Source organism: Panicum hallii, chromosome 2 (genome assembly GCF_002211085.1).
Source record: "Panicum hallii strain FIL2 chromosome 2, PHallii_v3.1, whole genome shotgun sequence".
Classification (NCBI taxonomy): domain Eukaryota; kingdom Viridiplantae; phylum Streptophyta; class Magnoliopsida; order Poales; family Poaceae; genus Panicum; species Panicum hallii.
Window position 1 is genome coordinate 56,274,096 of NC_038043.1, and position 62,682 is coordinate 56,336,777.

Below are 62,682 nucleotides of genomic sequence, written 5' to 3' on the forward strand. Positions count from 1 at the left end.
GGGGTCCTCCTCTGCTTCTCCTACTCTCCCGTACGTCTTCGCATTAGAATGATGACACACACGTAACTTTTGCAATTTTTATTGTTGGTGATGCCACAGTGAGAGGCTGGCTAGCTATTTATAAGGTAGGATCCGGTCGATCGCCAGAGTGACCGAGTACCTTCAGTAGTTCAGTTAAACTAACCCTCCACCCAGCCACCAGCACAGCACGTACTAGATGGCACTAACTACCCGAAGGATTCACTCATACTCCCTCCGTCTCAAAAAATGTAACTTTCGATTTCCGAGAAATCAAATAATTTTAAATTTAACCAAATTTATAAAAAAGTTTAATACTATTTTGTAACATAAATGTTAATACTATTTTTATAAATTTAGTCAAACATGAAACTGTTCGACTTCTCGGGCGGAGAGAATACATCGTTAAACTGGCATGAAACTGTGAGCAATTACGAAAGAATGTGCCCCAGAAGAGAGCTTCTTGTTTCTCAATTTTTCCTCCGGTATCTTTCCACTGTGAAAACATGTAGCTGAGGACCCCCCCCCCCCCCCCTTTCTGAATTGGATTGGCATAGCACCTGACAAATACTATGGAAAAGAAAACGACCTTACAGATCGATGAATGGCACAACAGGACTGATGAGGATCTTTAACAATTGAGCCATGTATGTCATCTGTAACACTAACACAGCAACAAAGGCCAAGTTCTTCGTTAGTCGAATCAGCGACTAGGAACGACGGCGCCGGGTTTTCAGGTAGCCGGACTTCGCAGCTCCTAAAGACGGCGATCCGTCGAAAAGGATGGGCAGGTAACCCTGTGTCAGCCTTGTACCTATGCTGAATCTGAATAATGTCCGAGGCAAAAAAAAAAAACCATCAATCTCCGACGACAAAATAAATACAGGCCACCGGAGGCTCCACGGGCGATCTTTGTGCCAAATAGACCAGGACGCATCCACTTTCTGATGTCAGTCCCATCAGAAACCAAGGCCACAAGCGCTGTAGCTCTTGTGGAACTGCCAAAATTATGTGAAGGAAAATATGTCAGCAGTGTGCTGTACAATTCCCTGCATCGATCCTTTGCGTGTGAAACGAGCTGGCGCTACGTACGTAGGACGCCTTTGAAGTTTGAATGCGCCTTTCGGGCTCTTCTTGTTAGATGGACAAAAGCGGAAATCAGAGTAAGGAGATCCTCATGCCTTGTGTTGTAACTTTTGGGCAAAGAAACAGTGACATCTCACCAATAGCCTTAGGGGATAAGAAAAAATAAATTGCTCTTAATGTACCAGTGTTGTTTTCTTAATTAAAGAGCGCTGGTCCTTCAAAATTTTATCGGGCGGCCGAGGAGAACCATCGTTAGTTGCTGCCCTGCACGCTGCATGAACTCCAACCTTATGAGCCTTGCTCCCTCCGCTCCGAATTCCTATCGCATATTCCCGTGTGTTTCCTGGATGCATCAGCATGCACCCTGTCAGGAAACCCATCGCTCGAAGAACCTGATGGACTGGTCTTGCCACCCAGGTCCATTCAGGCGCAGAAATACAGGAACAGTTTACACCTTTATGGAAGTGCCATGGATGTTCACATTCACTATGTGGAGCACTTGGTCCTGAATTCCTGTTGGATCTCAGTCCCAGAGACATGAACCACCGACGGCGCTCCACATTTCCTTTAATAATTTGCCCCTCTCTGCTGCTCCTCCCATTCTCGTCTTGGTGCAGGCACGCAATTTCTGTGCCGTTCTAATTTATTTGGTGGCGAGGGCCGGCACAGTGATAGATTAAGCTAGTTACTTATAAGCCGGCCAGTATATATGCAGTCGCCCAGAGCGAGTGAATTCAGTTCTCCACCAACCAGCAGACCGGCTATTGCTACTCTCGCCTCTCTTAACATTAGAATGAATGGTACTCGCGCAACTTTTGCAATTTTAGTTGCTGGTGATGGCACAGTGAGAGGCTAGCTATTGCTATTTTTATAAGGTAGGTTGGGGTCGCCCAGAGTGACCGAGTGACTTTATTAGCTCCACCCATCACCAGACCGGCTAACAGCATGATATATATGGAAAGTTTTGCATCCTCAAGTGTCGATGACGCTAAGAAGTGAGCGAGTGACAGGAGAGATCCGAGCGGTAGAAGGGTCCCTCGTCACCTGAATTATATTATTAGCAGCAGGGCTTTTTGTCAAGCCAAAAGTTGGTCTCGGCAGCGGATCGTTGTGATAGATGAACAGGAATGCTTTCTATCACAAGCGATTGGGCACTACTAGCTCGCCGTGCCGGTGTTGGTTTCCGCAGCGCACGGAAGCCACGGCTACAGTGCCGCGTGTTCCCTGGCCGTCCAAGCAGCTGCCAGTGCAAGTGGAGCACGCGAGCATGTTCTGGTTGCTACTTCTGTCCTCGGAGAAAATCCACAGCTCCAAGAACCTCACCAACTGGTTTCGCCAAGAGCTCGCGTTGTGTGCCCGCGTGTTCACTTTCACTGCGTAGAGCTATGATTCCTGTTGCATCTCGCTCCCTCCCACTAGGAACATGCATGCATGACCCACCAACGGCACTCGAGATATCGCTCAATAGTTTCTTGCATGTCCCTCGCTCTCCGCTGCTCACGCACCATTCCTCGTATCTAGTTCGACGATCGTCTTGGCAGCCGAATGATCATACGCACACATGCAGCTTTCCAGTTTCAGCTATCGTCACGGGCTCACGGCAGGCTGGTGAGGAAGAAGCTATTTTATAGCTAAGGGGATGCACACGCACGTAGTCGCACAGGAGTAGCTAGCCGAGTGACTTTACTGCTTCACCCACCACCAGCCCGGCCACCGATCGAAACGATGACTGATTTCAACTAACTATCCAAAACTAATTAAAGAGAAACAAGAAAAGAATTAGCGCATGAGTCAAACAAATTCGATCGTTTTGAGGTAGCTAGATAAATAAAGCGGTGCAGCATACGTACGCAGACACTGATTTCAACGGGACCCAGGGTCTGTTTGGAGGTGCTAAAATTTAGTGATAAACTTGAGCACATATTAGCACTTATATATTTTTGCTAAAGTTTGCTAAAGGTTTTAGTCTTGACTAAAGTTTAGCCCACCACATTAGCACTTCTGTTTAAGTACACTAGTGCTAAAGTTTAGCACTTTAGGACATTAGCATTTGGATCCCTTAATTTATTTCGTATGTCAAACTGTAAGTGAACCATGTCCAAAGTAAACTCTCTTCGAGCTCTCCACGTTCACTCGCTACTTACACATCGGGTCATCAACACCGGTTCTAAAACCTTAACACCGCCGGTTTAGGTTTCCATTGGATTAGAATCGACGGTGATGGGTTAGGCCATCACCGCTGGGTCTAGCCTTCCGGGAAAAAAAATCAGGCGTTGCGCCGCCCACGCTGCTCCACTGCGCCTGCGCCGACTCGCCTCGCGCCTGCGCCCATGCGCCTGATCCGCCGCGTCTCGTGCCACGCACGCCGCACCTGCGCCCGCATGTTGCATAGCGCCGCCTTGCGTCTCCGCGCCGCGCGCTGCCGTCGGGAGAGTGGGAGGGGAGGGGAGGGGTGGGGCGGCGGGGAAGCTAGGGGAGGGGAGGTGGAGGTGGCAGGCAAGGGGAGTGGAGCCGGCGGTGGAAGGGAGGAGACGGCGGGGTGGCGGCGGCCGGGGAAGGGAGGGTTCGGCGAGGGAAGGGAGTAGGCCGGCGGGGGTGGCGGCGGCCGTGGAAGGGAAGGGTGGCGGCGAAGGAATGGAGAGGTGGCGGCGAGGGAAGTGAGGGAGGGCGGCGGCGGTGGCGGCGGTGGCAGGGGAAGGGATAGAGGACGGCGGCGGTGGCGGCGGCCGTGGAAGGGGGAGATGGCGTGGGAGGTGAGGGGCGGTGGGTGAAGGAAGAGGACTGGGAGAGGAGGGGAGGCGTGGGGGAGAAAGAGACGAGGATTGGGAGAGAAATAATAAGAGGGAGAGGACTTCGAGAGTGAGAATGTGATAGGGTAAGATGGTATCACCGTCGGATTATATTACAGACCGGCAGTGAAACTCTCGAAGGGCTATCATCGTCGTGTCGTATTACGAACCGACGGTGATGTCCATTATTACCACCGTTTTAAAGAGACCCGGCGGTGATAGAGCATCTGCGATGATATGTATTGTAGCAGTAACTTTGTCAGAGAGAAGCAGGCTGCCCTTGGTCAATTATATTCAGGGTGTGCGTGCGCATTATTCCAACTCACCATCAAGTTAAAGAGGTTGCCTCTACATACAGCTGCGTTTGAAGAATTCTAGGAGGAGAATATCTCAGCAGGATCGGACCTTACCGATATATTCTTACAATTCCTTCAGCTTCGATACTTTCATTTGGAGGATTGTGTGACGATTGGACAGTATTAGTAGATAGCTAAAGGAGAAGGCATGCATGCATCATCTATCTTTCCTTCATGGAGGCGTGCATGTCTCTCGTGGCAACATATATACAGGCACAAAAGAACCAAGATAACCAGGAAATGCCGCTGATAACAGCTTCCCTAACGAGCGAGGCTGTTACTGCTTGCTCCGCCTTGAATCCCTGGTGCATCCCATTCCCCGTGAACTACTCCACCCCGTCAGCGTCTTTCTCACCTCCTCCGATCCTCTTCTGTTCTCGATCGTCTTAGCAGCTGAAGAATCTGTGTAGAGGCTGGAATGTTTTTCCTTTATCTAAAAAAAGCTGAAGAATCTGTGCAGGTTTTGATCTAATATGACTTCTTCAGGAAGTAGCGTTTGTTCTTGGCACTGGCATGCTAATAAGAAGCTAGGAGCTATTTGTCGGTAGGATACAATCGCTGATGCTGATATGAAGTTCGTCACCCACCAAATTAAACCACCCGCCACATTAAGTTGACCTTGTTCGAAGCAGCAAAGCAATTATATATATCCAGTAGCAGTGAGAACAACAAATAAAGCATTAGGACATGGACACCAACTAAACAAGAACCGTTACAAACTTTCGCTATATATGTCGCTTATTAAAGACTACAATACAGAAAGCTTATACAATAATAATGGGTTGTTTCTCAATAACTCTATATTAGTTAATGATTGCAATATTATTGCACTCGTATGACATATGCAATGGTTAGAGAGATTTTTACTCCCTCCGTTCCAATACGTAGATCATTTTGGCAAATCTAGATAGATAGATTTTGCAATGCATCTAGATATAGATTGTATCTAGATCCACAGTAATAATTATGTATCTAAATTTGCTAAAACGATCTATAATTTGGAACGGTGAGGGTAGCTTTAGCTTACTGAACATCCAATCTCCCTGCAACTAGCATAAGGAACCACTTTATATATAGTTTTAGTTTGGTACGTAGACAATTAGACATAGAATGCATGCTTGCTTGTACAGCGTAGAGCAAAGCTGTGCTTAGTCCCTCCGCCATGAATTTCCAGTGCATTCCCACTCCTAGTTCTCTCTCTCTCTCTCTCTACTAGCACTAATAAGTATCTGGTGAATGGTACTGTTTGCAAGCTTTGTGTAACCTAGCGACAAGCAGCAAGTGTTGATCACGGCACCGGCACGCGTCGAAGCCCGAAGCTAGCTATTTATTATTTGTACCTAGATAGGAGGATGCTGTCGCTGCTGATATTATAATTGATGAGTTGTAAACCGACCACACATACACCAGCCGGGCCATAACTGACGGTCCTGTTCTAATCAGCAGCGTAATTGCATGCAGTATCCACGATGAGTAATGGGAGCAAGCGAAGAAGCACACACGAACTTTATTTAATTTGCTCCCTGCGGAAGGGCAGAAAGAGAAAAACACTTGAAGCACTGCACACACACACAGTTGCCAATAGGATCGCTGCGGCCAATGGATGTCCCAGCCGAGAGCACGGGGCGCGCCACTGCACCAGTCTTGCAATGGGGCGCGCGCGGTGGCGGAGGACTCTGCCATCTGGCCACGCTGCCCTCTCCGGTTACGAAATCGGGACAACGAATTCGAGTCTAAATATGTTCCGTTGTCCACATCCGAAAGTAAAGGTCCATGAAAAGATTAAAAATTTACTCGTAGTTTTTTGACCACCCCACCTACACAGCACATGTAATTTTAAATATGATATTTTCTTTTAAACTAACACGCTTTAGTTCGGATTGGAGATACCAACCGAAACTAAAGAACTTTTAGTCCGGATTGGAGCCACCAACCGGGACTAAAGGATCATTCTTTAGTTCCGATTGTTGTTACCGTCCGGGACTAAATATTTAGAACTTTTAGTCCCGGTTGGTAACTCCAACCAGAACTAAAGCTCCCCACCATCCTCTAGCCGTGAGATCCGACACTAAAGCTATCCCGGATTTAAAACTGATTAGAATAAATGAGGAGAATGAAAAATTATTTAAGTGCCACGCTCGACCCTTTTGTCGCTTGGCCTCGAATTCGCGATGCATCCCACTCCGACCGTACATACCCGGCCGATCCGCAGCAGGAAAGGAACATCTATCGATCGCTTCTCTCCTTCTCAAGCATAATGGAGTGAGTATTGCTACCGCGCTTGCCACGCGGTTCTCTTCTCTCCTCCTCCTCGTCCTCGGCTCGCACGCAGACGCAGCAAGCTAGCTATTTGTGGCCCGAGCCCAGGTTGTTGGGCTCAGAAACCACACGGGGAGCTTAGTGGGTTGGGTCAAATACGGGCCACATAGTAACAGGCCCATCATAAGTACCGGTCTGGATTGGGTCAAGTCTTGGGCTTGATTATATCCGGTGTGTTTCGTTCTTACATGGATTTTAATTTCTTAGGCACTGTCTGTAAAATTAATTACCAGTAATAATGCCCGCTCTTTACTACAAACTGAGCTACGGATCTACGGGGAGAAATCAAAGTAAAAAACTCTAAGATTTATATACTAAGTTATGTGTGGATCCGGTTCATTAAGAAAATTATGTTTGGGCTGTTAAAGTTATGGGCTTCTATGTCTTCGGTGCAATTTGTTTTATGCACCATTCAAATATATATTATATCTAGATTCATCGTAAAAAATTATGCATATAAATTTACTAAAATAATCTACAATTTGGAAAACCGATAAAGTACTAGCATGGAGTCAGTCACTCAAAGTAACCGATCGAGTGAATTTAGACCCCGTTTAGATCGCAAATCTTTATAACTTTTGGAACTTTTTGCTATTGTAGTGTTTTCGTTTGTATTTAACAAATTTTATTTAATCATGGACTAATTAGGCTTAAAAGATTCGTCTCGTGATGTACAATTAAACTGTGCAATTAGTTATTTTTTTTACATACATTTACTGCTCCATACATGTGTTCCAAAATTGATGTGATGGAGAGAGTGTAAAAAGTTGGAAATTGGAAGGGATGTAAACAAGACCTTAGTTCTTCACCCACCATACCAGAACGGTCACCAATGCCCTCATCTTAATCATCCAAGCGTCGATTCCATGATGGGAGGATCGCGTCAAACTTGTATCATATGAAATGTACCATGACATATTTCACATAAATAATGACTGTCTTAATTCTGGACTCTTTGAAAATCATTGGAAAAAAAAAGCCGGATCCGCAATAACTTCGAAGATTTAAGGCTACACATAGCTAATGAAAATTTCAAATGGGGATAATTTTTATTTCGTCTCAATTCATGCCCTGATCGGCTCAGCGCACGTATGCTCGTCAGGGGTAAAAGCACAAAGAATTATCGCTGCATGTCGCTTTTTTTTTTCTTTTGCCTGGGCATCCGATCCGTCCCCCGTGTGGTCGGAGATGCACAAGAGAACGCCGTTGGCTGCTTCCACGCTCCTCCGGATCGTGGGACGGAGGCTACAGCTGTTAGGTGCTGCGCCGGCCTCCGACGAACCTCTGCCTCCGCCGAGTCGACGCCTGCGGCTGCGAGGCCCGCCCGCCGGGCCTTCCGAGGCCGTTGAGCTACCGCCTTCGATCGGTGGACGCGCACCGCTAGCGGCTGATCACATCAGGTCTCGTCACGGGACAGCACTACCCGCGTCCTCGTCGGAAGCTAGCTAGGTGGTAGATGGGTTTAGAGTACCACAGGAGGGAGGCAATTGGGTTTGAGAGAGGGATGATGGCAATCGAATTTCCTTCGCCTCGGATTCACAGTGCATCCCATTCCGATCCGATCAAAACCAGCCCCGTCCACGCCTTTCTTGCCCTATCTCCTCTTCTCTCATCCTAGCTGCCCCTCTCCTCTCTCATTCTCATCTTATTGGCAGTGTATACATGGACAAGTATTCCCAATTTCAGGCACCTTGAGAGAAAGAAGCAATAGGCTAGCTATTTGTAATTGTAGGTAAGGGGTGTAGTCTAGCTACACGGAGTGACCGACCTGCACCCACAGAAAGCAAGCAAAAGCGAGAAAAGAAAAATAGGCTATCTTGGCTATTCTAAGAACTATAGCTTGGAAGAGTACTTAAAATGCCCGTTGCATCTCACTCCCAGGATCGGCCACCCACCAACTGTGATCCACGTTGGCATCCGAATGATATCATACGCACACAACGTTTGCTCTCTTTTTCAATTGTTGGTGACTGCAGAGTGAGCTGTTTTATAAGGTAGGATGAGGCCGCTCGGAGTAACCGAGTGACTTGAGTTCTTCACCCACCAGACCGGCCACCAATGATGACCTCGATTATCCAAAAGTAAAGAAAAACAAGAAAATAGTTAGCTTCCACCCTCTCCCTCTCCCAGAGTAAAGAAAAACAAGAAAACAATTACCTTCCACCAGCTAGCTGCTCAGCCCGGTCGTGCACACGCGGCCGCCAAGCATTTCCAACGAAACTGGCGTGCGAGGGCACGTCAGGGCCGTAAGGTTTCTACCTGTATTGTATGAGATCAGGAGAAATTTTTGTAGGGCTGCATCAACTACAACAGACAGATAATCCACCATTTCAACATAGCCTCTACCCACAGCACAACTATTCCGGCAACAGAAGCCACCCCAAGAGTCATAAACTACTTAAATATCATGAGGTGTTTCACAGAACCTGTATGGAATCTGGAATATTTTCACAGAATTGGATGTCAACAAGCTCTAGTAGCTAGACCGCAATCAAAAACCAGAGACGCAATTGAACAACCAAACACGCAATATAAAAAAAGAATCGATCATAATCTAACAGTTGGATATACATCTACCAGTATTGTTAGCTTCTATAACGTCGTCACCGAAGCAGAATGTGACAAGATGAGCAAAACAGCATTGTACAAACCGATGCCATGCTAGAGTTAACCCTGTAACTGAAAAGGCTAATGCAAACCTATACAAAATCTAATTAACCCTGTCGAGATGAATCCCCTTGCAGCACATACAAATAACAATTGCGACGGACTGTTAGAAGCAATTTGAAAGAATGAATCATCTGGTTGGCTTGTTGATCTGGTGCAATATCTAAGGGTCCACAAAAGAAATCATGGGGAAAGGGAATGCCTCCTCATGCTTGGCGGTGGCAGTGACTGCTATCTCCTTCCTGTTTAGATGGTAAATAAACAAGATGAGTGTCAACTGAAAATAATATAATTGCTCGCATGTGGTGGTATACTGGGGGAACAAACTGTGCTTTTGTGAATTTGGCAACTTGGTATCATATGGAATTACTATAGACCAACCAATAGGTTGATAAAAGAGGGAAGTAAGAAAATCAGCATAACATGCTTGCAACGTGCAGGGCTGGTCATTAGTGACTTGTTCTGTACACAAGGTGGGACAAGATTAGGACATGTTTCTTTGAAGGAGGGGGGGAACATGCGCTGTCAAATGCAACATTTGACCTCAAATTCAGACATAGCGATAAAGGATTATCCATTTCAAATTCATTATATAGTCATCATAGGAACGGATATATGTAAAGCAAAATTGAGACTCACCTTGAACATCAGTATATAACAGGGCAACAAAATACCAGCCGCTTGTGCTTGGAGATATCCAAATTATTGCACGATCTTGAGCAACATGACTCCAATATTCTGACTGGTAATGTGAAGCATGGGAAGGAAATGGTACCTAACTATTCCCTATGTCAGCCCTATCGAGAATGCTATAGCTTAACCTCAAGAGGTCAATTATTCTAATGCTTGGCTAGTCCAATCAGAATATTTCCCAAAGGGAATCCTAAAATATCCTTTTCCTTATTGTAGATTACTGCTGTGAAGCAATTTGAGTTGACAGCCAACAGAATTTTCAACCAGAGCAGCAAACAATAAGCTGTGGGGCTAAGGGTACTCATGCTGAAGGTGAAAGGTTACTTCTGTCCACAGTACACTATAAAGTCACCACCACCTGAAGGCCAATCTCATGCTCAGCAGGAACAGTCTTCTCAGAATCATCCTTGGATTGCAAAGCAAGAGATTCCTTGACTGAACCAGTTCCAGGTGTAATGGCCAATGCCTCTTTGCCAGATATCCTAATGTCGTTGAAGTGTTCAGCTAGAAAGTCACCTGAATCTTTTTGGCTTCTATTATTGTCCAGCCCTTTCAAAATGTTTTTATTATCACTCTCTTCTGGATGGTTATGATTATTAAGCTCTTCCAAATTGTTATGACTGTCAAGCTTCAGGCTATTAAAACCGTCAAGTTCCATAAGACATTGTGTTTCTTCAGTAGCAAAGTTGCTACTTGCAGTACCATCAAGCTCCTCTTGACTTTTATGGGCATCAAGCCCTTTCCAATTGTAATGTTCATCTAGTTCGTTCAGACAATTATGATTCTTAACCTCTTTGTGAGTCCTGCAGCTGTCAAGATCTTTCAAATTGATGTGACTGTTGAGCTCTTTCTCAGAGCCAGGACTGCCAAGCATTTTCAATTCATTATGGGCATCTAGCTCTTTCAAACTTTTATTAGCATCAAGTTCTTTCTCGGTGCTATGTGTGTCAATCTCTTTCAGATTGCTAGGATCATTCAGCTCTTCTTGACAATTATTATCACTGAGCTCTTTCTCGGTAATATGACCGTTGGGCCTTTTCTCAATGTCAACCTCTTTCAGATTGCTATGATCATGAAGATCTTTCTGACTACCAAGAGCACCAAGATCATTTGGACAACTGGGGACCTCTTCCTCTACAAAATTGTCTATGCTATGCTCCTCGTCCTCTACAAACTTGATACCGTGATCCTTATCTGACTGACCTTTCAGAATTGTTACAGTCTGTGCATATGGACAGACAGGTAGACTTCTCAGACGGCATCCATGGCACTTGAAACCAATGAGATTGTTCACATTCTCAATGGTAACAGAGTATATATCCCCATGAAACCAATCTGAAAGGAAAAGCAAATGCAGTAAGGATTATAGGATGGAAAAATTGAAAGCTTCCCAAGAAATGAAGAGCGACAAAGTAAAATCGTACAAGTCCAACATATAAAATGCAATGACAATTACTTGATCACTAGTGCTCCTATGTTCAACCAAGTGAAGATCACAAATTTCTACTACTCTGCAAACAACACATTTTGCAGTTCGTTTAAATTAATCTGTAGGACATAAGAGCACTACAGTGCTTGCCTTGCTGAGTCGTGAGGAAGGATGCTCCTTCGCACAGGCAACACAACCAAACAGAAATACTTAAAGTAGCTTAGAAGAACAGGAAATTAATACCTCCATTCTTTTTTTTTGTCGTTTAGCTATTGAAAAGTGTTCTCTACTTTTTGCCATTATAGGGCTTTGAGGAGGTGCATCTACTCCATTTAAAGCTTGCTGCATTTTTCGATGATCAATTTAATTACTCATTGATCATAACAGGTGGTTGCCGAAACAACAAACAAGTTAACTCAATGAAGCACTCCCTGTGTTTCGCAATATGTGACACTTTTGACCAATGCACGCATATTTAGGGAATCATTTTTTGAGTGTCGTTGGAAAATTACCCCTGTAACAGCTGCCCAAACTAAGTACTGGTGCCAGCTGAAAAATGTTTCCTCCGTTCTCAGCAATAGGCGCAAGCACACGAGCTATCTCATTGATGCAAACGTTATCACCAATTTTGCTTTTCCTCTGAAAAGACTGCAACGGTTTTCTTTTCAAGCTTTGCGACACTATGAAGGAACATTTGATACTTAGCATGGGATGTTCTGGATACTTTGTAACAGCTGCCTAAACTAGCTGCTGGTGCCAGCTGAAAAAAATGTTCTCTTTCGTTCTCTAGATATACGCAAGAACACATGCCATCTCATCGGTGCCAATGTTACCGCAGCTTTTGTGTTTTTCCGCTAAAAAGATTGCAATGCCTTTTCTTTTCAAGCTTTGGAATACTGCTGATTAGCGTAGTGGCACAACTAAACCTCTTGATTTATCACAAGGGCAAAATTGGAAATGATGCAGGGGGAATAGTAAGTGACACAACTTTAGTAGGGAGATAGGGACATGTAGAACTTTAGTAGTGACCAAAAATGAGGGAAGGAAAACTTGGTAAAAGTACCAAGTATTATGAAGCGAGGGGAATAGTAAGTGGCACCAACTTTAGTATGGAGATAGGGACATGAAGAACTTTCCATAATATCCGTGCCCAAGGCTAAAATAACAAAAAAAAAGGAAAACAGGGGGTAATAGCTAAATAGTTTCATAGAGGATGAACATCTAAATTGATAGGTACTACCATCCACACTACGTGAAAACATTTAAGCACATAATAAAGAAGATTGTTTTAGCTCATGAAAGCTAACTGACCATGAAGTTCTTCTAAGATCACGAAGATATGTCATGCAAGTAAAGCCCAGCTTACCTTCACATTGTTCACAAGCAATATAAATATCCTCTTCACTGTAGCATTTCTCACACAAAGAGCATACTGGGCCAACTTCAGACATTTCAGCATCTTTCGATGGAAAAAGTACTCTTTCTTTCCTAAAACTTCTTGCCCTTTCATCATGTGGATTTTGTGTCCATCGAAGGCCATTCGACCAGTATGAATACTGCAAAGCAGTCCGCTTCCTCTTGCGACAGCTGGCAGCATGCTCGGATACATTTGTGTTGCCTTTCATGTACTTGTCATACAATCGTTTTGATATACGTTTTACTGGTTCATTTTTGGGCACATTTGATGGTTCACTCTCACATGTCTTTGGCAATTCATTCTTTGACGGAGCAAGTGGGTTCTTCCTTGGCCGACCACGCTTACCCTTTTTGCCAATTTTCTTGTATTTGAGAACTATCTGATTTCTCCTAGTCACAATCTTGCGTGATTGCTTCTTTTGTTTCCTTTGCTTCTTTTTAGGAGATGGCTTCTTTGGTGCAGCCTTTTTCTGAGGAGACTTCACCTTTAAGACCTTTTCAGCTAAGCACTTGTTGCAAACATAAACAGCATCTGCAGCACCCCTAGGAACCTTGAAATGTTTTCTATGGAAGAGAGCTGCATAGAATAACATAAAGTAAATAAGTGACAGGTGTTGGAATAACTCTCAATAAAACTTCAAGCAGAAAACTTAACAGTTGATGATTGTTTAGCTAGTGCAACATTAACAATCAATAGAAATTTCTTTTTATCCAATGGCAGACATAGGACACCTCAGAAAGTGCATGTAAAAATATGAACTTGAGGATAATAATTATGGTTATGAAAGAAAAGCAAAGGATGTCTATGTGCAACAGGGCATACCTGCACAATACTGGCAGTTCACAGCTTCACTGTTGAAAAGAGAAAGAGAAAGAGTTAGATTAACAAGTTAAAAGAATTTACCATGATACAAAAACAAATAACAAATATATTGCCACACTGAGAACATAATGCCAGATTTTATTGGCCAAACAAATAGCTGCAAGAATCAGAACTCACATACATGGTTCATATATATACCATAACAGATCTAATGTGCCCCTGAAAATTCATGTGCTATGGTTCCGTTTGGAAGCAAAGCGTGTGTTATTTTGTCATCCTTCCTAGTTGTTACTCTGCTGCTGTCTTAGAACCTTTCTGCGCGCGGAGGTGCTGTGCTTTTGCTCATGCATGTGTCGCTCAGTTACTTTGAACTCTAAACTCTGACTATTGTGGTCCTGTTGCAATGCATATGGGCTGGGTTGCCCCTAGAACTCTAGAAAAATAGATACCATAACAAGTTTTCCAGAGTAATTAGCTCACTAAATGACTTGTCAAGAAATAGCACCATTAGTTAGATTGGTAATTGTGCACCTAGATTGTTTAGAAAACAACATTGATATCTAACACAGCACATCCAATCATGTAAGAATTTTATTAAAATGCTGATGAACACTGCTACAAAGTATAAGTATAATGATTGTATCTGAAAGCAATAAAGAACTGAAAATGTCCATAGCTGATCAGAGTATACAAGGCATAAGAATAAAAGAGTTTAAAATGTCACTATACTAGGGACCTAATCTGCATATCACAGTTATCCAACATGTACTGCAGTCTAACAACGGATATGAAACCTTATCAGCAGCACATCACTCACATGCATTGTAGCAAGTAGCAACAGATATTGGCACAAGAAAATCATGAATTGCAAGAAAATCACAATTTGGATGTAACGTACAAGCTTTAGCTAGTTCATTTGAACTGAATTAAACATTTACAATTGCTACTAATAATTGATGGGATGAGTATGGTGTGGTTGAGAGCATCCTTATACATACCTTGCAACTACTTCTTTGTTACAATGACCACAAAGCCCGGGGGATCTTTTTTCTGCTCTTTCAAAGAGGTAAGCAAACCCAGTCTTTTTTGGAATTTTGGGTTTGGAGTCACGCATCTTCTTAGTCTTATTAGGAAGTTCATCAGTTTCTTTCTTTTTCAGTAAGCGAGCGAACGCTTTGGCTTCATATGCCTTCAACAGATTCAGAGGGACATGGCCTTCATTTAACCAGTACCTGTTCCTCTCGCTAGAGGGCTCCTCAAATTTAGTTCCATGTTTAGAGATAACAGGAGGAATGTTCTCTCTCTTTCCAAAATCAAGTAGATATTCAACATTTGTTCCTTCTATGTGTTTTCTGCGAATTATAACTTTCTTAAAAAGCCTTGCTATTTTCTGTGTTTCCTTGGTCATGAGGCTAGAAGGGAGAGTGCCCAGTATCTCAGTCCACTTTATATTCCATTCAAGCTCTTTAATCTGCAGGTACACAAAGGAAAACAATTCAGCAACCATTTTACTGATTGCTTTTCAACAAGAAGCTATTACCTGCAGAATGAGCTGGGCCACATTTTCTGCCATTTCCACAGCAGCTTGCCAAGCTATGTATTTGAACCTCCGGGCAAATTGTGAACCATCGGTGTATAAAATCGTGGGAATTTTCCTTCGTCCCGCTGAAGCATACCAGGTCAAAAAGGTTTAGTGCAAATACAATAGTAGAAAAGGAATATCTGAAAATTGATAAAAGATTGTTCATAAACCTTGCCGAGCAGCTTTGTGGACCAGTGACTGAGGCAACCTCTTCCAATGAAACACTTGACGAGATAATTTTCCACCCCTCCACCAATAAACACCAACATCACGAGAGTCAACTTTAAGTTCACCATTAGCAGATGGCTTTCTCCCAGGCTTTCTAGCACTTCCATGACTTAGAGATTTATTAGATGAACGGACTAATATATGAGCTGCAGAACCAACCACTTCAACAGAGTCTGCTGGTTTCTGCCATTCCACAGAAATGGCAACACGTCGCAGACTGGACTCTAACTGCAAAGTATGAGCAAAAAGCATGCATCATGATAGGGTATACAGATTGGGGGGAAAACACAAGAATAAAGCATATGGCAAGTTGTACCATTAGAAGAGGCTGCTTAAGTGATGATACATCTGAAGCCTTGAGAACTGCCTTACGCCAATAAATGCTATATTGTGGATTTTGCCAAGGACCAGTCAGCAAACCATTCAACCTTTCTTCAATTGACAAAATGCTGTGGATAGCAAGGATGATATGACTTTCCATATTTTTTACTGCTCCGACACCAAAAGTATGTGGCTTATGGCCTTCCATACATTTAACATCAGTTACTTTAAAAATGCAGTCGACGCCGCCACTGATTTGGCAGGAATTGCACCATCCGCATTTTTCTTTAAGCAGCTCGACAGAAAGCTTTTGATCAGTTAGCGCAAAAATGCTAGCGTATTTTTTACATATTGTTCTCAGATGGAAGGAGAGTGCATCCTGAACAGGTTTCTTCCCTTCCTTGTTTTCAGACAGCTTGTGTTTTAGCTCTTCAGCAGCTGATGCTGCTATTTGACCAAAGCTGTAATAGTTTATGTAACTAACAAGATCTGAATGGAGATGCCAATCACTTTGTTTTTTCTTAGGTGGTGAATCTTTCTGATTCTCTGAAGATAAATCATTAGCATGTGAATAAACAAAGTCTTCCTGGGAACTGCAGTGATCATTCTTAGCACTTGAGGATCTATTTTGAGGTATTTGATTTGAATCACCTTCAGCAGCATTTCCACTTCGAGACATAAGTGCAGATCTAAATGTGATGCTCTTGAGTGACAAATCTTGATCTAATTGATCAGAATTTGAGGTACAAGCTTTTCCAGAATCCAATTGTTCAAAGGAGTTGTCCTGTTCTACCATAAATTGGTCATGTTCACTACATTCCTTCAATCGTGATGAATGTCTGCAGTTTGTCTCAGCATCAGATGTACTGCATTCCCTGCTACTCTGATACCGACCGTTAGGATTGGGTGACTCAATTGCAGTACCGCAAAACGAAGATATTGAATTAACAATTGATCTGTATGAAGGATGACATGTGTTCAACACTGTAACAACGGAATGAAGATCGACCTGACCATAATAATGACATGGAGGGTCACCCTCACATGAGTCAATCCTGCAAGTCCAGAAGATGCTTTGTTTATTAATGCAGCAAGAAGTAACTACCAGATACATACAGGATTGATCAGAGCATAAACATGTCTCACTTACTAAATCAGGGTGTCGCAAATTTCCTTGTTTTATTCCAGAGAATCTTAATACAATATAGCTTTCCTTCTTAGCAAACAGTGCTAGTCTATACTATAGCACATAAACCGTATTTTTATTGTGGTCTCATACAACATCAAGGTATGCTCTACCTAGCATGCCGAAAGTCAAACCATTGCTAATTCCACAATGTATTACTAGGCTCACATGCCACCAGCAGCTAGTATAGAAAGAATCATATGATTGTTGCAGACTTGCAGCTTATGTGTTCTATGGACAGGTGCCACCCAGAAGAAACAAGACAAATAGAACATCGTACGTAAAGCTCATAGACAAGAAAAATGCTAAAGCTTATATCATTGTTCCTAGATCCTAAGGTGACTTCATATCTGAAGAGCAGAGCACTAGAGCAATGTAATCGTCACACTTATATTTCCAACGGTACATGAGGGCAATATAGCAGAGGGATATACATGTAACACCAGAGTTAGGGATCGATGACAACTTACACCAAAAGATAGCCGCAAGTGCCGAAGTATAGTCGGCCATGTGGATCGATTCCAAGAACCTCTGCTCCTCTCATAGGACCTGCCATATTTCTTGATCCATCATTCTTCTGTATTACACATTCAGGACAATACCAATCACCTTCAGGCAATAGATCCTCCACCACCCCCACACATTTTGAGTGAAAGGCAGCTGGACAGCCATCGCAGCACAATAAATTACCATCCATGCCACAAAGATAACATTCATCACTGTTACCGTCATCCATTTCATCAGAGCCTTCTGGAGACTGGGAAGCATCCGCTGCACCCTTGGCAGAAGAGCCCCTCTTTTTTCTTCTTAAACCAGTGCTTCTGAAGCCCTCATCATTTCCATCCAACTCTGACATCCTTGACCGTATAGCCCCAATCTCCAGAACATCATCAGAGAGTGCACGCAGGAGCTCGAGTTTCACCACTGCAGGCTGCCTATAGTACTCTGTACTCAACAGCTTTAAGTCTGTAAGCTTCATACCATACCTCAATTCTGTACCCCTGGTTAGCAAGTATTCAGCAAGATAGATTGGCCAAGTTGCTAGGTCTAACAGCTCCCAGTTAAGATTCCTACAAAGACAATAGTGGGTAACTTGAGAAACATGTTTTTCATCACGTAAAGCTCTCTAAGCTCAGGATACAGAGAATGGCATTTTACCTAATGCAGTGTACTGCCGACGGGTCTCCTTCATTGGCGAAATCTTCCAGCTGGCTCTTGAGAGCTCGCAACAGAGCAAAATGCACCCAGTCAATCAAAGGATTGACATACGCGCAATGCAGCGCAGCAACAAATGTGTCCAGTGGAAACGGGCTCAGGAACAGTTGCCTGCTAAATGACCTTAAGCAGGAGTAGACTTGAAAGACGTCGAGGACAGGGAGGCCGCCCAAATCCAAACCCTGCGATGACGGTGGCAGGTCCGGCTTCAGTGGCAGCACAGGCTTCGGCGGCGGTTTCGTCACCGCGGCTTCCTCCAAATCCCTGGAGACAGACCGATAGCGTCCACTTCCATTTCCACGAGGACGCTTCCTCCCAGACTGCTGCGGCGTCGAAGCAGCGGCCGCCTCGGCCTCGGCGGCCTCCGCAGCGGCCGCTACAGCAGCCGCGGCCTCCATCTCAGCCGCCCGCTCGGCCGCCTTCGCCTGGCGCGCGCTCCGCCGCAGCGGTCTGGACGACGACACGGGCCCTGGACTGACCCTCCGCTTCTTCTCCGCGGCCGGAGCCGCCACCCCGCTCGCCTCCGCCGGCGTCACGGGCTCGACTTCCGCATCCTCCAACGACCCTCCGCCCACGGGGACAGCCAGCACCACGGCGTCCCCCGTGGCCGGGGACGGGGACTCCTCGTCCCCGCGGCGGCGCTTCTTCGGCCGCCTCCCCGCGGCGTCCCGCGGCGGCGTCCGCTGCAGCGCCTCCGGCATCGCGGGGCCGACGAGTATCTCGGCCATCTCGTCGGCGTCGACCTCCTCCGAGTCGCCGTCCTCGTAGAGCACGCGGAAGTAGCCCGCGTCGGCGTCGTACGACTCCACGACGCCGGAGTAGGTCCCGAACCCCGGGAACGCCTTCCTCACCGCCCTCCCCACCAGCGCCTCCATCCCGCCGCCCACCCCCCCGCGCGGAATTCCTAGGGTTTGGGGCGCGGGGAGGCCAGCGCGGAGGCGGATCGGGCGCGGCGGCCGGGGTACGGGCGGGATCGGCGGGCGATTAGGGCTTGCGGGGGCCGGGAATTTTGGGCTCGCTGGCGTCCGCAGGGGAGGGGGGAAGGGGAAGGTGGGTGGAGGAAGAGGAAGGGGAGGAGAGGCGTGTTATATCGCTCGCTCGGGTTTCAGAGCTGCGAGTCCTTTCGGTTAGTAGTAGACTCTCTTCTGCGGAAGAATGGCTGAATGGGTTTGTGTGTGTAGAGTACGGCGGGTTTTGGGAGGGAAAATCTTTGGCTCCACCGTGACACGGGAAGTGCCTTCGTTTGATTTGAAATGGAAATATGGATGGAGCACGAGTCCACCGGAGAGTACTCAGACAGAATTTTGCTATTCCGGCGCTGTGGGTAAAGAGGTGCACGCGCTTTGTTGCCTAGAACGGTCGTGTTGCTAAACACTTTGCCCTCGGTCAATAGCGTTGCTAACAAACTTATCCTCTCGTGCCAATTATATACTCAAATGCTTAGTAAATTCTACTTTTCTAGTTCCAATGCGTATGCATTTATTGAGAATTTAGAAAACTAAATAAACAACACGATTTCAATTACAATTGTTATAGTAATTAGGGGCAACAACATCTTTTTTGGGACGAAGGGAAGGGAGTACATACACGGAAAGGCTAAATGCCTCATATATTATTCTCTTCTTAAAAGAACATATGAAGAGTTTATAAACATGGTCTATACGTGGAGGAGGTTCTTGGTTACTGGTGGGTTCATCAACTTCTTCATGACACCATCATCTTCTCTAGTGAAGGACTTTTTCATTGACGTTATTATCTTAGGTAAAGAATTACCGGGCTTATGTAAACCCAGGAAAGATTAACAAGAGCGTGGGTGGCAGCCTCGAGAAGAAGGTCCGGATAAGGATGTTAGAAATGGATAAAAACGTGTAACGGACGAGATCAAGGTGGATCGAAAGAAAGTTGTTCATATGGGATGTTTAAATCTTTGAGTCAGATTGAGTAGGGAACGGCTCTGATAGTGTTTCTGTACTGCCTCCTTCTAAGCTAAATAATCTGCGTTTCCAAATTTACGCAGTTTTTTTTAATTTCTTAAAAATTATTTTAGCTTGGTTTACTTGATGATGGAACATTAGGCCGAAGAATTCGGTGCCTGCTAGGCGAATAGACATAGACTCAAGATCACCACAGTACTGAACGCGGTCCGCTGATCTTTGTTACCCGCAAAGAAAAAAGGTTGATCTTTGTTAGGTACCGGCATGTGTAGTAAGTTCAATAGCCGTTGCAAATTCGAAAGCAGTAGGGTCGATGGCGTTCTGTCCGCTCCCGCCACCTCTCTCCAGTTTCCCCGCCAAGGGCAAACTCTGTTCAAACTTCAAACCTGCGGCGCCGTGCCGATATGCTCTCATCCTGGAAGCCCCTGTGAAGAATCAAAAGGACATACCGCCTTGTTTGGAGAAAAAGATCACGATTCAACAACTTCATGTCAATAGAGTTGCACACGAATGATTGTACGATATCCGGCCGTCCAAGCCTCGGAGTTCGGACCCTAGTTTGATCTGACGGATACAACACCTGGTTTCCTAGCCAAGTTCAGCGTTCGACCTGAATACAACAGGTCCCGATGATCCCATGAGCCCATCGGCGCCATTTCTCGAAGAAACAACCCATGAAGAATCCGACAGAAATGTATTTCAAAAAAAGAATCTGACAGAAACTACTCTGAAGGGCGGCCTGGACTGACCGCTGAAACAACACTATGCAATCGCAGGATAAAAACCACCACTTTTCTGCAATTGACAACTGCATACATCTATCCAATCATTTACAAGAAACACGCACCAGAACATCCATCAGATGAACGCCCATATGAACATCACCGTTTGCTTGCCATACCCATGATATCCCACTGACAAAGGGTCAGATTGTCCTAAGCCCCTATAACTCAGCACACCACACAGGATGATAGAACAAGTTCTACTTACATATGTACTATATAAATTAGCCTCCTCAGCATCCAGAGAGCGGCTGCGAGCCTCTTAAAAAAGCACACAGCACCAGACGCCCAGGGCTCAGCACTAGACGTAGCACGCCCATAAACAATTGGCTGATGAGCCCAGCGTCACTTCACATGGGAGTCGTAGACATCGAAGACAGACTCTGGGATGACGGTGGGCAACTTGTCTATGTACATGAAGAGTCGCCTCAGGTTCTCTCTTCGGACTGTCGCCATGTCGACGATGTCCCTGTTATCCGTGTATATCCATAGGTCAGCAGAGTTTACCCTCTTGAGGCTGTCGCGGCAGAACGGACAGGACTGGGATCTTGACCTCCTGCGGCAATATCATAACAGGCTTAGACCAACACATATTATACAGTTGAATAAAGAAGAAATTCACTAAAAGAATCTGAAAGTTATTATTGTAGGCTAGATTGTGATGGTCAGATTGACACTAACAAACCACATACTAGTTCTGCTTCTGCATTGACACGTTACTAGCACACACAAAGAATGGCAATTGTCCTTATTCGGCTTGATGTAACATTACAGGCCTATTTGGTTACTAACTATATTTGTCACACCTAAATTTAGTTCTAAAGAAATCAATGGGAGAATCAGAAAGATATCAAACTTTGTAGGCTAGATAGTGATTATCAGTTTGACACTAACAAACCACATGCTAATTCTGCATTGAAATATTAACACATACAGACAAACAAAAGAATGATCATCGCCCTTATTTGGCTTCATGGTACATTTCCAACAAAAGAACACTTTCAGCAGGCATAAAGATGAGTGCTAGTTCTTCAAGCATCAGGGAACAAAAATATATCTCTTCTGTCCAATTATTAATATTATAAGCCGATAGCCTGGTCCCTAGCCCCAGCCCCCAGGTAAACTACTATTCAAAAATTCACCAAAAAAGAGAAGGCCTTTTGCCCTTCATATAAATTTATTTAGGTTTTGTCTTGTTTCTAAATAATGGAAAACCTACACCCAAACAAAAGCAGGATATGACATGGCATGTTCTAACTTGCAAGAAAACAAGCTGAGTGGACATCTCATGCAAAACACTCTAGAATCACCAAATCATAAGAACAACATCGGACAAATATAGACTTGTGGCAAGAAATTTTGGCGTCAGTTCAGTCCTTTGTGTCCTTAAATTCAGAACTAACCAAGAGAAGTCCAACACACATGGGTCTTGGCCTCCTGTAGACATCACCACACAATGTTGGTCCAAACTTGCTGCCTATCTGTGTTTTTTTTTAATAAAGGCTGCCCATCTAGGTACAAAAATAAATTGATCTCTATCTACCTTTTGGCTGCCTTGCGCTTTGTCAATACCAGTATTGTCATTTTATTTCTTGTAATCTACATTAGCGGATTATTATCCAAGTCTGCAGTATTCATTCCTGATTTCAGGTCTCATGGCAAAATGTATGCTGAAAACAATTGACATTCCTGATTTCAGGTCTCATGGCAAAATGTATGCTGAAAACAATTGAAAAAAAAGGCAGGGATGAAGTGAACAGTGAGGTTTCTAGTTCTTCCTCAAAACTCTACTTCTGATGCATAGACCGTAGGATTATGATCATTATACGCAGAGCGACTACACATCATCAAAGAGCAAGAATGACAGCTGATTTTAATTGGCTGTAAAAGAAATCTGCTGCAAGGTTTTTTCGCTACAGTTTGTTGCCCAGCTAATCTCATGTGAAGATGAGACAGCAGCTTATGGAACACAGCAGCATAATAATGACAGCAGCTGGCAAAGCAAAGTTGCAGTTAGGGTCATGATTTAGAACTAAGAGTTCATAAGGGTCAATGATCCTGTAATATAGTAGGTAGCTCAGGGCAAGCAGGAAATGACCCTGTAGCTATCTACCAAGTAGCCAGATAAACAAAATGGCACTTCTTTTTCAGATTGGTACTAATAAATTCATATATTGATGACACATCCAGCTTATAGACATGTGTATCTAAGCACTATTGCAATACAAAAGTAATTATTTCACATATTGAATGCATGACATTTCATTGAGCGGGCAAAAACACTTTATTGTCACAAGAACAGAATAACTAAAATATTCCAAAAGACTTCAGAAATGGGAGTGCAAATTTGTACCAGTCACGATAGCATTTAATGCACATAGCATGGCTACAAGTTGGAAGAACAACTTTGGTGTTTATCTCCATACATATGCCACATTCCTCCTCTATATTATCGTCAATCTCTGATATCACCATTTCCGGATCCTCGTCTCGTTTTTTATACCTCTCTATACATATTGCTTTCTGTTTCTTATCCTCTACTTCATTGATTCCTTCATGTAGTTGCATCAAAGAAGGAAATATGACAGCTGCCAAAACCAACAAGACCTAATGAACAAGCAATTAAAGATAATAATGGTGCAAAGCAAATGTTGTTCAAAAGATTCCGAAAGATATGCACTATACCATAAAATTCCCTGATGCTTGCTTTTCTTTCATGAGTAGACATGGTGGTTGTCCCATCAGCATAAACCTGCACGTTCAATATATTTTTTCATGTTAACCTAAGTACTAACCCACCATAAAAATGGACAGAAACTTGGTTCTAAGACAGAAGCGTTGGCCAACCTTATAAATTAGAATCCTCAACAGCCCAAGTGCACCAGCAAGGCTGCAATCTGTCCACTGCACAAGAAAAAGGAAAAAATGGGCAGCAGGGCAATATGCCATCCTCATCTGAAGGGTGGCGCCATCATATTCCCTCCGAAATTCAGAAGCACTGCATTTTTACAAACAAAATTATTAGCAATGAATCGTCTGGAAGGTACTAAAGTCATTGCTAAACCTAAATCATGACTTGCCAGACCAACTCATACACATAGGGTGGCAAACAACCCATGAATCATAGTTCAATTCACTATTAAATATTTGCCCTCATGGTATCTTGTGGACAACTAATTCCATCACAAATCCCAAAGGGGAATCTCATTCTAGGTGTCACAATCAAGAACGTATCATATCTAATATACCATTATGATAGGGACCAATGAACCAAGGTGACTAGCTGCATCCCACCACATGGTCTAACTGCTAACCCATGCCACTCAAGATCTCAATTAGCACAGCAATTTTGTTTTCTTTTTTTATAAAAAATAACACGTCAATTAGTGGTAAGATACTAGTACCAACACGCTCAGTGTCCCAGCTCAAAACACTTAGGAACAGCCGAACAGGAACATGTCAAACGATATTAATTGATGATCTCTCAGCTGGAGCTGAACAGCGATCCGTCAATAGCATACGACAAGAAAGGGGAGGCATGAGATGAGCTCACTACTCACAGCGAGTTGGCGTGCTGGATGTCGGCCTCAAGCACCTTGAGCGAGTCCCTGAACGACCTGCCCATGAAGACCGCCTCCGGGAAGCACACCAACTCCACCGCCGCGCCGCCGCGACCATCCAAATCCAGACCTCCTCCCCTGCTCTCGCCGCCCAAAGCCTCCCCCAAACCCTAGCGCCCCCGCTCCTCCCGATCCGCGCGCCGGAGCGCCCCCAAAAATCCCAATCGCTGCACGGGCTCGCGCGGCTGAAGTAGCAGTGGTTAGCGGCGAGGCCATTTAAAGCTCACGCCCTCTCGCTTTCATCCCGTCGGGTGCCTTGCGTGCACGGGAGGGAGCGCGGGGGAGCTGAGCAGTGAGACGGCCCAGCCCCACTGACGCGTGGGGGCTGGTGGCGCGGACCCACCCGTCGGTGAGGTTCGGTAGGGTGGCGATAGGGTGGGGTGGGGTCACGGAAGGTTGCCACGTACGTTTCTGGAAGGTGCGGTGCGGTCGCTACTCGCTAGCCATGTCCGTTTTGGTTTCGTCCCCACCCGGCTGGAAAGTCTTTATACGAGCGAAGTACACGTAATCATGCTGTACGGGGACAATTTGTAAGATAATCAGGTGGTGTTACTGTACAAATGACTAGACCACCGACTGTAGCTGACAGGAAATACGATTTCATCCTGCTTCTTTTGGTGTTTTCTGGAACGATAAAATGAACGCGATGGTTGCAGCTGTATCCTCCATAGATTTGAGATTGTCAGTTGATAGTTTGTGATTCAGATAAGACTTTATTTAAAACAGTTGCTAGTACGCAACAGATCTGTTGATTGCTGAATACATTACCAACATGATCCCAGGATTAGTTTCTAGTGGAGTTGCATGAGTTCGTGTAAAGGAGATAAGGTGAAATACAAGTAAAGTGACATGCTTTTGCCCCCTGCCTTCTCAGCACGAAGCATGATGGAATCATGAGAGCTGTCTGTCTGCTTCTATCAGTGAAAGCCCTCTTTCTTTCTTTCAACCACCCGGCTCAATTGTCAGCTGAGCAGATTACCAAACGCCAGTACATGATAACATATGGACAGTTAATTCAGGTACCACATTCCACGGACCACGGTTCAACGCTCAACACCTTACCAAAATGGGGTCAGGTGAAAACAGACGATCGCATGCATAGCATCCTGATCGACAGATCGATGCAGTTTTGACCGAGACCTATATCAATATCACAACAGTAGTTTAAGCTCAACAGCAAGATAGGATACTTGAACATCAGGCTTTAAATCGGCCTCGTCGGGCTTCTTCTATCTTGATTCTGCCTCTTTTATTGCACGGATAAGATGGGTGATGCGGTACTGGAGCTTCTCGTTCTCCATGATTAGCTTCTTGTTCTACAAGGTTCATGAGACGAGTTGCGGTTATACAGATGTCAACAGTTGTATGATGGCGACAGTTTGAAGCGAAAGGGATTGATTACCTTCTCTTTTTCGGTCAGGCATTCTGCACTAACTGCGTCTAGCTTTGACTGAAGATCTTTCATGGCAGAAGAACTCGTCTCTGATCCGTTGTTCAGGACATCTAGTAAATCATGTAAAGAAGGAAATAAACACCTCCTCTGACCTCTCAGCAACAGGAGCACGCATGGAACAGCAAAACCATAGCAATTTACCTATGTTGGACAGCAAGGCTTCCAGCTTTGCTATGCGTATCTGCGGGACAAAAGGGAACAACTATAAATTTAGGAAAGATAACATCAAGGCAACCACCTGTACAAACTAAGCATTCGTGTAGCCACTCTGACCAAGCATGATAAGGTTGCCACAGGCTTCCATGTGGCTGGTCAATACATCACATCACAGTGACTTTTGATAAAGAAACGTAAGAGACAGCAACCCACAAAGTACACAGTAGACCAGTAGTTATCCACAGACCATAGCCAGCGAGGTAGCCGGGTAGGTGATATTGCAATTGAAGAACAAATGGTCCATGATAGCCCCTAGCCTGGCAGGTAATACTGCAGTACAAAAAACATGCTAGGTCGCTAAGCATGTGTTTGGTTGCTGGGTCCAACTGGGTCGGGACAGGTTCGACCCAGTTGGACCCGCGTTTGGTTTGAAGGTCATCTGGGTTGGGTTCATCCCAAAGGGGAATATCCCCTCCAGAAGCGGGTTGGTTTGGTCCCTCGAAATCGAGCGAACCAAACGAACCCACTTTGTTCCTGTCCGCCCGTCATCTCCTCCGTCAGTTCGCGAGCGCGGGCGTGTAGGCAGGGGGGGTCTGGCGGTGGCAGCATAGCCGGCGCGAAGCTAGGCCGTGGCGAGCCGGGAAGGGGCGACATGGAGCTGGGCGACGGCGAGCCGCAGCAGGACTGGCAGGGAGCTGGGTGACAGCGGCCGGTGCAGGGGCGGCGTCGACTAGCGCCGAGCTCGAGCAGCGGCCGGGACAGGGGCCGCGCGGCGGCCGGGGTTGGGGCGGCGCCGACGAGCATGCCGCGGCCGGGCAAGAGGCGGCGGCTGGGGAAGGGGGAGCGGGAATGGGCAGGTCCGGTGACGAGAATAGGCAAGGGCGGTGGCTCTGAGCCTGCCATGGCCGGGCATGGACGGCGCGGCGCACGGCCCGCGGCTCGGGCAGGGACGCTGTCGCTGAGCGCTCCGCGGCCGGGGAGGGACGGCGTGGGCGCGGCCCGCGGCCCAGGCAGGAGCGGCACCGCCGAACGTGCCGCGGCCGGGGAAGGGGTTGTGCCGCTGAGCCTGTGGTGGCCGGGAAGGGGCGGCGGGAAGGTGCAGGGGCGGGGGAAGGGGCTGCAGGAGAAGGCTCAAGGAGGGAGGAGGAAGAAGGTAAGGAGAAAAAAAAGAATATTCCGAGGCTGACAGGTGGGCTCCACCAATAACTGTTGCTAGCGGTGTTAAATTCTCATCCATCTCACCTCACTCAACCCCTGCAACCAAACAGAAAATTGGGTCGGACCAATCCTTTGTAACCAAACACGAAATGGGTTGGACCCAACCCAGAAAATAGAGATGGATCCGACCCAACCCACTTGGTCCCAGAATCAAACACATGCTAAGTTAGGCGCTTGTGTTGGCAGTATGGGTGGCTTGTGGTGGCAGTATGGGCGGAAGGTCTTCAAAGCAGTGGTACATGGGAAGGGACCAAAATTTTTTTAGGACAAAACCAAGCGAACAAAATCAAAGAGGTAGTGCCCAGGCTAGGAAAGATCAAAACGATGTTATTTGATGGTATCAAATGAGTTTTCTCTAAAGCAATTGTCTTCTCTTGCTCTCAAGGCCGTGCCTAACGTGGTCCTAGATTTGTGTTGGAAAATCCAGTGATTTCTCTCTTTCCAAACATTCCAAATCAGGCGGATAGCAAGGAAATGACCAAAGATTATTAAGTTTATATAACATCTGACTTCCTCCACAGCTAGAAACCGGGGATCACATTATCTCCTCTTGTAGGTTCAAGCAGATTAAGAGCTAACGTTATGCCTCGCAATATTGTGTTCTCTGCTTGCTCAGAGCCCCGGATAGCACATGATTCATGGAATTACAAACGATACATCGGCTACTAAGCACTATAAATCTATGCAATGACATAGGAATGAGAGTTGGGAGTTCTGAATCATTTATTTGGGTTCACGTATCTGGAAATGCAATCTATTGGATTCGAATCTGAATATAAATAGCACAAAAATACATCTAAAAAGCTGCATAGGTAATTTGTTCGCAATTCCCCACCAATCTGTTTTATTTGCTCCAGAGTACCCCAGCAGATAAACCCTTCCCAATAACTTTTGCTCTGTAATTAATGGATAAAAAAGCTGGCATCCCGCAACACAGTGACCATTAGGTTCGAAACCAAACCCACAACTGCCTAGAACTTCAGAGGAGCAACCAGATTGCTGTCGGTTGAGGGTTGCCCAGCAGAAACCGCCGGGAATCAGAGAGGAGCTAGGAGACAAGCGAGCGAACCTCAGCCTCGGAGGCTCTTTCCTGGAAGGGCTTGAGAGCCTCGTCCAGGGCCGCCGTCGCGCGGCTGTTGTCCGCCGCCATGCTCGCCGCCGGTCGCCTGAACCCCTCGCGTGCCCTCGGATTCGGAGGAGTCTTCCAGCTGGTCAAGGGATTTCTGGGTCGATTTTCTAAAAATTTTTTAGAGGAGTGGAACTGGGGAGCGGATGGATTTCTGCTACTCCTACAAGCCCATAAAGGCCCACTTGATAGACCACCCAGCACATCGGAGGCCCATTTGTGTAGGTTGATTGTGGGGTCTGTAGAAGTAACAAAGATGCTGATGGATAGAAATGTAGCAGGGGAGAGTACATGAAATAAACTGAATATATGTTGTAGACTAGCAAGGCCTCAAGGCGGAACATAACTTTTCCTTGCTGAATCAAGAGGTGTGATGTGGGTTTGGACCATGTGAGATTCTGACTCAGAATAGTGGGGCAATGTTGTACATTTTTTTGACTCGAAATTGTTGTACGTCAAATATTTGGTTTGGCCTTAAAGTAGTTACTTACGGTATTTTTTTGCTAATATGTTGACAATAATTGTCATTTGGATTTGCAAAAGGGACAATATAAGAGAAAGCACAATTGAGAACTGAAGTGGCTTAAGGTAGTCTGCATAAACTCCACTAATTTATGAGATATGTAATGTAAATTTAGAATTTTAAAAACTTTTATGGGAAGCTTTCGTTTTTCTTTTTTTTACTACAACACATATACTACGACAAAAGTAAACGGATCATAGTACTAACTATCATTAGATTGGAGCAACCCATATTTCATCTGATCTAACTATATTTTTCTGAAGTACTCCCTTCATCCCTAAATATCTATGGTTTTTTCTGAAAACAACTTTGACTAAATATATATATATATATATTAAAAAATACAAATATTTAATTTAGTATCATTAAAAATTTTGAATCTAGTTTTTAATAAATTTATTTAGAGATACAAATGTTGCATGTATTTTTTATAAATGGGAGTCAAACTTGTGGCATGTACACCAACAGCGACAGTTATTTAGGTACGGAGGGAGTAGTTTGTAACAAATATATTGGATTTTTTAGATGCATTCTTTTGGCGTGAAGATTCATTTATTTAATTAAGATGAAAATATCCAATGGTGACGGGAAACCCGGACACGCGCGAACCAGAAACCCCACCGTAAATTACAGAGCCACCATTCCCCTCCCCCCTCGGCCCTCGTTCCTCTGCTACCCTAGCCCCTCCGCCGCCGACAAAGCTCGCGGCGAGGAGATGGCGTTGTACCTGCTCTTCGAGGCAGCGTCGGGGTACGCTCTCTTCCACGCGTACGGCATCGATGAGATTGGGCAGAGCGTGGACGCCGTCCGCGCCTCCGTGCTGGATCTCCAGCGCTTCGGCAAGGCCGTCAAGCTCGCCGGCTTCTCCCCCTTCTCCTCCGCCGTCAACGCGCTCAACCAATGTAACGCCATCTCCGAAGGTATCATGCTCTCTCGCTCCGGCCCGCTCGAAACCCCTGCTCATAGCTTGTTTCCGGTCCCATGACTCCCCTACCCGACTGAATTTTGAGCGGTGTGTGGGCTGTGCAGGGATCATGACCGACGAGCTGAGGAACTTCCTCGAGCTCAACCTGCCCAAGGTGAAAGAGGGGAAGAAAGCGAAGTACAGTCTCGGTGTCATGGAGCCCAAGGTTGGGTCTCACATCTCAGAGGCCACGGGTATCCCCTGCCAGAGTAACGAGTTCGTCCAGGAGCTGCTCCAAGGAGTGTGGCTGCACTTCAATCGTTTTATTGACCAACTCAAGGTGATGAATTTGCTTCTAAGCTTGACATCAGTTTTGTAACCAATCCAAATCTGGAGTCTAGAGTCCAGACCGTCGTCAAGGGATAATTAAATGCTGCAAGCGCTTTGTAGAGTGCTTTGCTGTACATTGGCGGGTTATTGGAGAATTTTGATTTTCTCGTTAAATTATACTTGTCTAGCTGAAAACTAAGATTTTGCATGGCTTTGGCTTGCGAATTATATGCTTTAGTGGTTGCGACATCACTTCAGCTTTAACTACTTGCTGCTTGCGCTACGAATTTTTCGTTCTGGGTGTAAGTTCTGCGAGGTAGTTTGGTGTAACAAATGATATCATTTTTGTTCTTGTTTGTTTACTGCCTCCGTTGGTAGTTGTTTACAGGAATCTGACCTAGAGAAGGCTCAGCTAGGCCTGGGGCATAGTTATAGCAGGGCTAAGGTCAAGTTCAATGTGAACCGTGTGGATAATATGGTGATTCAAGCGATCTTTCTGTTGGACACACTCGATAAGGATATCAATTCCTTCTACCTAAGAGTGAGGTAGGTCTTCCATTTTTAATCAAACTATTTACAGGCCAATATTTCTTAGATGCTGTGACAATTTGTTCACCTCAACTTTATTTTGACACTGATAATTCTAAATGTATTTGAATGACCTTTGTTCTGTTGTTTTGGTTCCGTGTGCTGCTAATGATATTCTGACCTGCAGTCATGTTGTTCTGGTCTACAATGTCATTTTTCCTCATTTTAATCCATGCAAGTGTCAGCGTGAAAGGGTTTCTAATATCTGCTGTGCTTTACAACAAGCCTGAGTTTTGATGCAATTAGTATTAACTTCTGTCATGACTTGGTCTGGAATTCTTAACTCTGGGTACTATTGAATACAGTTTGGAGGTATCTTACAAATGTTGCCAATGCACGTGCCAAAGATCGCCAAACTCATCATGTCTGCATATATACTCTGTTATGTTCGTAATTGGCATTGCTACGAATCTTTTCCATTGATGATGATACAACTATCTTTTGAATATACTGTATGATAGTCATGTTGATTTGGATGTATTTCTTAACTGTAATGCAGGGAATGGTACTCATGGCATTTTCCAGAGCTAGTTAAAATCGTTAACGACAACTACCTTTATGCTAAGATTGCCAAGTTTGTGGTGAACAAATCTGATTTAGCAGAAAAAGACATTCCGGCTTTAGCAGATCTAGTTGGTGATGAGGACAAGGCGAAAGAAATTGTTGAAGCAGCAAAGGCATCTATGGTAACATTACATCTTCAACTAGTTTTGCAATAGCTGTATCTTCGTGGTAACCTTTTGCTTTTCTTTCTCTGTTCTTTCAGGCTAGGATCTTTCACCAGTTGATTTGATCAATGTCCAACAGTTTGCCCAACGGGTCATGAATCTATCTGAATACCGTAAAAAGCTCTACGAGTATTTGGTAACGAAAATGAATGATATTGCACCCAACCTAACATCTTTGATTGGTGAAGTTGTTGGAGCTCGACTAATCTCTCACGCTGGCAGTCTGTCCAATCTTGCAAAGTGTCCTGCCTCCACTCTTCAGATACTCGGTGCTGAAAAAGCGCTTTTCAGGTACCTAGAGCTGTTTATGTGTTTTTTTAGCCTCTTGTTGATAGTTTGCTACTTGAATGCTGAGTGTTGTGGCAAGTTTTCAAACTTTGCCCTTTACGCCTCTGATTTTTTTTGTTGCTCTCTATTTAATTGCAGAGCTCTGATTTTTTCGTGCATCAGCTAGGAACAAGGGCCGAATGGCTCGGTACCTGGCAAACAAGTGTTCCATTGCTTCACGCATTGATTGTTATTCAGGTCAGTTGCAGAACTTTGTTTGCAAACGTTCATATGTTGGCACCCCTTCTGAGTTTGCTGGATGTTAAACTTTGGATTCCAGAGTTGAATACGTCCATTTTCGGAGAGAAACTGCGTGAACAAGTTGAGGAGAGACTGGACTTCTATGACAAGGGTGTTGCACCTCGGGAGAACCTTGATGTAATGAAAGCTGCCATTGAGGGTATTACAAATGCAGTTTCAGAGGATGGTGATGGTAAGGACATACACCCTCCTTGGTTGAAACACTTAAATTCAGCTCATGCTTCATATAAGCATAAAAAATGTATTTAACACATTTTTGCAAATTCCTTTTACAGGAAATGAGAAGAATGATGTGTCTGCTAAGAAAAGCAAGAAAAAGAAGTCTAAAGCTGAGGCTGAAGGTGAAGCAATGGACGTTGATAAGCCTGCTGCTGGAGAAGACAAAGAAAAAGAAGAAGCACAAGCTCGAGGAGACACAGGATGAAGAGATGGCCACCGGGGCAGCCAATGAGGATGTCAAACAAGATGAGACTCCGAAGAAGAAGAAGAAAAAGAAGAACCATGAGGCACCAGAGGATGTTGAGCCTAAGACAGCCACCGAACGGAAGAAGAAAAAGAAAAAATCCAAAACCGATGACCATGACATGTAACTATTTGATGGCTATTCCTTGTGGCTGTTGGATCATGAAGATAATTGTCTAGGATGAAGATAATTGTCTAGGATCTAGTTCATGACTCTACGGATTCTAATCAGGCTTAACTATTTAAGCTTCACTTTTGGTGACGCTATCACATTTTGTACCCTTGTTGAGGTTTATAATGTAGGGAGGCAATGGTGCATGGATTAAAATGGAAGAGCTACTTCTCAACCGGAATTCCTTTGGTTGATGATTGTGAGGTGCTAAACGGCCGTATAGTATCTTGGAAATTTGGCGTTCTTTAAGGTAGCTTTGCCAGTTATGATAAAAAAAACTGAATTTTTGTAATAATACAGCTGAATTTACTTCACATAGTTAGCTTGTTATGAGGCGTTTCATGGGTAATTGATTCCAGACAACTTTATCAGTGGTTCCAAAAAAAAACAGCTGGCACAAGTTCTCTTAAGAGTTCTACACTCTATTCCAGTGGTACTGCAATCATTTGCTTACTTTTCATGTCTTATGAGAGGTCCTTCAGAACCTGTTCGACTTCATGAACTACCCCAAGCCTTCTGAACCACCCAGCAAGCAACTGAGAAGGCTCTTGACCAATTACAACGCCATTTTCTTCAAGCTCTGTCAAAAATCCCATTGCTGTTTCCAACATGTTCGCCTTCTCATAAGCACCCAGGACCAAGGCAATGCATCTGTCACAAGGTGTCAACCCTGCTGTTCTCATGTTTCGGATCACACAAACAGCTTCATTGATTCGATTGGAGAGACAGTAAGCATTCACCAAGAGGGCGCAGAGCTTTGTGTCAGGCACTACCCCTGCAAATTGTATGGCATTGAAAATCCGTTGTGCCCCATCTGAATCGCCTTTGTATGAATAGGCTCTCAGCAATGCCTTGTAAACTTCCTTTCCCGCGAGTATCTGCTGATCCTCCATTGCTTTGATTATATCTTCTGCTTTGTCGAGCATGGCAGCCCTGATATAAGCCATGATCATTGAGCCGTATGCGCGCTTGTCCAGAGGGAGGCCAAGCAAGATAATTTCTTTGAAAATCTCCTTCGCTCGGGTGAGATCTCCAGCCTTACTGTACATGTCCATCAGTGCAGTCAACATAACCTGATCACAAGGGAAGCCTCTGCCTTTCATGTCATGAAATGCATCCTCAGCTTTCTGCAGCAGCTTCTGCTTGCCATAAATGTGGATCAACTTGGTGTAGTCGCGAACATTTGCTTCAAAAGAATCCTCCAGCAACGCATACTCCAATACCTAGCAATCATGCATGACTACTGTTAGATTACATGGCTATTAAGGTCAATGCCAACAGAGTAACAGTTAAACCGAACAAGGAACAAATCAAAAGTCTAGTAAAGAGGATGGGAGGAAATCAGAGCATGTCGCTTGCCAAGAATAAATTTCACAATTTTAGGCTACGCGATAGTGGAGTCAATTTCTATCATTTCAAATTTTCATCCAAGCACAACAGTGACCAGAGAACATTTGATCCACGTACAACACTGAAAGAGCCCATCTTTGAGCAGTATAGAACCAACTGATCATATCAACCACTATGTACTGCAAAAACATGAAAATGAATAGCGTTTCCTAGTTTTTACAGTAGCGAAATGCTTCAGAAGTTCAGTCTTTCAAAAAAAAAATGCTTCAGAAGTTCAGAGTTATAACAGTCAGGTAGCGAAATGCTCACTGTAACAGTGTCACTAACCTCAGCGAGCAGCGGGCTCTCCATTGCCTTCAGCTCCTTGAGGACCAGCAACCAGTCCGCCCTCTTGGGCTTCATCGCCTTCACCCAGTACGCGAGTAAGGCACCAAGGTTCTCATCCCCGGGGGACAGGCACACCACGCGCGTCATCAGGGCCTTGCAGCGATTGGGCAGCTTCGGAGACAGGCCCCGAATCGCCCGCTCCTGTGAATCGGACAAGTCGGACCCGAACACGTCCCACCTGAACCTTGGCGCCTCGCTCACCGCCATCTCCTCAGCCTCGGCGGTCAGAATCTGTAGCTCCGCTCCATGGCCACCAGACACACAAGCGCATTGGCTAGCGGGCTTCCAGGGCTTCGTGATCGTGGCTCCAGTGACCTTGCTGCCTACCGAGTGCAAGGCCGTGATGGCGAGCGACGCCATGGGAGTGGAGCAAGACGGGGCGGCGCCGGAGAAGAGGAGGAGAAGGGGGGCGTGCCGTTGCAGCTGGGGAAGACGAAGGCGCTATCCAAAGACGAGGGTTGAATCTGAGCCGTCCGTTTATCGAAGATCCGATCCGACGGCTCCAACTGTCCCCGTTCCACCACGGAATATCCTCGCCATACATGCCTGATCACACGGGTGTCCGGCTCGTTGGGACTCTGTCACGCGGGCCCCACCCGCACCCGCGCCGCCAGATATAAATAGGCGGGGCTCGCGGCCCGGCCTGCTCCTCGCCATCTCTAGGGTTTGAGATTTTACAGCCGCCGCCGCCGCCGCAGCACCTCACGTCCGTTGAGAAGTCGCAGCCGACATAGTCCTCTCCGGATCCGATGGCCGTGACTTTCTCCGACCTCCACACCGGCGAAGGCCTCAAGGCGCTCGAGTCGCACCTCGCCGGCAAGACCTACGTCTCCGGGTGAGCCCGATTGATTGCTCTTACTTACTCTTGCACTAGCTCTGATTAGATCTGTTGAATCGATAGATTTGCGCTTAGTTGCTTGGATCCTCGCTGAGTTGCGCTGTCCAGATGATGCGCTGTGATAAGAGATCTTGATGTTTTCACTTCAAATTTAGCAAATCTCTCTAGTGATTTGGGGGCGAGCTTTGTTTGCTTATGGTGATTGTTTTGCTTCTGTAGGGATGTGATCAGCAAGGACGACATTAAGGTGTTCGCGGCTGTGCCGTCGAAGCCTGGTGCTGAGTTCCCCAATGCTGCGCGATGGTACGAGACCGTCGCCGCGGCTGTAGCCTCCAGGTGCGAATTCCAGTGTTGGAGCTCGTTATCCATGCTTGTGATGTAGCTGGGTAGATATTATAAGTGGTACCGGATTTGTTTGGGTAGTTGGCTAATGTGTTTCATTCGCTGCAGATTCCCTGGCAAGGGTGTTGGTGTGAATCTGCCTGGAGCGGGATCGGCTCCTGCAGCAGCTGCCCCTGCGGCCGACACTGCCAAGGTCTGTTCTTCACGTCTTCCTTTCATACTGACCCTTTTGTCTTTTGTTTCTATCAACTTCTGATGGTTGAGCAATTGAGCATCTCTGCTCTATTTGATTTATAACTGTACGCTTTTTGGATAATTCATTGTGTGGGTACTCTAGATGCAATGGTGCTATATTCATCTATTGACATGGTAACTGTAAATTGGATTGATGTAGCCATCTCTTAAGTTAAACAGTTGTGTACATGATGTGGATGTCTTAGATCAATGCATGTTTCATTTGCCATGCCACAATCTGTTTGTTAAGCTAGCTACTAACTGAAAACAGTAGTTCTACCAGTAGTAAACTCAAGGGTCCCCTACTACCCTAGAATCAATGATAGGCATGAATCTCATGACTTTAAGTATATGATGAATCTCCCCACTTCATAGTATATGATGCTGCTGAGTTGATTTGTTTTTAATAATATATACTGTTGATACTCTGTAGGATGATGATGATGATGACCTGGATCTTTTCGGTGATGAAACCGAGGAGGACAAGAAGGCTGCAGATGAGCGTGCGGCTGCCAAGGCCTCCGCCAAGAAGAAAGAAAGTACGCATAATTTTCAGTTTGGAGTGGTAGCCTAGTTTTTTACTCAAATCACTGGGCAATCTTGCCACTGCTACTTTAGTTTATCAGTTGTGCATAGCTTGTGTGCTTATACATATCTATACAGGTGGCAAGTCCTCTGTCCTGATGGACGTGAAGCCGTGGGATGATGAAACTGACATGAAGAAGCTTGAGGAGGCTGTTCGCAGTGTCCAGATGGAGGGTCTCACTTGGGGAGCTTGTGAGGAACTTCTATCTGTCTGTGTCACATAGCTAGCTAATAGATTTGCCTGTGACTAACACACTTTTATGTTGCAGCAAAGCTTGTGCCTGTGGGTTATGGTATCAAGAAGATGACAATCATGTTGACCATTGTGGATGACCTCGTGTCTGTTGACAGTCTGATTGAGGACCACCTCCAAGAGGCGCCCATCAACGAGTACGTCCAGAGCTGTGATATTGTTGCCTTCAACAAGATCTAGAATCCCAATTATTGGGCACTACATCTGCTGCTGGGGTGTTGGAACTGGATTGGTTATGATGGCAAGCGCTTAAGTTTCTCGTGGGATGCGTGATCTTACCCCTTTTAGTTACTCTGCTATAGAAATGGTCAATCCGAGTCTATTGTTCAGTGCTGCCAGGTTTTTGAATGTCTGTTTATCTTGAATAGTTGAACTGCTGGGTGGTGAAACATATGCTGTGTCTAAATTACACCAGTTTTCTTTGCAATGCTAGTTTTGAACGAGGATGAGAAACGTGTTTTCTGATACTGCTTTTCTGTCGACGATAGCATAGTTGCGGGAATGATGATGTGGTATTCTGTGGTAACTGATGCGGCTGGTATTTTCCTCTATATGACCATGTAATTGTGTTTGTTTATTGCACCTATCTGATGTCCATGCTGTCTGGTGCACACGATATTCACCAAGATCGGGTTTGAGTCTTGTCTGTTCCAAAAAAAGAAAAAAAAATTGAAGATCACCAAACAGTCAATCAGGCGCACAACATTGCTGATCAAAGTAAGGGAATTCCTGATGTGCCGTGGCTCTGGTGCGCTAGCGATCCCAGGTTGGCAGGTTCCCAGCTCGATTCATGCCCAAGAGGCAAGCCCCTGCTGGCCGTAGTAGCTCAGGGATCTGATGTGGCCTACTGCAACGGCTTAAGTAATTGAAAATCACCTACTGCAGTGGTTTGAAATGTATAAACAGGGACAGCAACTGTTAATAATAGGAATGCAGTGAGTGTCTCTACAAATGTCTGAATAGTTGTGTAGACAAAAATAACTCCAAATAGTGTACGCTGGCCCAAAGGTGCAAGATCAAAGTAGATGATGATGACGATGACGAAACGAGGATCAACAAACGATATGTGCTCTTCGAAGGTGCTAAGATCTGAATGTACATTCCATACGAACTGCGTGCTCCGTGCTATCATGTACACACGCAAACAGTGGTGGAGGCAGAATTAAGCCCTAGGGGATTCTCCTATTCTTCTTCCTCCTGCTGCTTCCTTTTCCATCCTTCCTCAAATTTGTAGGGGAGGCTCCATGAAATTTCCGGCAGTAGGAGGGGCTCGAGCCTCCCCGCCCCCACCCCACCCCACCGTTGGATCCGCCCCTGCACGCAATCTGAAACGGGCCAGCAAAGTACATAGGATCGACTACTTGATTTTATGTAGTTGGGTGACAATATTATGTGATACGTTAAGGGATCTCATGCTACATATTATGTTACTCACTATCAACTAACATGTCATGGCATGCATGCTCTGATCCATTCTGACAGTCACGGTAACATCAACCTGTTCACTGGGCCACGCGGTGACACTGTCCCCTAGTACCAAGTACATGAACGTAGAAAGAACTTAATTACTGACCCTGAAAAAGAAAGCAAATTACCAGGGCAGGTTGCTGAACCTGTCTGAGGTAAATCGATGCTTTTCCTAGCCAGTGCACCGGTACATTATCCTCAACATTCAGAAAATGTGTTTACCCATGACCCATCAGAATGATCTTCAGTTTACCAACTGCTCCTTTCTAGATACCAGGCTACCACACACACATAGTACAACTCTTTCTGTCTATATATAGCAGCAACAAGCTCATCAACGATGGACCCATCTCATTTCACTTGGGAATGGGGATCCATAGTTCCACACAGCTAGTTCGTCCTGAACCTGCCTCTGCTTCGGTTGCCCGGCCCAGAGGAAGCCACGCACAGCTCGCTTGAGCGATGGGGTTGGCAGCGGCCCTGCGCCCTTTCGCGATCTTGTATCCCCGGACGGTGCTCTGGACGACGCTCATCACCGGCTGCGTCTTCGCCGCGTACGCCCACCACGCCATCAGCAGCAGCCCGAGCTACATCCAGTTTTGTCCGTCGCCAATTCCAAGAATTCCCCCTCCTTTTGGGAAACAAAACAATTCGATCAACTGCTGCATTCGTTCTCATTTCTCAATGGGCTTTGCTACGGTACACCGGTCACCTCCTAGGAGGCCGTTGATTTTTTAGATAATTCATATAATATAAAATATTTAAATAATTAATATAATCTGGGGAAAAAAGAAAAAATGCCGGAAATTTCGCCGTCCGGCACGCGCCGTCGTTCCTTCTCTATCCGCTGGGAGGCACGTGGATGCGGCAACCGGCAAAATCAAACTCGTATCCGACTGCAGTCATGCCCGAGTTCGATTGCATCTTGTTCGTCCCCAATCCACAGTCCCAATCGTGATTCAGTTCTTCCACGAACCTCTGAGATTCTTGATTCCGATAGCCTGGTTCATGTAATCTCGGGAGATGGATTCGGTAGTTGCTAAAGGATTAAGGTTCTGTCGCTACCTAGAGGCCGGCACCACCTGTGCCGCCCCATCGGCATCAGGGCTGCCACCAGAGGTTGCACTCACCTGCGTCCGAGCCGAGCGACCGAGCAACGCGTTGGCCTCCCCCCACTCGACGCCGTCGCGCCGGCTGCCACCAGGTGTGGTGCACCCGGTGGTACGCCTCGCCGGCTTCTGCCGTACCCACTGCCTGCCGCCGTCCGTCGTCCACGGCTGGAGAGGTAAGCCGCAATCTGTCCTGCCACCATTGGTTGCTGAGCAACGCTTTGGCCTTCTGTCCCCATCCCTGTATCTTTCAAGAGGACAAAGTGTTAACGTTAATTTCAGGGTTTTTAGAGTTGCTGAATCGTAGCTGTTGTGCTGATCAAAGATATTATGTTCTTGTTTGTAATATATTGTGGACAATGATTTCTGAGTCGTTTTTTCTTAATTTGATATGTCTTTTTTGTTTTTTATATGTTTGATAACCAGGTTGCAACCGTGTGTATGCCAGGAAAACTTGTATGCAGGAAATTGACAAAGGATCAGAGGGGTATCGTTGAAAAAATAGGATTAGGAAGCTTACGTAATATTCCATCGATGCCTATTCAACGTATGCTAGTGGAGAATCTTGTTGAAAAATTCAATGTAGTAGATAGGACCTTTACAATTCAGGGCCATGTGGTTTCTATTTCCCCATGGGACGTGTACTGCATGTTAGGTCAAGTTGACAAAGGAGAAAAGATTGAAATTAGTAGGAAGCAACCAGACCGTAATTGGTTTAGTGTTTACAAACGAAAGGGTGATACAGCAATCACTTTCAAATACTTGGAGGAAAGAATACTCAGGGAGGCTGATGCTGATCACTTTGCTAGGACGTTTGTGCTATATGCTATAGGAACAATTTTGGCACCTAGTGCTAAGGGATATGCTGCCAGCAACTATTTAGAGTTTGTGGTTAATGTTTCAAGAATCAAGGATCTCAATTGGGCGCGATTCACATTAGTTCATTTGTTGGACAGTCCTGCAGCTGATCGCCCTCGCCTTGCTCTGGTAACCCCATCGGTTGCTCAGGCACTTTAATGTTCAACGAACTAGCAGCTTGCTGATGATGAGTGTCATAGCTAGTCGTAGTATATGTTGTGAGTGTTACGCTGCTATTCATCTGTCATTCTATCTGTTGTTACATAAGTTCTTTTATCGAGAGTACTAAATCTGCAGCATTAGTTGTGGATTATTATTGTTGGTACTAGCGATTGCTGATGTTATTTTCGGTTTACAAGCAACACGTATCTTTTTTTTTAAAAAAAAGGAACATGAGTAACAGTTGGCAAACCTACGGACCGTCAGAGAGTAATAGTCGAAGTGTGTTTCAAAAAAAAAATCGAACTGAACCCCATTTGCATGGTGTATGCCTAAAGAGAAACAGCAGAAGGAAACTTGTGCGACATCCATCGTTCTCAACTGGTCAGTCCGGCCGTGGTGGAAAAGCTCTTGAAGGCCGGGGGTAACTCACTGACCCAAAACAGGTTACACGAAATGGACTAGTCGACCGACCTACCTTTCAGCTCAGCCCAGCCCAGCCCAGCCCAGAAGTTGCGCGATCCAATTTTCACCGGAGATATCTGTTTCTGGAGCCCGCGAAGCCCAACTAGTTATTTCCGTCGTTCTCCTCTAGCCACCGCCCACCGAACCCTCCCGAAACCCCATCGCCGCCACTCCACACCGACGCCGCCGTTCCCACCGCGCCCCTCTGCCACCCGTCGTCCAGGTTGCTTCGCCCCCGCACCTAGGGCGACCGCCGCCACAGGTGCACGCGCATACCCTCTCTACCCTGTCGCCTGAGCCAGATAGCCATGGCGGAACCCACCGAGAGGGACCAGTTCATGGACGAGGAGGAAGACGACTTCCTAGACGAGGAGGAGCAGGACGAGCAAGGACTTGGAAGCGAAGACGAGGAAGGAGGAGTAGGAGCGGGGGAGAAGAGGAAGCGGCTGGGGAAGAGCCTGGGCGGGTTCGGCAAGCGCGGGGTGTGCTACCTCAGCCGTGTCCCGCCGCACATGAACCCGTCGCATATCCGCCAGATGCTCTCCAAGTACGGCGAGGTGCTCAGGATTTACCTCGTGCCCGAAGGTAAGCAATCCGCGGAATCGACGCTCGCGTATGTAATAGCTGCAAATTTTGGTGGGATCGCTGCACAGCGTAGCGCCTATTTCAGGAGCTTAATGTCCACGGATGCTTTAGGTCGACTGATCAGTTAGATGTACTCACGCTATGCGTGAATTTTTTTAGTTTACTGTGGCAAAGCATGTCTGCTTGACCGAACGGATCCTCGTTGTGTTAAAGAGGCTTGTGCTATTTGCATTTTTGCTGCTTTTGTGATGTTAGCTATGATTTGCATGCTAAGTGAAGTGCATGTTGCCACACCAATAAGCTGCTATTACTTGGTGACCCCGGACTAATTTTTTCTTTCTTTCATGTGTTAGAATCTGAGTGTTGGTTGGTATTGAAGGGGGATAGAAATCTCTTGAGCTTCTCTTTTGTTGCTTATGTAACATAGTGTATTATTAGTTTTCCAGTATTTAACAGTTAAGAACTGAAAAACCTAACCGTATTAATTTTTCAATATTTGCTGATTAACATAGTCTCTTATATATATACTGATGTCTGCCATGTCCATCCTTCAGGTCAAGGTCATCGCAAAAATACTACTGTTAAAGCAAAGGCTTACTCGGAAGGGTATGTTTTGGACAGGACACCAAAAAAGGGAGAGATGCACTGCTTTGGAGAACTTTGCATTCCATATCTTAAATGTTACTCTAGAAGTGAAACATATGCAAATATTCATATCAACACCACCTTTATTACATTTGTGGACAGTTTCACCAAAGCCTCAAATTATTTTCTAGTGTTCTGTTCATTTTTTTGCACGTATTCATTCTGCTACCAAAATCTTTTAGGTGGATTGAATTTGCAAAGAAAAGCGTTGCCAAGAGAGTGGCTAATCTGCTTAATGGTGAACAAATAGGTGTGTTCTCATTGACATTATATTTTTTTTTTTGCTATTATCTGTTGGTAGTTGTATATGTGGTTAGCCTGTTTGAAGTGGTATTAGACGTATAGTTCTTGCATGAAAATCATAGTCTGTGTGCTCTAGAGCTTGTGTTTTTGTTCACTGGACAATAATCTTTGCTAATGTTTTACTTTCTTAGGTGGAAAGAAGAGGTCCTCATTTTATTATGACATTTGGAACATTAAATACCTCAGAAAGTTCAAATGGGATGACCTGGTTGGTGAAATGGGTATGTGAAAATTCCAAACTACAATAATTTATAATTATATAAACTTCTATTGAAGTGCTTGATAATTAGAGAAGACTTTTCTAGGTTGTCTTATCCTTTGAATATAATGCAGCTGAGAAAACTCATATCAGAGAGCAGAAATTAACCTTGGAGATAGCAGCAGCAAAGAAACAACGTGATCATTACCTGTCCAAACTTGAAAAGTCTCGTACAGTGAAACATATTCAAGAGCGCAGGAAAAAGGTTGGTCATGTTCTCCATACCTACATGATATCAAAATTTTATTGCGTTACTGTTTATCTGTTGGAACTACGCATTGCGGTATGCATGTTTGTGGTTCCTACTCTGTACTCCTATTGGAGCATTTGCTCATTGGTTCCGTACTATTTAATCCACAAAAGGGACAATAGTCAATGGTGCTTAAAATACCTGACCTTGTTGTTGCATGGATTATGGGTGAATTGATTGTTGTATGTTTATCTTGTTAGATGCTGTTTAGGACCGAGTTTAGCAATGGAATCCTATAAACTTATTGTGGTCAAATCATGCTTTCTCTATTCTAGAGGACGTCGCAAAGGACCACTCCTGCGGTGGTTATTTAATACAAGCGCTTGTGACTTGCCCTCAAATCTTATCTTATAATTTTTTTTACTGGATTATCTTATAAACTTGTTGTCCTTGAAACAGAAGCAGAAAACAGAAGGAGCAGAAGCCGGTAATGTTGTAGAAACAAAAACTGCTCGTCCAATTCCTCAGAAGAAACCAGTTGGGGAGACTGACGCCAAAACTAAATCAAAGCTTTCAAACGACATTTTAGCTGGTGTAAGTTGCAGCCCTTATGGAAATCCACCTTGAAAATTTCTTGTCTTCACCAGTGTTCTGACACACATCATGGTACTGCAGGTATTTGGTGGTTCATCATGATCACCTTCTGTCTCTCAGCGTGGGTTGGGGCATGCTGAACTGATTCTGCACAAGATCATGACATGAGTTCATAGTAATTCCATTTTTTTGTAGATTAAGTCATGTTATTATCATTATTATTATTTGCTAAGTAGAGGAACTTTGAGAAACCTCTTGTGCTGCTGATTTGCCCTGGAAGGTTTTCTGGCACCTAGCAGTGAATGTAAGAGGATTGCTGATTGCCGGCCCTGAATGTAAAGCTGAAACTCGTGCTATCTTCTACCTAGTTGAAACAACATATACCATGAGTGTTGCCATTGGCTTTATCTTGCCTGAGATTTCAGTGATTCAGCTATTTTTGCTGTCTAGCTTTTTTTACCTTTCTTTTTCATTTCTCAGAAAGCTCACAAGGCAAAAAAAAAAAAAGAAAAGAAAAAACCTATCGAACTCAACACATCTGAATATCTCTCTCTGAGCAAGGCATAGCTGCAGGGCAGCAGGGGAAACCGCAGAGTATCAGTTTATTCTACTGAAGTATGAATGAAATTTAACACACGTGCAGTCATTAATCAGATGAATATTCTGCACTTGTTTTTATAAAATCTTACAACTGCAATGCATGAAGATACACTCGATGAGTATGAGGTGAGACTCGACTCTTAAACTGAATCAAGCGAATGAATTACAAGCTACGACTAAAAGTTGGAACCCAGGTCGTCAAATCCATCTCGCAGGGGCAATGCCTGGTTTTGTATCTGATCCGGCTATCCGAGGAGCACCTCACGATCTTCATGGACTGCAGATCCAGCCATAAGAAGTAGCGGTCACGCGCCCGGATGAGCACGATGCCGCTCCTCTCGGCGAACCATTCTAGGCTAACTTGCTCCCTCGGCAACTGCCATTCTAAGTTAACTTGCTCCCTCGGCCACTGCCACGGATGCAGCTAGTGGCGGAGCCACGATTGAAATCTATATACGACGAATCTACTACTGTTCATAATATGACGAAAGATTACAATTCAATAAAAATATATGTAATCATCGAATATGCATAAATTTACTATATATCAGCTCATGAGACGCAATTTTATAAAAATATTATCAGGTATTTGTACGTAGATGATTAGATAAGTATATTGTACAAGCACTAAGTGCGGCGAGTTGGCCGAGAAAGATTCATCGTCTGATGTTTCACGGCTTGAAAGCGATTCATAATGGTATTATCATCAAGTCCTTTAAATATCTTTTCTCGTTGTAGCGATCATTAAATCATTAAACCATTCATCGTTCATCTTATTGCATCGTTCGTTTTTATAATTTTCATAATTGAAAAAGCTCAGATGTTGTTGTGACTGGAAAGAGCAGTGCTAGCTCAATTAGATGATAGACTAATAGAAACATCATATATCTTTCAGTTTCAACCATCATCACTGCCATACTCCTAAAGTCACGGCAATCAGTAAAATCATCAACTCTTCAAACATGGAGAATAAAGATTTTAAGTTGATCCTTCTGCAATAGCATTAGTCACGCGTGTGGTGGAGGGCGACGAACCGCGGAGGCAGGCATGCAGCCGAGGGCGACGGCGTCTTGGTACGTCAATTTTTGACGGTTCAGCTTCAGAAAATTATGGATCTATCTTTAGTTAAGTGTTTCAGCTTCAGAAAAATATCGATCTGTCTTTAGTTAAGTGTGGGCTGATCATGCACTGATGGACTGACGGCCCAAATATCTAAAATCTAAATGTTTTATCTTCTTCTTCCTCCAGTTTCCAGCCGCCGGTTTTCATGGCGGCTGCAAGTCGCAAGAACTGGGGCCCGGGAGTGTGGGGGTGGGGGTGGGGGTTTCGTCCGCCACCAGGTATGGCGGCCGCCGTGGCTCGCCATAGTGGTGGCTCCGCCACCGGTAGCCTCCCCTCGTCCACACTGCCCAGGAACCGTGAGATCGCCTCGTACTCGATGACCACCTGTGGCTGCTGATTCCACCTCGCCGTGTGCTTCGATTGTGTCCAGGCGGATATCTTCTCCCCGTCCGCCACCAGCACGGCCGGGCTCCCGCCGGCTTCCATCGTCGCCATGAGATGTCGTATGTTCCACCTGCTTTTGTAAGGGAAGCTCTCCGGAAGCTTCGTCATGGTCAGCCGCGGCGCCGCCGCCCTGACGCGAAGCTCGAGGACGTAGCCCGCGCTGTCGGTCAGGCACAGCCAGTGCACGGCGCCGCCGACGACCAAGGTCCCTTGGAGCCTCTGTTTAGTTTGCGTGCTGTAAAGGTAAAAAAAAAAATTTCAAAGGAATTTTATTAATTTGAAGTATTAAATGAAGTCTATTTACAAAACTTTTTGCATGGATGGGTTGTAAATCACGAGACGAATCTAATGATGCTAATTAATCCATGATTAAGTAATAATTAGCGGATGGTTAATGTAGCGTCACTGTTGCAAATCATGGATTAAGTAGGCTCATTAGATTCGTCTCGCGATTTACAGCCCATTCATATAAAATGTTTTATAAATAGACTTCATTTAGTACTTCAAAATTAATAAGATTTCTTCGAAAATTTTAAGTTTAGGATTTTTTTACTTTTACGGCCTGGAAACTGAACAGGCTCCAGCTCGTCCATGTATTTGAGGGGTCCGGATCTCTGTGCAAGGGCCCCACGTGTCCAGCTCCGATGAGAAGATTTGGACCTGCAAGCGGCTGTGGTTTACCTCGAACACCGGGCGCGCCTTGACCACTTGGAAAGGCCGGCCAACGCTGCCACCCTCGCCGTCGCCGACGAGCAGAACGCGCCAGCCCATGAAGCCAGGTCCGTGAGGGACGGTCTGGCTGCGGCCGGTGGCCAGGTTGCACACGCGTAGCTCGTGAGCCTTGTAGACGAGGACGAAGCCGTCGCGCGCAGTCATTGGACTGCTAAGCGTCAGGGGCTCGCCTTCCGGGCCTGGAGGGAATCACTCATCGGCGCGGAGCACTCCGACGGTGTCGCCCGCCGCGGTAGCGTCCACCAGGTACATTCGCTCGTCCTTGCTGGGCTCGCTCTTCGAGTAGCTCTTATCCCCGATCAGGTGGCCGCGCAGGAGGGAGGGGACGAAGCGGTCGGCTTGCCGGAGGCGGAGGCGCCGGCGGAAGCCCGGGTCCGCGACGCGGCCGCGCAGGTCGCCGCACGTCGCGGCGCAGCGCACGAGCGTGACCGGGTCGGAGCGCGCCGCGATGTCCGCCACGAGGTCGAGCGGGAGAGACGCCGCCTGGTACTAATATTTAGATGGAAAGATTAGGTACTTTGGTACCAAAACCTACATGTGCCGGATGGTGTTATCAACCGGTAAGCCTTCAATAGTAATTGGTGTTACCATCCGGTACTTAAAAAGTCCTCCACAGCTCATCACAAGCGCTGTGTAGGTGAGATAATAAGAAGGTACCGCGCAGGGCAAGAGGTTACGAGTTGGAATCCTAGCACTGCACATGTGTATTTCGCAACTCACGGTCAAAATCTGTTTAAACTTTGTATTGCTAGTACCTTCAAGTATCTGATCTCAGACAAATCCACTACCTTGGGGTAGTAAAATACCGACATCACCGCGTGACCGGTAAGGAGGTGCCGAGCGAGGTAAGAGGTCACAAATTTGAATTCTAGGTTTAAAATATTTTTTAAAATTTTTTTGAACTTATACGCTATAGGCTTTAGTACTAGATAAAAATACCACCCGGTATTAAAGTAGCACCGGGTTATTTACCTGATGATGACGACTGAAATTTTTAGTGTTGGTCTCGTAGTACGGGTCGGAGAACCGGACTGAAGCCGGTTTCCAACCTGCACCATCAACGTTTTTCTAGCAGTGGGGATGCCAACTTACCACTTGTACGAGATACTAGTTTTAAATCAAATACACTTGCGAGGTGAGACTCCTCGAATTCGAAGCGAATTAAACGAATGAATCACAAGCTACTACTAAAATTTGGAACCCAGGTCGTCAAATCCATCTCGCAGGGGTAATACATGGTTTGATACCTAATCCGTGGATCCTTGGACCACCTCACGATCTCCATGGACTTCAGATCCAGCCAGAAGAAGTAGCAGTCACGCATCCGGAAGAGCACGATGCCGCTCCTCTCGGCGAACCATTCTAGGTTAACTTGCTCCCTCCGCCACAGCCATGGCTGCAGCCTCCCCTCGCCTCGTACTCGATGACCACCTGCGGCTGCTCATTCCATTTGCATCTCGTCGACTGTGTCCAAGCAGATATCTTCTCTCCGTCCGCCACCAGCACGGCCGGCCTCCCTCCGCCGGCTTCCATCGTCGCCAGGAGATGGTGTATCCGTCCCACGCTGTTGTAGGGGTAGCTATCGGGGAGCCTTGTCACTGCCAGCCGTGGCCTCGCCGCCGCCCCCGCTCTGACGCGGAGCTTGAGGACGTAGCCGGCGCTGTTGGTCAGGCACAGCCAGTGGACGGCGCCGCCGACGACCAGGGACCTGCCACGTAGTGGATGAGAGGAATTTCCAAATATTTGAGGGGTCTGGATCTGGGTGCAACGACTCCACATGCCCAGCTCCGACGAGAAGATTTGGACCTGCAAGCGGCTGCGGATGTTCGTGTTCCCCAACACCAGGTTCGCCTTGACCACTCGGAATGGCCGGCCGACGTCGCCACCCTCGCCGTCGCCGACGAGCAGAACGTTGTAGCCAGCGAACTCCTGCCCGTGAGGGACGGTCTGGCTGCGGCCGGTGGCCAGGTTGAACACGCAGCTCATGAGCCTTGTGGACGAGGACGAAGCCATCGCGCGCAGACAGGGGATTGCTAAGCGTCAGGGGCTCGCCGTCTGGGCCTGGAGGCAAGCTAATCTCGTCGGCGCGAAGCACTCCGACGGTGGCGTCCACCAGGTAGATGGGATCGTCGTTGAACGCCTGGCCCCTGATCAAGTAGCACGAACCTCCGATCAGGTGGCCGCGCAGGAGGGAGGGGACGAAGCGGTCGGCGTGCCGGAGGCGGTGCCGGAAGCCCGTGTCCGCGACGTGGCGGCGCAGGTCGCGGCGCAGCGCACGAGCGTGACCGGGTCGGAGCGAGCGGCGATGTGAGCTATGACGTCGAGCGGGAGCGGCGCCGCCTGGCGCCTTCGCCGCCGGCCCCTTGCTTTTGTCCGCGCCCAGCTGGGGAAGTCGCCGCCGCCGCGCGCCATGGCCGCTTGAATTCGCGAGACGATCGAGTTTTGGTCGTCGATCATTTGTGGAAAACAAGGAAGGTACTGCACGAACCCATATCCAGAGTGAACACCGAAACGAATCGTGACGCGCAAGGAACTCTGCATCTACACGTAAAGCTTCTGGATTGACACGGATCGTGCTTGGTGCCAACTTTTGAAAGAAAGACCCATGACATATGTAGACTCAACGGTACACTATACAGCTCTTGTTTGGAACGGTTACACTCAACATCGATGCTACCTGCTGGCAATACTGTACAAAAAATCTGAAGGGCCATTGTATTGGAACTGTTATATATCCTTTCACTTGAACTGATTGTCAGTGAATTACATCCTTGATTACCTCTGAAACAATAACAAGCAATGCACCTCCCATAACAACCGAGAGAGTAAGTTTCCCTCCGGGGACGATAGGGGGTACTGGGGCTTCCAACTCATCTGAATATCTCTCTGACCAAGACATAGCTGCAGGAAAAACTCCAAAGAGTACTAGAACTGAAAATAATACATGCAAGGTATCAGTTCATTCTACTGAAGTATGAAGTGTAATATATATGCGCAGTCATCAATCAGACGAATGTCCTATACTTCAATTTATAAAATCTTACTGCAATAGATTATAGATGATCACAAGTCATATGGATGTCTGCCACTTTTATTTATCTGCTATTTCTTCGTGATTTCAAATCCCACAAGGAGTGCTTTTCATTTGGGTCAACATAAACAATTGATTTTTCTTAGCCCCTGCCTGACCCTGCGTTTTGAACCTAAGCCAAAAGCTTGGGACTCCCAAGTACCCATCATAAAGACACATCCTGGTAAAACCTTGATCTGTTTGAGGTGAAAATTCTTACGAATGTGGTGTTTAGTTTCAAGATATCAAATCAGAAGGAAAACTGAGTGATGTACTGTCGGTATTGTCCCATTTTGCCACATGTTTGCGAGGATAATAGATTATGAAATGACACAGTTTAAGATACAGTAAAAAAGGATCCTTGCCTCCATAAGTTCCTGCAAAGTCCAATGCTTTGAAAAATATCTCTGGATCAAGCAGGGACAGAAGAAGCGGAGGGAACAGAGTTAATAAATATGGCAGCGGTTTGTTCTGGCCACTTGGTAGTTTAAGCACTGCAAAGTTTTACAGAAGAGACGAGAAAGAAGAGTGTAAGCACTAGTTCCAGAATCTTGACAAGAATTATTGCTGCCTTGGTGTATCTCTCCATAAAAAGGTGGAGAGGTTCACCCTCAGGCTTAGCTGAGAAATATGATTGCTATGGACCAAAGATACTTACAGTCTGCTAGGAAGTCTGAGAGTCCTAGAACAAATCCGATGTATGATGTGCCTATCGCAAGAAAAGAGAACGCCTCAACAATAGGCTGCCAACCAGAAGGCATGTCGAAGTTAGTTATAGTTTTCTAGAGAACCGTATGAACAACTTGGAAAATACTTACCCCCACTATCCCATTACTCGATCTAAGTAGTTCTAATGGATCAGAAACAGTGCTGCTCCCTGCAATGCCAGGAAGTGTTCCCAGGATTACACCATCCCATACTAGGAACAGAGCCAGGGGTATGGCAGTACCCGCTATGATAGCTGTTCTGCAAAACCCAAAAAGGATATGCTTTCACTTTTACGATTTGCTGATATATTATCATTTGATAGAGTACAGTCAATTTAGGAGAGATTCATGACGTTTCTTTAGTTGAAAAACTGTTGTTGTGTTGTATAAATAGCTCTGTTGTTGCAAGGCTGACAGTATAGGTAACTCCTTTAACTGGCCCAGATAACAACTTCTGTACTTAATTAAGTTTGATCATTTATGTACAAAGTTATCCTCAGAAGTCTCACCGTACTTTTGACAGGTCTCCCTCCAAATTTGTACAGAGAACAGGAACTACATTCTGTTAGAGCAAATTCTCAGTTTAGTGCCAAGGAGACAATTTATTCAAGTAACTACGGATGGTAACAGGATTACCTGGTATACAAATGAAAGAGCAATTATTGGTATACTTTGTGGAGCAGCAGCAAAATTCGCTTCAAGAAGAGAACTCCACTGTAGGTTTCCACTTGCAACCACCTGTTTATACCAGAACCAGTAAGTTATTTGTGCCACACCCACAAGGACATACTTTGCCTATAGGTGTTCCCAAGTTGTCTGATCGTCTAAATTTTGTCACAAGGACATACTTTCTGTCCAAATATAAGCATAAAAAAAGGACGATGATCACATTACTAAAAAGGGGTCATGTTTTGTTGGGTTGTGTAATGCTATTTGGCCCATTGTCTATGTATATGTGAAGTCTGTATATGTATCAGACAGAGAGATAAAGCAAGCAAAAGTTCTAGACATTCCTCCAAGTTCGTCATGTTTTGAGCCAAACAGCATATAAGCATTGAGCTTATGCAATGTTTTACTCATCCCGTTCTTACCTTGTATACTTGAACAACAATGATTCTCTCTCTGATAAAATATTTTGGAAATTAACATTAGCTTTGACTAGGACTAGTGTTGTTCTTGGGGATTTTGATCCTTATTATTTTTTCATCTGAGACGTTCTTTAATAAGAGATTTTTGAAATGATTAATTACTATAAAAAATGGTCTCGAATGTAAAACTTCATAAAGCAACTTTGCTGCATACATATCTGATAGCATTAGCACTTACAACAAGAGAAGTGAAGGAGGTTAGGATGCCAACTACCAGAAATCCATTTACTGCACCGATCAGTCGCTGGCTGCGGTCATCAGCACAATCTGTTAGGTGCTTATAATCTCTTGGGAAAGTAGTCAATAATAGATCGTTTTATTAAGATTATCAAGTAAGAAACTAAGAATTTAACTACCCGTTCCCCCAAACGGAATTACTTGTACAATCATTTTTTTAAGCTAGAGAGACACTTATAAAGTCATAAAGTAAGGATATCAACATCTCAAGGACTCATAGCTACGCTGCATACAATCAGTAGCTGCCACAGAATATATCTTGGATATAGCTTGTGATAAACTTCAAGTCGAACCAAAATGCTAAAACTCAGAAAAAAGAGCCATTTCCTTGTATATTTACAATTCACATGTTCAGGATGTCTGATACATTAACAATTGACAATTACCTTCCAAAATAACAAATCCCTCCAAAAGCCAGTGAAAACAGGGCAGCACTCTCCCATCTGTAATAGCACACCAATGGCTTGAGAAGGCGTGACTGAATGATTGAATGCTAATGCTAACTCAATTGCAATGTGATGACTAGTGATATTTAGTGCATGTTTTCTAGCTGCTTAGAATACTACAACCTATAAGTTATTATATGAAAGCAAAACTTTTGAAAGCGAATGCAAAGGCCACCTATCCCTTGATGATGAAGAAAATTTAGAAAATAAGAAATCCATTGAAAGTACCAGTTTAATGCTACTTGATGTTGTGATTTAAAAAATAATACAAAATATTCTTTCTTAATCACATGCAAAATAGTAGCCACAGTGTAGTAATTTATGAGAGCTGGACAAATAGCTAGGCAGCCAACTAAAAGCAAAAGAAAATAGAAAAATAGGTCTTACAATGGAATACCCAATGAGTCTGTTATGATATCTGAAGAGCGTGCCACGTATGCGACAAGAAGCGCATAATGTATAAATAAATAGCATAAGCTGCAGGCACAAGGAAAGCAAAGTCAGAAAATTTCATAGGAGATATGAAATGTTATTTGTGTCGAAAAATAATAATACTGAAATGTCAGCTCAATTTGTGTGACAATATGAAGTTCCTTCTCTTTTAGAAATGCCAGTTTATCAATATTCGGGAAACTTCTAGCATGTGATTTAATCATACCAGGCTGTTCTTACTCCAAATGTCCCTAGAGTGCGCATAGCCATTGAGACCTGGAATATATGCTGCTTCAGATCACTACTTTGAGATTGTGCAAGATACAAAATGTACAGGGAGCAAAGTCCATAGCATGCAACTTTTTAGCTGAATTTTACTAGTGCAAAAACATTTTGATTGACCCTAAATAGTACTTTTGGTTCAGGAAAGCATCACAGGAGGATATGTTATCTACCAGGGAGACACCTCCAGATCCTAGCTCACACATTGTATTGACGTTTACTTCAGCAACTAGCAACCCTGTCACAACCTGGAATTGTGATGCCAATCATAAGCTGTCTTACTGTAAACAGTTGAATGGAATAGACATTGGGTCGATTATCAAACCGTCTTGTATCAAGGTGGCACGAGACACAAATATTTAAGTTATAAGGGCAATAATTTATCCAATGATGCAGAATGCAAAAGGATTTACCTTTCATAGGCTTCTCTGACTGCATGTCACCTTGAACAAGCCGGGTTTGATAATTTACCCAGTCAATGACGTTCTATTACCATGTATAACCAGCAGGAAATGCATGTAACTGCAGAGGCCAAGAACCCAGCTTCTTGTGTGACTGCAGGGATTGCAAGGATACCTGCCCCAACCTATTCGCAGAGGAAAAGAAGAGTAAGTGAAGTGTTGTAAGGGATGCCAATTAGAGGAATAGAGTGCGAATTTGTCTGGAAGTCATTTAAGCTCAAATATAATGTGCTTTACATTTCTCATGAATTTTGGTTTGCAAGTTTTAGTCCGTGAGGCAATGTGCTAGAATCCATCAGCAATTCCTACTTGAGCATTTCAACTCTTACAGCACAAGGAAGAACAAGGGAAGAGTTCATCTGCCACTCCTACTTTCTTTCTTTCTTTTTTCTTTTTTTTTGAGAAGATGTCTACCATTCCTAGTTGAGGATCTCAGCTCTTACAGCAAGAGGATGATTAAGGGAAGAAACAGCACAGTACCGTTGTGCCAGCCACTAGGAAGATGGAACTGGTGAGGCTCCCTGAAATCAAAGGGAAACAGAACTCATTGGAACGAGCAAATCACCGGAAAGACTCTGAGAGTTCAGAAAAGCAGTGGCTGTGCATTACCAGGCTCGTGCTCCATGGTCGCCTGGTTGAGGTTCGAGAAGAGACGCTCCAGCTGCTGCGGCGAGTCCGGCGGCTGCCGTTCGTCGGCGTACTGGGAGCAGAGGCATCTCCGCAGCGGCCTCCTCGTTCCTCTTCTGATTACTCGGCTGAGCACCGGTTTCCTTGCGGAGACCGAAGAAGGTCGCAGTAGAGGGTAGCAGTGAACAGAGATCAACGCCATTGCTGAGGCTGTTCCTTCTCCACGGTGTTGTACCACCACCACAAGGTTGCTTGGCCTCGCGTCGCGCGTGTTATCCTCTTGCTGTTGTTGCTGGCCGTTTGTTTGGGGTGTCCACCAGGTTGAAAAAGTGCTGGTGCTTTCTCCGCTTCCGTCCAGCCACTTGTCCAAACTTTTCGTTGCATTTATCCTGTATAAACCGTTTGTTTTCTTCTGCTGCTTACATGTCGATGTCCACTGTTGAAGTTACTGAATAAATAAAAATATTATCAGTGTCCGCGTAGACCTGTTTAGCAATAAAAAAAATCAGGGGCGTCGGGACCCCGGACCCCAGCTCTAGCGCGGCACGGGCCGACGGCGGAATCATCGAGTGCAGGGTGCAGCAAAGGCGGACGCGACGACGACGGCCTGATCCCGGCGGCGACGAACCGGATCTGCAGCCGGTCGTTGATGAATCGCGCCGGCGGACGGCGGGCTCAGCGTGAAGGCCGGTGACGGGCTTGGGAAGGAGAGCTGCGGCACGGCGGACGGTGGAGGCCCTTGTGCCAGCGGACGACGGCGGCTGTAAGTAGCCGCTGCCACCGCGACCCACCGTACTAGCGGAGTGAAAACTCTCGGGCGATCGTATTCCTCTTTCGTTCCCCGCCGGCCTCGCCGCCGCCCTTCTCCGCGACTCTCACTGCACAATAACTCCTGATCAAATTTACGTGGACTTCACAGCTTCAAGTGGCACCGTATGAATCACCTCTGACGCCGAGCAGCATTCCTCTAATTTAGTCTCAGCTCACGACTATCGTCACTTTTTTGCCCACAGATCACCTTTCTGATGTTGTATACTACTACTATCTTGCAATGGTCTAGAGAAACAATCGTCGCTTGGACTGTTTGATTGTTAACACCACGCCGGATCAGGCCTGACGGACGCTATGGAAACAGCTAGAGGCTGTTTGGATTATACGTGCTTATAATAAGTTTTGTCATTTCAAATATTTCGATACCAATTAAAAAACTAAATATAAACTAATTATAAAACTAACTGCATAAGACTAGGGTTTATTCGTGAGACGAATCTATTAAACCTATTTAATTCAAAATTAGCACATGTTTACTGTAGCATCATATGAACTAATCATGGACTAATTAGGCTTAATAGATTCGCCTCGTAGAAAAGCCTAGGAGTTATAAAATTTGTTTTGTTATTAATTTATGTTTAATACTTTTAATTAGCATCAAACATCCGATAAAGCTTATTATAATAAATTCTATAGTAACCAAACCTAGCCGATGAGGGTTTCCAAAGCTGGAGCTGCTAAGTATACATGGAAATTCCACGGGAAGTTCAATTCCTTGCACCTCGCGTCTTCTATGGGCCCGTTTTGGATTTTGATCGACCCCGTAACTAGTATAAAACCAAGGAGGCGGTCGCCGGTCGACACGTCGGGACGCGAAACTTGCTGCGGGCCATCTCGTGAATCCAACCATGCCAGGCGGCGGCGGCGGCGGGGACGACGTCCTCCTCAGGTCGCCCGCACCAGCGGGAGGGGGACGGCAGCAACGGCACCCCAGGTGGCTCCCGCTCGACGTCGTGGCGGCGATCGCGGCGCGCTCCGACCCGGCCACCCTCGTCCGCTGCGCCGCGACGTGCAGGGGCGCGCGCCGCCGCGTCGCGGAGGACCCGGGCTTCCTCGCCCGCCTCCCTCCGGGACACCGACCGCTTCGTGCTCCCGCTCCTGCGCGGCCACCTGACTACGGGGCCGACGGGCTACAACGACCGCCTGAGCATGCTGGATACCGCCACGGCGGACGGCACCAGGTTTGTCGGGATCGGCTTCTTCCCTCCTGCTCCTGACGACGATGATATGCCCGTGGAGGGGATCGAGCCTTTGGACTCGCGCGGCGGCCTTCTCCTCGTCAGACTGACCGGCCGCGGCGAGCTTCACCGAGCGCTACGCGTGTGCGACCTGGCCACGGATCGCAGCCAGGCACTCCCTAGCGAACCGGCGTCCGATCACTGGGCTCCTCAGAATGTCCACTACGTTTTGCTCGTCGGCGACGGTGAGAGCGGTGGTGCCGTCGGCCGGCCGTTCCGAGTGCTCAAGACGAACCTCGTGTTGACAAAACACAACTCTCCTCAGCGTCGTCTCCAGATCCAGATCTTCTCGTCGGAGCTCGGCGCATGGGGCCCTCTCACCGAAATCCCGACTCCTAACCTGCACGGAAGTGGCAGCTCGCGGCACGCGAATCCCTTGGTCGTCGGCGACGTCGTGCACTGGCTGTGCCTGACCCACACCGGGAGCTACGTTCTTATGCTCCGCGTCGGAGCGGCACGGGTGACCGTGACCACTCTCCCGGCGAGCTTCCCTCGCGCCGCCGCCGTCCCTCACGCCAGGCCCGGGAGCTCGAGCCACGTCCAATACTCTTACCTCTTGGCGACAACCTCGGCTGGCGGGAGCCCGATCGTGCTCGTCGCCGACGACGAGAGGATATCGGCTTGGCCGCAGTCAGCGCATACGAAGATCTGGAAGCAGCGGCCATGGGTTGTGATCGCGAAGGAGGCGATCTTGCGGTTCGATGACAAGGTCGGTGAGCGGCTTGAGAGGACGACGGCCCGAGTTGAACTGGAGTGCTTCGCCGAGAGAAGCGGCGCGGTGCTCTTCCGGATTTCCAAGTGCGGTTTCTTCTGGCTGGATCTCCAGTCCATGAAGATCGTACGGCGCTTCCCGAATCCTCGGAGCGAGCGCACAAAAGTGCCTTGCTCATACGAGATGGGTTTGTCGTCCTGGGTTCCTACATTTAGTAGGGGTACCTTAGCAGCTCCAATAGTAATGTAAATTTTAGCTCCCTAAATTTATATTTAGGGAGTTGCTAAACCAGTATTGGAAGTCAAAAAAAGGTTGGTCTCCAACAGTTCCTCATATTTAGGGAGTAAATCAAATTTGAAATCTACATGGACTGGTAATCCATTTAATTTCTATGTGGGCTATCAATTCATTGGGTTGTTTATCCTCGTGTCGCAAATACGTACCTACGTACTAGCCGCCGCAGCTGCAGATACACGCCGCCGTCACAGCCGCAGCCGCAGATACACGCCGCCGCAAGTACATGTACGTGTGACACCTGTGCCGTGGCGATCAACTTGAAGGCTCGACGTCTCCACCCGCCGGCAACCTGGTAAATTAGTACTTTCTCTCACTTAATTTGCCACGTACTTGCCTGATCTATGTGTCTTGTGATCATTCTTCTACATGTTTATGCCTTGTCTGATCTATGCTTTCTCTCACGCTTCATTATGCCTCGTGAGTCGTGATCATTTTTGTTTCTTCGTACTTGCTTCTACATGTTTCTACATTACAGTTTGTAAGCAATTTTTATTAATCATAGTTTCACGCGGGATGAGTCAAAGTCGATTGCTTTCGGCACAAGCTTTGGATGAATCATCTTCGGATGATGACGATGAGTTCATAATTGCCGCAGCTCAAATCGTACAAAGTGCGCCACGAAGAAAGCCGGGGGGTTCCGTACCAGGGCGTGCATACATACATCGGGATAGAGAAGCTGGCACGCAAGATTGTAGATTATTTTGCAGAACATCCCATGTATGCCCCAACTGTTTTTCGACGGAGGTAATGGTCTACTCATTTTTACTAGTCAGTAGTGTAGTCTTTGTATTACCAATGCCTTACTATTATTTTTATATTGCAGGTTTAGGATGCATCGGCCACTATTTCTTCGTATAATGAATGCTATGGAACAACATGACGATTACTTTCAGCAGAAGAGAAACGCAGCTAACCAGATCGAAAGGGCTAAGTTGCTTGCAGACGGTAGTACCGGCGGATGCTACGGGTGAGTATGTACGTGTTGGAGAGAGTACAACTCTAGAAAGTCTGAGAAGGTTTGTTAAAGCTGTTATTGAAGTTTTTGGAGACGAGTATTTGAGGTCACCCAATGAGAACGATATAGCTCGATTACTTGCACTTGGGGCGTAAAGAGGTTTTCCTGGTATGCTTGGCTCACTTGACTGCATGCATTGGAGGTGGAAGAATTGCCCATCCGCATGGCAAGTTCAGTATTTGGGCCACCATCATACACCTACAGTAATTCTACTAGAAGCTGTTGCTTCGAAGGATCTATGGATTTGGCATGCCTTTTTTGGTTTACTTGGGTCTCTTAATGACATCAATGTTCTTCACCGTTCATCCATTTGCTTTTTCATTATTATTATAGTTCATCTATATATGTATCGACAATGATATGGAGAAATCTGAATCTCACAATTCCATCCGTGTTGACTCCTTTCATTTGTGCTGATTATCCAACCAGTAGCATGCAAACGGTGTGAATCAATAATTTCATGCTGTCCTATACACTTCTAACAAATACAGTGGTTCATTGCAAATAATTACTACTCACATATCAATTATTCTAAGGCTCCGTTTGGAGAAATTGAAATCTACTTAATAGGGTAGGCTATTTATCTTGAAATGTGGCATTCCACAACTTTTCAAAGTATATCTATAAGCTTATCTTAAATTTAGGAGGTGGAACGTGAAAATTGATTCTATAGATCTTCACGTTATATTTCTGATGTACAACTTATAGCACACTCTTCGATTCGCTTCCCTATAGCAGAAATGCGCATAAGTATTTCTCCCATATGGCCAACAATAATATATAAATATATTATACATACAACTATATTAGCTTAACTAATTTATATCTAAATTATAATTATTAGAATAAAATTCAATTCGAAAAATCCAAACAGGATCTAAGTGAATTCAGTCTGCTCCTTTTGGACCAAGATCGAACGGTAGACCATGGAGGACTATACAATTCAAATGAACATAAGCCTTCAATAAAATGCTATTCTACGCTAAATGAACATAAGCGTAGTCATGACATCAAATCGTACTACTAAATATTGAAGCAAATATCAAATTGTACTACTAAATGTTGGAACCCAAGATGACAAATCCATCTCATATGGCAAGCTTCTTGCTCCATGCTGGTCTGGAGCACCTGGGCACCACCTCACAATCTCCATGGACCGGAGATCCAGCCAGAACTCCCCGTATAAATTGCTGCTCAAGAGCACGAAGCCACTCCTCTCGGCGAACCAGTGTAGCTTGACATGGAAAGTGCCCGACCACCTCATGTTCCTGAACCGCAGCATCGCCTCGTTCTCCATCACCACCTGCGGTCGCTGCGTCCACTTGGCCGTCGGCTTCGTCTGCACCCAGGCAGATATGTTCTTCTTCTTCCAGCTGTCCGCGACGAGCACCATGACCTCCCCGCCCGCCGCCGTTGTCGCCAGAAGGTAATCTATCCCCCACTCGTGGGCGGCGGGACAGGGAAAGCTCACCGGGAGCGCCGTCACGGCCACTTGCGCCGTCCTGATGTGGAGCTTCAGGACGTAGCCCCGCTGTTGGTGACGCACAGCCAGTGCACGGCGCCGCCGGCGACCAGGGGCCTTCCTCCTCTCCGTAACAGAGCGCTGCCACGGAAATGAGGAGCCCGGATCTCGGTGTACTTGCCCCACGCGCCCTTCTCCGAGGAGAAGGTCTGGGTCTCCAGGTACCGGTGGTGGTCTGACATCACGAGGTTCGTCTTTGAGCACTTGGAAGGGGCGGATGCCGCTGGCGCCACCGGGCTCGCCGTCGCCGGCGAGCAAAACGTACGGCTCCCAGCATTTCTGTGCGACGCCGGGGAAGGCCGGCCCGGGAGGGAGGGTCTGGCTGCGGCCGGTGGCCAGGTCGCACACGCGGAGCTCTTCACGACGCGGCTGCCAGTCGGTGATGCGGACGAGGAGAAGGCCGTCGCGTGACTCCATGGGACTCTGCAGCCGCACGTTCGTGCCGTCGGGGGGAGGAGGGAAGCCGTCGGCGGCGGTGAGCACCCTGGCCGTCGTCGTGTCCGGCGCGGTGGTATCCACCAGGTGCAGCATCATGTTGCAGTAGTTGCTGACGTACCGGGCCTCCAGGTGGCCGCGCAGGAGGGAGGGGACGAAGCTGTCGGCGTGCCGGAGGCGCAAGGCCTGGCCGCCGCCGCCCGCGACGCGGCGGCGCGCTTCGGCGCACGTCGCGGCGCAGCGGACGAGGGTGGCCGGGTCGGAGCGCGCCGCGATCTCCAGCACGATGTCGAGCGGGAGCGAGGGCGTCTGGTGTTTCCGCCGCCGTCCTCTTGGTGCTGCCTGTGCCGGCGGCCTGGGAACGTCGCCGCCGCCCGCCATGGTTTTGGCCCACCACGACCGAGATCCGGGTCCGTGGAAAATCAACGAGTTATAGCCGGGCTCAGTGTTTGGGACCTTAATTGTCGGCGGACTCTTAGAGCTGACTGAAACGAACTGATCAATGCCGCGACGCGCAAGGAATTACAACTAACTCGATCGGGAGCAGATAATGTGGATGCTACAGTTTTTCCCTTTTTTTTTGGCGAAAACAGGATTTTATTTCCTAGTGAATTCCGGAGTAACATGTTTCTATGATTTATTGCGTCAATATTCAGGGTCACGCGCGGCGTCCTCTCGCAGAAGTATGCTACTAGCCCACGTACATCCACATGCAACATCACAGACCACCGGGCCACCGGCGTGTTGCAAATCCGACATGTACGTCGAGTTATATGCAAACAACGATTTAAAGTAAAATCATCTGTGTCTTCCAAATCAGGTACCTAAATCAAATTCCGATTTTACCATTGGATTCTTTTATAACGAGATATTTGAAACAGGATCACACTTGATAATATTTAAATGAAATCTTTTAGAACATTTTTTAAGATATAGGATAATTTTTATTGTATAGCTGGAACAATTGTTCCATGTTCACAATAAAATTGTTCTAACATAACAAAAAATATTTTAGATGTAAAATCATCCAACCACATTTAAGTATAGTCTTTATCTTAAAGATTTCATCATAACAAATCCAATTGTGTAGCTAAAATATAGTTTTAGTTGCTTGATTTATGAATATGATCTTCTTTATTTTCAATATATACGTGCACGTACTTCAGGACATGGGCCTGGGCCAGGCCCAGCAGCCTTTTCTGCTATCAGCCCCCATTTATTGCCTGTTCTGACCTTTAATTTTTCAGCTCTTCGTGGAAAGCTGAAGGTGCAAAACTTCTAAGTAAAAAGGAAAAAGAAATACTGTATGCGTGATCCATTCCATAGTTTCCGAACGTACATTATACTGATATATGCAGGTACATTCCACACGTACTCGCATGCGGATGAGATCTTTTATATTGGAAAAAAAAGAATAAGCAAATACTAAATGTTGGGACCCAATCCGACAAGTTCATCTCGTAGGGCCAATGCTGGGATCCATACGCGATCTTACTATCCGAGAACCACCTGATGATCTCCATGGACTGCAGATCGAGCCAGAAGAAATGTTCGTCCGACATCCGGATGAGCACGGCGCCGCTCCTCTCGGCGAACCATTCCAGCTCGACCACCACCTGCGGCTGCGGCTTCCACTTGCCCGTCTGCTTCGACTGCGCCCAGACCAGTATCTTGTTGCCGTCGACGGCGACGGCGAGCACGACCGGGCTCCCGCCCGCCGACGACGTCGCCAAGAATGGCTCGTCCCACCAGCTGTACTGGTCGCGGGGGACGCTCTCGGGGAGCATCGTCACGGTCACCTGCCGCCCTGACATGGAGCTTGAGGGCGTAGGCCCCGGTGTCTGTCACGCAGAGCCAGTGCACGGCGCCGCCGACGACCAGGCCTTGCCCAAGCCCCGTCGCAAATGGCTGCCTTGCAGGTTAGGGGTCCGGATCTCGGTGCAGCGGCTCCACGCGCAGCGCGCCGGCGAGAAGGTCTGGAACCGCAGGTAGCGGCGGTGCCGCGACAGCTCTAGGTCCGCCAAGTGGACCTGGAAAGGCCGGTCGAGAATGGCGCCGGCGCCACCGTCGTTACCTCTGGTGGTAGCGGGATCGCCTGGCTGCGGCCGGTGGCCGGGTCGCACACGCAGAGCTCCTGGGGCATGCGGAGGAGGAGGAGGCCGTCGCGCGACGCCAGGGGGACGCCGCCGGTGGTGACTGGTGACCCTGCGCATCCTGCGGGCGTCCACAGGGTACATGTCTCTCGTGCGGCGGAAGCCGCGCACGCGGACCAGGCCGCCGCGCAGGAGCGGCGGGACGAAGCGGCCGTCGGCGTGGCGGAGGCGGAGGCGGAGGCTGGCCGGGTCGTCCTCCGCGAGGCGGCGGCGCGGTTCGGCGCACGTCGCGGCGCAGCGCACGAGGGTGGGCGCGTCGGTGCGCGCCGCGATCGCCAGCAAGACGTCGAGCGGGAGCGACGGCGCCTGGTGCCGAGGAGGCCGCCGCGCGCTCCCTTGCGCCCGCGGCTTGGTGACGTCGCTGCCGCCGCCGTCCGGCATGGTTGGATCTACGAGCTGATCAGTCCCGTTGCGCAACGATGGAGTTGGGGGCTCCTGGTTTATGCCAGGTATAGTCGCGATTAACGGACGCGCAAACTTACTTAGGAATATTTGGTTACTAGCCACTAAACTTCAGTCATATGCATAAAAAATAACCTTATTATTTAGAAATATTAAATAAAATTTAATTATAAAATTAATCGAAGAACTTCTGAGCTAATTCGCGAGACGAATCTAATAACGTATATTAATTTATGATTAGCTGATAGTAACTGTAATATTACTATTGCAAATTATGAATTAATTAAATTTATTAAATTCATCTCGTGAATTAGCATCTATCTGTGTAAAAAGTTTTTTAAATAAATTTTATTTGATACTCTTAAATAATTAAATGATAAGATTATATTTTATGTGATGGGACTAAAGTTTAGCTCTAGAAACAAAAGATCCTTAGCCTCTAATAATGTAATTTCGTTACCTGGTAGATGGTGGTAAATATAAGGATTTGATCG

At 46.2% G+C, this 62,682-nt stretch overlaps 8 protein-coding genes and 1 pseudogene across 8 annotated transcripts; 3 read left to right on the forward strand and 6 right to left on the reverse strand.

Annotated features, from left to right (window-relative positions):
• Positions 1-9,093: 9,093 nt before the first annotated feature.
• On the reverse strand, positions 9,094-19,284 carry LOC112879525 (DDT domain-containing protein PTM). The gene is made up of 10 exons (XM_025943795.1): positions 18,072-19,284; positions 17,384-17,983; positions 15,723-16,782; positions 15,349-15,634; positions 15,137-15,261; positions 14,595-15,067; positions 13,597-13,625; positions 12,724-13,350; positions 9,875-11,263; positions 9,094-9,477 (listed from the first exon to the last, which is right to left on the reverse strand). Exons 1-9 carry the CDS (start codon positions 19,001-19,003, stop codon positions 10,269-10,271), a joined length of 5,127 nt encoding a protein of 1,708 aa, XP_025799580.1. The 5' UTR covers positions 19,004-19,284; the 3' UTR covers positions 9,094-9,477; positions 9,875-10,268.
• Positions 19,285-20,834: 1,550 nt separating this feature from the next.
• Positions 20,835-24,764, reverse strand: LOC112880478 (E3 ubiquitin-protein ligase AIRP2-like). The gene is made up of 5 exons (XM_025945115.1): positions 24,405-24,764; positions 23,692-23,842; positions 23,530-23,596; positions 23,198-23,432; positions 20,835-21,400 (listed from the first exon to the last, which is right to left on the reverse strand). Exons 1-5 carry the CDS (start codon positions 24,467-24,469, stop codon positions 21,190-21,192), a joined length of 729 nt encoding a protein of 242 aa, XP_025800900.1. The 5' UTR covers positions 24,470-24,764; the 3' UTR covers positions 20,835-21,189.
• Positions 24,765-25,379: 615 nt separating this feature from the next.
• On the reverse strand, positions 25,380-28,533 carry LOC112880479. The gene is made up of 4 exons (XM_025945116.1): positions 28,361-28,533; positions 26,059-26,098; positions 25,867-25,967; positions 25,380-25,780 (listed from the first exon to the last, which is right to left on the reverse strand). The coding sequence occupies exons 1-4, from the start codon at positions 28,439-28,441 to the stop codon at positions 25,694-25,696; spliced, it is 309 nt and encodes a 102-aa protein (XP_025800901.1). The 5' UTR covers positions 28,442-28,533; the 3' UTR covers positions 25,380-25,693.
• Positions 28,534-29,538: 1,005 nt separating this feature from the next.
• LOC112880767 lies at positions 29,539-32,873 on the forward strand (annotated as a pseudogene).
• Positions 32,874-33,054: 181 nt separating this feature from the next.
• Positions 33,055-34,883, reverse strand: LOC112880766 (pentatricopeptide repeat-containing protein At1g01970). The gene is made up of 2 exons (XM_025945524.1): positions 34,390-34,883; positions 33,055-33,935 (listed from the first exon to the last, which is right to left on the reverse strand). Exons 1-2 carry the CDS (start codon positions 34,807-34,809, stop codon positions 33,177-33,179), a joined length of 1,179 nt encoding a protein of 392 aa, XP_025801309.1. The 5' UTR covers positions 34,810-34,883; the 3' UTR covers positions 33,055-33,176.
• Positions 34,884-35,085: 202 nt separating this feature from the next.
• On the forward strand, positions 35,086-37,168 carry LOC112883379 (elongation factor 1-beta). The gene is made up of 6 exons (XM_025948674.1): positions 35,086-35,284; positions 35,507-35,623; positions 35,738-35,822; positions 36,297-36,402; positions 36,527-36,640; positions 36,718-37,168. The coding sequence occupies exons 1-6, from the start codon at positions 35,199-35,201 to the stop codon at positions 36,879-36,881; spliced, it is 672 nt and encodes a 223-aa protein (XP_025804459.1). The 5' UTR covers positions 35,086-35,198; the 3' UTR covers positions 36,882-37,168.
• Positions 37,169-40,872: 3,704 nt separating this feature from the next.
• On the forward strand, positions 40,873-43,742 carry LOC112881581 (pre-rRNA-processing protein ESF2). Its single transcript, XM_025946350.1, has 7 exons — positions 40,873-41,344; positions 41,899-41,950; positions 42,172-42,239; positions 42,424-42,513; positions 42,626-42,756; positions 43,201-43,335; positions 43,417-43,742. Exons 1-7 carry the CDS (start codon positions 41,068-41,070, stop codon positions 43,435-43,437), a joined length of 774 nt encoding a protein of 257 aa, XP_025802135.1. The 5' UTR covers positions 40,873-41,067; the 3' UTR covers positions 43,438-43,742.
• A 2,530-nt stretch (positions 43,743-46,272) lies between these two features.
• LOC112881352 lies at positions 46,273-46,985 on the reverse strand. The gene is made up of 2 exons (XM_025946014.1): positions 46,929-46,985; positions 46,273-46,662 (listed from the first exon to the last, which is right to left on the reverse strand). Exons 1-2 carry the CDS (start codon positions 46,983-46,985, stop codon positions 46,363-46,365), a joined length of 357 nt encoding a protein of 118 aa, XP_025801799.1. The 3' UTR covers positions 46,273-46,362.
• Positions 46,986-48,789: 1,804 nt separating this feature from the next.
• On the reverse strand, positions 48,790-53,905 carry LOC112883043 (tyrosine-specific transport protein). Its single transcript, XM_025948260.1, has 14 exons — positions 53,566-53,905; positions 53,437-53,477; positions 52,989-53,081; positions 52,669-52,743; positions 52,440-52,489; positions 52,169-52,258; positions 51,722-51,778; positions 51,277-51,346; positions 50,587-50,688; positions 50,460-50,512; positions 50,062-50,209; positions 49,902-49,986; positions 49,609-49,737; positions 48,790-49,104 (listed from the first exon to the last, which is right to left on the reverse strand). The coding sequence occupies exons 1-14, from the start codon at positions 53,783-53,785 to the stop codon at positions 48,929-48,931; spliced, it is 1,389 nt and encodes a 462-aa protein (XP_025804045.1). The 5' UTR covers positions 53,786-53,905; the 3' UTR covers positions 48,790-48,928.
• Positions 53,906-62,682: the final 8,777 nt, after the last annotated feature.

Bases quoted from the DNA above. Each gene is read 5' to 3' on its own strand.
- LOC112883043 (XM_025948260.1), bottom strand. From the start codon at position 53,785: ATGGCGTTGATCTCTGTTCACTGCTACCCTCTACTGCGACCTTCTTCG. The intron at 52,259-52,439 runs GTATGATTAAAT...TTGTGCCTGCAG, and splicing joins TTTGGAGTAAGAACAGCCTG to CTTATGCTATTTATTTATAC. The intron at 49,987-50,061 runs GTAAGTATTTTC...TCTGGTTGGCAG, and splicing joins CGAGTAATGGGATAGTGGGG to CCTATTGTTGAGGCGTTCTC.
- LOC112880479 (XM_025945116.1), bottom strand. From the start codon at position 28,441: ATGGCGGCGGACAACAGCCGCGCGACGGCGGCCCTGGACGAGGCTCTC. The intron at 26,099-28,360 runs GTTCGCTCGCTT...TTTGTCCCGCAG, and splicing joins AAAGAGCCTCCGAGGCTGAG to ATACGCATAGCAAAGCTGGA. The intron at 25,968-26,058 runs GTAAATTGCTAT...ATGATTTACTAG, and splicing joins AGCCTTGCTGTCCAACATAG to ATGTCCTGAACAACGGATCA.
- LOC112883379 (XM_025948674.1), top strand. From the start codon at position 35,199: ATGGCCGTGACTTTCTCCGACCTCCACACCGGCGAAGGCCTCAAGGCG. The intron at 35,624-35,737 runs GTGCGAATTCCA...CATTCGCTGCAG, and splicing joins GCCGCGGCTGTAGCCTCCAG to ATTCCCTGGCAAGGGTGTTG. The intron at 36,641-36,717 runs GTGAGGAACTTC...TTTATGTTGCAG, and splicing joins GGGTCTCACTTGGGGAGCTT to CAAAGCTTGTGCCTGTGGGT.
- LOC112881581 (XM_025946350.1), top strand. From the start codon at position 41,068: ATGGCGGAACCCACCGAGAGGGACCAGTTCATGGACGAGGAGGAAGAC. The intron at 41,345-41,898 runs GTAAGCAATCCG...TCCATCCTTCAG, and splicing joins GATTTACCTCGTGCCCGAAG to GTCAAGGTCATCGCAAAAAT. The intron at 42,757-43,200 runs GTTGGTCATGTT...TCCTTGAAACAG, and splicing joins TTCAAGAGCGCAGGAAAAAG to AAGCAGAAAACAGAAGGAGC.
- LOC112879525 (XM_025943795.1), bottom strand. From the start codon at position 19,003: ATGGAGGCGCTGGTGGGGAGGGCGGTGAGGAAGGCGTTCCCGGGGTTC. The intron at 16,783-17,383 runs GTAAGTTGTCAT...CTGGACTTGCAG, and splicing joins ACTTGCGGCTATCTTTTGGT to GATTGACTCATGTGAGGGTG. The intron at 11,264-12,723 runs GTAAGCTGGGCT...TTTTCCTTTCAG, and splicing joins TGCTTGTGAACAATGTGAAG to ATTGGTTTCATGGGGATATA.
- LOC112880766 (XM_025945524.1), bottom strand. From the start codon at position 34,809: ATGGCGTCGCTCGCCATCACGGCCTTGCACTCGGTAGGCAGCAAGGTC. The intron at 33,936-34,389 runs GTTAGTGACACT...CATGATTGCTAG, and splicing joins AGAGCCCGCTGCTCGCTGAG to GTATTGGAGTATGCGTTGCT.
- LOC112881352 (XM_025946014.1), bottom strand. From the start codon at position 46,985: ATGTCGGTATTTTACTACCCCAAGGTAGTGGATTTGTCTGAGATCAGA. The intron at 46,663-46,928 runs GTACTAGCAATA...TCTAAATATTAG, and splicing joins CTGAGATCAGATACTTGAAG to TACCAGGCGGCGTCTCTCCC.
- LOC112880478 (XM_025945115.1), bottom strand. From the start codon at position 24,469: ATGGGCAGGTCGTTCAGGGACTCGCTCAAGGTGCTTGAGGCCGACATC. The intron at 23,597-23,691 runs GTTGGCCAACGC...TTGAACGTGCAG, and splicing joins TGAGGATTCTAATTTATAAG to GTTTATGCTGATGGGACAAC. The intron at 23,433-23,529 runs GTATAGTGCATA...TGGTTTTGGCAG, and splicing joins AAGCATCAGGGAATTTTATG to CTGTCATATTTCCTTCTTTG.